General features: G+C 38.4%; 6 protein-coding genes across 12 annotated transcripts in view; 3 read left to right on the top strand and 3 right to left on the bottom strand.

Moving 5' to 3' along the window:
* Positions 1–5,210, top strand: part of LOC137116140 (immunoglobulin superfamily containing leucine-rich repeat protein 2-like) — a 5,921-nt gene extending 711 nt beyond the window's left edge. Inside the window, exon 2 of one of the 2 annotated variants that reach the window (XM_067495549.1) lies at positions 1,333–5,210. In XM_067495549.1, the coding sequence (XP_067351650.1) occupies positions 1,342–3,483 (2,142 nt within the window). In that variant the 5' untranslated portion in view covers positions 1,333–1,341 and the 3' untranslated portion in view covers positions 3,484–5,210. The remainder of the gene's footprint in view (positions 1–1,332) is intronic. The other variant, XM_067495548.1, reaches the window with a different exon arrangement.
* Positions 5,211–5,410: 200 nt separating this feature from the next.
* On the bottom strand, positions 5,411–15,980 carry LOC137116166 (receptor for retinol uptake stra6-like). The gene is made up of 17 exons (XM_067495550.1): positions 15,729–15,980; positions 15,284–15,350; positions 13,735–13,820; positions 13,495–13,634; positions 12,705–12,871; positions 11,630–11,737; positions 10,000–10,067; positions 9,181–9,257; positions 9,023–9,084; positions 8,767–8,929; positions 8,606–8,681; positions 7,880–8,013; positions 7,072–7,189; positions 6,867–6,968; positions 6,354–6,517; positions 6,076–6,213; positions 5,411–5,767 (listed from the first exon to the last, which is right to left on the bottom strand). Exons 1-17 carry the CDS (start codon positions 15,827–15,829, stop codon positions 5,508–5,510), a joined length of 2,031 nt encoding a protein of 676 aa, XP_067351651.1. The 5' UTR covers positions 15,830–15,980; the 3' UTR covers positions 5,411–5,507.
* A 2,184-nt stretch (positions 15,981–18,164) lies between these two features.
* Positions 18,165–22,959, bottom strand: LOC137108528 (photoreceptor-specific nuclear receptor-like). The gene is made up of 9 exons (XM_067493235.1): positions 22,620–22,959; positions 21,904–22,054; positions 21,181–21,284; positions 20,889–21,005; positions 20,697–20,846; positions 19,885–20,063; positions 19,318–19,558; positions 18,786–18,891; positions 18,165–18,656 (listed from the first exon to the last, which is right to left on the bottom strand). The coding sequence occupies exons 1-9, from the start codon at positions 22,705–22,707 to the stop codon at positions 18,524–18,526; spliced, it is 1,269 nt and encodes a 422-aa protein (XP_067349336.1). The 5' UTR covers positions 22,708–22,959; the 3' UTR covers positions 18,165–18,523.
* Positions 22,960–38,332: 15,373 nt separating this feature from the next.
* slc22a18 (solute carrier family 22 member 18) lies at positions 38,333–51,350 on the bottom strand. 4 transcript variants are annotated; one of them, XM_067495544.1, is made up of 11 exons: positions 51,210–51,350; positions 43,583–43,680; positions 43,301–43,446; positions 43,068–43,200; positions 42,733–42,774; positions 42,247–42,359; positions 40,735–40,845; positions 39,675–39,775; positions 39,451–39,552; positions 39,082–39,202; positions 38,333–38,739 (listed from the first exon to the last, which is right to left on the bottom strand). In XM_067495544.1, exons 2-11 carry the CDS (start codon positions 43,591–43,593, stop codon positions 38,564–38,566), a joined length of 1,056 nt encoding a protein of 351 aa, XP_067351645.1. In that variant the 5' UTR covers positions 43,594–43,680; positions 51,210–51,350; the 3' UTR covers positions 38,333–38,563. The 4 variants fall into 4 exon arrangements, with proteins under 4 accessions (XP_067351645.1, XP_067351641.1, XP_067351642.1 ...); XM_067495540.1 differs by lacking the exon at positions 51,210–51,350 and adding an exon at positions 44,561–44,710; XM_067495541.1 differs by lacking the exons at positions 42,733–42,774; positions 51,210–51,350 and adding an exon at positions 44,561–44,710.
* Positions 44,938–54,646, top strand: LOC137116104 (very-long-chain (3R)-3-hydroxyacyl-CoA dehydratase-like). 3 transcript variants are annotated; one of them, XM_067495547.1, is made up of 11 exons: positions 44,938–45,073; positions 47,191–47,236; positions 47,354–47,427; positions 47,547–47,711; positions 47,877–47,925; positions 48,014–48,124; positions 48,726–48,853; positions 49,726–49,838; positions 49,923–50,029; positions 50,134–50,259; positions 51,244–54,646. In XM_067495547.1, exons 1-11 carry the CDS (start codon positions 45,050–45,052, stop codon positions 51,318–51,320), a joined length of 1,020 nt encoding a protein of 339 aa, XP_067351648.1. In that variant the 5' UTR covers positions 44,938–45,049; the 3' UTR covers positions 51,321–54,646. The 3 variants fall into 3 exon arrangements, with proteins under 3 accessions (XP_067351648.1, XP_067351646.1, XP_067351647.1); XM_067495545.1 differs by lacking the exon at positions 44,938–45,073 and adding an exon at positions 45,137–45,891; XM_067495546.1 differs by lacking the exon at positions 44,938–45,073 and adding an exon at positions 45,140–45,891 and having other exon boundaries at positions 47,880–47,925.
* Positions 54,647–54,776: 130 nt separating this feature from the next.
* Positions 54,777–69,010, top strand: LOC137116042 (sodium/potassium/calcium exchanger 1-like). Its single transcript, XM_067495539.1, has 12 exons — positions 54,777–56,056; positions 56,647–57,760; positions 60,095–60,259; positions 60,566–60,674; positions 61,670–61,723; positions 62,078–62,128; positions 62,992–63,069; positions 64,876–65,018; positions 65,585–65,842; positions 66,046–66,135; positions 66,602–66,768; positions 66,961–69,010. Exons 2-12 carry the CDS (start codon positions 56,783–56,785, stop codon positions 67,208–67,210), a joined length of 2,343 nt encoding a protein of 780 aa, XP_067351640.1. The 5' UTR covers positions 54,777–56,056; positions 56,647–56,782; the 3' UTR covers positions 67,211–69,010.
* Positions 69,011–70,067: the final 1,057 nt, after the last annotated feature.

Below are 70,067 nucleotides of genomic sequence, written 5' to 3'. Positions count from 1 at the left end.
TATGACTAAGGTGAAGTGAGTTTTTTACATAACCCCAAATGACAATCTTTCCAAATTGTTTTATGACCTGTACAGAATGCATGAATCATCCCTTTCCTTGGTAGGTAATTTCAAATCGGAAGCTCATTTTATCCAGGCCACCTAAACAACTTTATGATATGATGATATAATATGTTAAACAATAGTCAGTCTGCAATATTAATAGCCCCATGCCTTTTTGAGTTTTGAGTACAAGCAGCAACTATTGAACAAATTAGAAACTAATGTAGATTAACTAACATTATCCCTATCCCCTGCTTCAGAAAGGATTCCTGCCACAGTTAATGTTTTCAGTGAATAATTTTTACAACACAATAATAGATGTGGTCATATAGGCAGGATTCCTCGTCTAGAAGGGTCCGCTTTCGCAATGTTTCTCAAACAGAAGAATTATTTTGTAGCGGTTCTGCAACTGTAGAGCTTGAGCCTACAATCCAATCCAATAAACCAATATACCAGTCTCTAAAATTGTTTCCATCTTTTCATAAAACTGGAGATTAACAGAATTTTATTTGTAGCACTCATATCACTGGGACATCAGAAAATTCAAAATATCCAGAAAAAGTTTCTGTCAAGAGGTTTTATAGGATACATTTGCAATAAAGGCATAAAGAGTGGATGCAGAGATGTCAGAGGCAGTGGTGAAGGAGACTACATGAAGTCAGCCTCCATTGTCTTATATTTTGAAATAACGCATTTTTTGGCCAATGAAAGGATTACACACAACATTTTAAAAATGAGGTTCCCTGATAATGAGCTTGATATTCCAGCCAGAAACAATTATGTGCAGCCTTTCTCATGGCACGGAGACATTATCTTGTTCTTGCATTATTACAATGCTAAATGTCTTAAAGGATCAAGTCACATTTTGAGTTGAGACAAACAAAATGATAAAATTATAATACAATGTAATTGAAGATTGTATATTGATTAAACTAAAATTACCTGTATACTTAGGTGTGACCTACCACCTTTGGCTGAAATGACTCTCTATTAGTTTGACAGTAATTTATCCTTTGAAACCCATAATAACTGTTGCCTGGTCAGAGTATGTGCTGGGAAACTTCTTGTGCTGCCTTTTTTTGGGGGTAGAAAATAAATGAAGCTTCAACCCTAAAAATGTGCTTCTTTGTTCTCATAAACAAGGTTGTTTTTATTATTTTTTGGTTTTAATTTTGTTTTTGCCACGTCTTGTTTCTAAGTGCTTAATTATACATTTTACCTTTGCATTCAATATGCAAAATGATAAAGTATTCTTCTGATTGATGCATGGACTGTGACACTGTTTTACAGGGGCCGAACATGGCAGCAGCAGACATCCTCTGCTTCACTGTGTGGATTGCCACAGTCTTCAGCACAGGACTTGGCTGTCCTCAGCTTTGTACTTGCTCAGACAAATTTGGCCGCCATTTTGCTGACTGTACCTATAAAGATTTAGTAGAAATCCCAAATGAATTTCCTCCGAATGTTACAACTGTGACTCTCTCTGTTAACAAAATCACTTTGATACCATTTGGCAGTTTTGACAATGTCACCCAGGTGACATCGCTGTGGATGGCCCGCAATGAGATAACGTCTATCGAACGAGGGGCTCTTGCACCTTTGGTTCATCTGCATAACTTTGACATCAGCCACAATAAAATTGTAGACTTTCCTTGGGAGGATCTGCAGAATCTCAGAGCTCTGCATCTGTTAAAGATCACCCACAATGAGATGGTCCACCTGCCGACAGATGCCTTCTCCAACCTTAAAGAGCTGATATCCCTTCGACTCAACAATAACAAATTCATAACCATAGCTGAAGGGACGTTTGACGGTTTGGTGTCTTTATCACATCTGCAGATTTTTAACAATCCTTATTCATGCACCTGCTCCCTCAACTGGCTCAGAGACTGGATTTTAAATACCACAATCTCAGTCCCGGAGAAGAATTTGATCATTTGTGCAACTCCGGAGAATCTTAGAGGGGAGGTGATTGAGAAACTGCCTGAGTCAAAGTGCACAAGCCCAAAGGTAAGAATACTAACTGAGCCAAATATTGATAACACAAGTTTCTATGAGGACAGTGCACTGGTCCTGACCTGTGAGTTCGAAGGAAATCCAAAGCCACTGGTCATCTGGAATATTCACAGCAAAATCCAGAAGCAAGAGCTGGCTTTGTCATTCACTGAGGATGACTCAGTGCAATCAAGTGAAGAGCCCTTAACGTCCCACCATCCTGTCAGAGTGTTTAATAACGGGACTGTTGTGATTTCACGCCTTAGGAAAGAAGACGAAGGAAACTACAGTTGCTCAGCCACAAATGAGTTTGGTAGAGCTGAGGATTCAGTGTCAGTAGAGGTGGGGGCTTCACCAAATTCCACACCTATAAGAAAAATGACCACAACACCCAGTAAAACTAAAACAGAGGCATTTATACATCAAAAAAACAATGAAGTGTCTGTGTTTGATTCTTTGCATCTGCCTGATGTAAAGAGAAAGGAAACTGTGAATATCATACCGACTTTCCCGCTCACTGCAGATGTTAGGTCTCATGAGACAAGATACCCATCACATGCTAGTAAATGTGGCTTGACAGCTAATACAACATACATCTCTAGTCATTCCTTGAACGGGAGCCTGGATGATATCAAGCAGTACACATTTGACTTTGGTGTCATTGCATTAGGTGTGTCAGAAACAGAGGCAACAGTGCGACTTAACCCTCTTTTCATCCCCAGGGACAAGGGCGCCAATAGGGCTGCAACTGTTGTCGCCCCTGGGAACATCCACACTGACCACGAAGAGCAACAGGACCTTTCCGATGCCTCCGAAAAAGTCTATTCTAATGGCTTGTATTTATGTGTCACTACCGATCGCAAACACTCAGCCGTGCAGTGGTCGAGGATCAAGGAAGGCATCAACACGTATCTATTTAGTGGTTTACGTCCTGGCACCAACTACTCCCTCTGTCTGTCCTACAGAGGTGAGGACTGTGAGGTCCAGGTGCTTTTCACGACTAGGAGGCGGATGTCTAACCTCCTGATCATCATCTCAGTCAGCATCTGTCTGCTGACCGTCTCTACTGTGCCTCTGCTTGGTGCAACATGCTTCCATCTGGTTTACAAATATCGTAGCAAGACGTACAAGCTGATCCTCAAGGCCAAAGACCAGTACCACATGGAGAGGAACCTCACAGTGAACTTTAACATCCATGCACCTCACACAGAGTCCCAGAGGAAAATAAATGGCAGCCAGCTGGACGAGGAGGAGGGGGAGACCGAGAGCTGTGATGGGGATAAAGAGGCAGATACAGAAGAGAGTGTGGTGACCGACTCATTTACTTTGTCTCAGGGTAGGACCAATGTGGATGACTGTGAAGTAGGATCTGAGTATAGTGATCCGTTACCACTAGGAGCTGAAGCAGTAAATATTACAACTAATTACAAATATCCCAATCAGTAAATGTTGATAGTTTCCGATAAAACCCGAAGGTGTTTTTTTTTGTTTGTATTTGTTGTTTGAAAACTGCACAGTTTGTGCTGACGATTTAGCCTTGCAAAAGAAGCTCAAACATCTATGCTGATCCGACAACGCCTAAAATATATGTTTTTGCTTTAAACCACATCCAAAGCTGTACAATTTAGTGACTGGGCAGTCTACTACATGTCAGACTCATTTTTAGTTAAAGCTTTACCAGGTTTGGTTCAGGTCAACATTGTTGTCCATTGCTGGAAATATTCTCCTGACGAGGCCATTTTCTTTTCAGACTGCAAAAAATCAACTTCCAAAAACATCATTAGAATGCAACAACCTTGCAGTGATAAATCTGATATGAGAGTGAGCAGGAAAGTTGTGGTGAGGAAAGAGGCACATAATCAAAGCATTAAACAGGGAAACAGCTAGTTTACTAACAGTTATTGTCAGTTGGCTTACTCAAAAGTTTATGGGTGCACATTAACTATCGTTGCATATATCTGAAATGTTACATTTTAACAACAGATAATTCTAAAAGAAAAATTTTAATGCACTTCTAGAGCAAGATCAATATAAATATATAAATAGCTGGACAATCATGAAAAGCACGTACCAGACATTTTTAATATATTTAAATAAGTGCAGTATACAAGTTATGATCAAAAAAGTCAAAACGCCTTATCTTTATACATTAAGAAATACAACAAACTCCATGAACTCGTGAAAAATTCTGCCCTCACTGGTGCAACAAACCCAATAGGAGATTAGGAAGCGTAGGTGAACTAGGTTGACTATGAATGTGTGAGGATTTATTTTTTTTTTTGAGTCTAACAAAATTTATATATTACATGTGCAAGATGTTTACATCAGCACAGGCACACACAGGAAGAAATGGAAGTTTCTGTGAGAAAATAATTCCATCGATTTTATGATAATAATTATTGCGTCCATATCTGCTTATTTGACATCATTATGGAGGGAAAACAAGATGCCACTTCACCACAAATCGATGTTGTTTCTGTCTCCTGATGTCAGGGTGAGGACAGCAGTTGAAAAATGTAACAACGCTTGTGTCACAGTTAAAGTGCTTTACAAAAAGATTATAATACAATGTCAGCTAAATGTAGAAACAAGTAAATGGGCCAGGCCAGTTCTAACTGTAAGATAATTATATTTTGCCGTGAGCTTCTCAGTAAATCTGTGCTGTCGTATTAGGAGTGCATTTACCTAAAAAGTGAAAATAATTCCTCTTATATGAGAGTATAGATGTTTTGAAAAACTGTATCTCTGTGTTTCAAAGAGAAAAGTGTTGTGTGGTGTGGCTTTGAGCTCTTTGTCCAGCTATGTTATAAACATTCCCTCTGAAGATAAGTGTCCACGCTGAATCAAACTAAATTGGTGTTTTAAATAGTCTTCCTGTCGTGCTGGTGAAAGCACTTGTTACTGTGTATGTGATTTCATTGCTCCGTTGTATCTGGGTCATGTGTCCATCCTGGTGTAATTCCCAGAGTACTGTGTAAGAATAACTGCATGTTGCCTATTCTTGTAAGTTGCAGTATTCTGTGTTCTTGACTCTAATAATAATAGCTTTGGGTCTATGTTTATTGTTGGTTTTTCAGTTTTATATCCCTAGTAACTAGTATGTTTTTACCAAAGTGTTCAAATACCCCTACTCTCCAAATCATACGTGCCTCATTAAAGTTTGAATAAAATAATACTTTGTGTTTTGTGTTTTTGCTTTTTATCTCAACAACCTACTGTCCTCTAATTCTGATGCTGACATTGATCCACACTGTCTATACATAATTCATGTCAAAATCAGATAATTAAAGGGCCTCTTGACTATTGTACAACCATGGTACGATAAAGATGTTACTGCTGAATGAAATGACCAGACTTTACGTACATAGAGTGAAGTACAGTTTGTTCACAGTGTCATAAAAACACCTACTGTAATAAGATTTTGTTTAGAATATACCGACAACTGTGAACTTCACTATAGGTTAGGGATCTCAGTCAACATTTTCTTGGTCTGTTGGGTTTTCAGTGGACTCAGCTGATTCAGCGGCTGGCTTGCTGGACTCCTTCCTGCTGTCTTTCTTGGAGCTGTGATTAGGGGTGCCATTCAGAATGCTGTCTGAGGTCTGTCGTATCTGGAAGTGCTTCCTAGAGCCCAGCAGGGACGGGTTGTTGACTAATGTATAAAGCACCTGCCAGCGAGAACGAATCCTCCGACTGCTGGTTGCTTTCCTTGGTCTGTTTTCCTGAATACCTGAAAACATGAAGCAGAACTAGGCACTAAACTGAGGGGTCGATTAATATACTGCCTTGATTAATATACTGATTTGAAAAAATTTCAATCTAGATTTAGATTTTGGTCTTGTAAATATATAGTAGTGGAATTCTGTAATGTTTTAAATGAAATCTGTAAAGCACAGGCCAGACTAAGTTGGAGTACTTAATGTGTGTGTGTGTGTGTGTGTGTGTGTGTGTGTGTGTGTGTGTGTGTGTGTGTGTGTTTGTGTGTGTGTGTGTGTGTGTGTGTGTGTGTGTGTGTGTATTTCGGGGGGGGGTCTATACCTTCTTCTGCATCTCTAATTTTATGTGCAGCTCTGCAACCTTCCACCATCGAGTCAAGCAGCAGACCACAGAAAGCTTTCATCACTGGGTGTGACTGGCTGACCTCTACCTTCAAGAACTGTGTGTAGTATTTATAAGCTGGAAGGGGCCAAAGGTCAGAAAACAATACTAAAGTCAGAGTTAGACCATGTGCCCTCACATGTTCTTTCCCCCTAAATCTTGAGAACATATACAATGTAACAGAGAAAGTATTTTTTTAAAAATCCATATTGTTAAACCTGGATCATAGGACTCAGCAGTGCGGTGCAACAAACTGATGTCAATACGTCCAAAATGAATAATATTGTACAAAGCTGTTATAACCATTCTCCATATTGCGACTATCTGCCCCACCAAGGTGTTGATTGGGAACAGTAGGTAAGTCAGGAGATACAGACTCTCTCTGGAAAAAAACAAAAGCAAAAACAAAAACAACAACAAAAAAATGGTAACATGGTTGTGTAACTAAGTCCACACCTAGAGACATATTCAAGATTTTATTAATTCAGGTAAAAGGGCACAATGCAAATTTTACACTGGGCATATCTTGAGAGTTTAATCGTGACATCAGTAGTCAAAAACGCTTGCACACACCTATTAGATAAGATATTGTATTGTACTAATTATGTTACATTATTAAAACATTATAATAACATTATAATATTAAAACATTATATAATTATAATGCAATTATAATAATCACTGAATCTCCAAAACTTCTAAATTAATGAGCAGCAATAATTTTCACAAACCTGTTGTTTAAGTCTCTTGTTCCAGCGTCCTTTTTGATAAAAGCAAACTTAGCAGTTACATGCTGAAGCACTGTGGCCAGTATCAGTGTGACCCAGACTGGCCTGAGACATTGCAAAGATGAAAAAAGTAAAAACAAAAACACATTTTTGATTAGTAATTACAAAACAATAAAAGAAAACATACTGTAAAAAGAAGTTGTCTCACCATGCCTTTCCTGCGATTGTAAAGACAATGATGTTACGATCATAAAAAACAGGAATAATAATCAAAAACACCAGGAACAAGAAGCAAATGAAAAACACAACAGTCTGGATGGCCATTCCTGCCAAGACACCACAGAAATAGACCAGTTTTAATGTTAAATTCAAAGACTTGATCAACAGTTATTTGGCATTTTTCTACAAAGCATTTTTGTAGCTGGTATTTAAAGTAGATTTGTGAGAAAATGGAGAGTTGCTATTGTGTTAGCACTGTTAGGGCAGTGCTAGTTAACAACTTCATTCATAGCATAGATTTAAGGATAAATCTAACATAAGGCATTTTTTTTCAATGAATCGTGTAAAGATATGAAAAACAAATCTAATAGTCCATCTCTTAGTATATCTTCCTTAGTCTGTCTGGAAGTCCTACACCTTGCTTTCTAAAGATGGGCATGTTCCCTTATTTTGAAATAGCAAAAAATATCAAGATTTTTTTCATCGGATGTACATTTAATGCATGATGAACTAGTACAAATGTTCCTTAATTAGAAATTAATTAATGTCCGTTTTTAATACATTTTTGTTACCCCTGTAGATTCAATAACATTTGTTCTAGCAGAATATGCATTATTATTATCATGTTAGGGTTAGGGGTTTGGTTAGGTTTGCATATTCCTACATGACTTTACATGCTAGGGGGAGGCAAACCTTTGCAGCTAACTGTATACATAGTTGTTTTTTTATGGTGCTGATTGTGGATTTTGTAAAATAGTCTATATTTTGTGTTCTTTTACTGTGTATTTAACCTTTACCTAGGCAGACAATTGCAGCCTGATATCCTGTCAGGCCCATCCAACACACAATACCAGGTTTAGATGGACTAATAGTTTTCAGGCTGTTATAAAGGTTGTAAATGTCTCCCTTATACAGTCCTTTCAGGTTTGACCTGAAACAAGTTAAGAGAAGAGATCAATTAGGTCAGACCTGGGAATCTAATGTCAAGTACAACAAAACAACAGAAGCGGACACAGGGTTATTTCAAGTGGTACAAAACGTGAAGTGACTGAATGTTACAACACTTGGACGTGATTCAATCATTGGTAAAAATAACAAAACACTGTGCTCATGAAATAAAAGATCCCTCAACAGAGAGAATTACATTACATCCAATCACAGAGCTTAAACATTTGTTACCATGATACTTTTCCTAAGTTAAGTTACAACTAAAAATACAAATGAGATTTTTTTAGGGACTTTTTTTTGTTTTGTCCTTTCGGCTTATCCCGTGAGTTCAGGGTCGCCACAGCGGATCAATGTCCGCATGTTGATTTGGCACAGTTTTTACATCGGATGCCCTTCCTGACACAACCCTCCCCAATTTCTACTGGGCTTGGCACTAATTATGCCATGTTATGCATGGCATAATTAGCATTATTACACACAAGCTGCCCCTACTCCAAGGGGCCAAAACAAACAAAAACAAAATTTTAAAAAGATGTTGCTCTACTCTACTCAGTGACTTCTTCAACTGTACTTACCTATGTAGTATCATGGACCTCATCAACATGATGATACTGACCATACAAGACAATGTCACTGCACAGAGGTAGCACACTAACAAACAAAATGGTAAAACAACAAATTTTGTATATTTAAAGACTTACTATTTGATTAAATACCATAACCTGCCTCCACATACCCTCCAGCAACCAGGTGTAGAAAGTCACAATTTTGACAACCTCCATCCTGTCATCTGAAAGGACAACTCCAAACCCCATCAACAGGAAGGCAATGTTTTCATCGATACCAGCACGGACAATATGAAGCGTGGGAACAACCAGGACGACTAACAACAATGCAGTCTGAAGGGTGAAACAAATGCAGTTATGCTCCACAGAAATAAACTGATATTTTGCCTAAATGTTATGATAATGGTTGATTGAGGACTTGCGTACATGATAGATCGCCACAAAGGCAACAAATGCAGAGACCGTCAGCTTTAATGGCAAACAAAACACTGTAAGACAAAATTTGTTGTTATCTCTGATTAAAACCTTAAGGATTTATTTAAAAAACTAAAACATTTAACAGTAATTATTTTAAGGGCACTCACCTTTTTCCGGTATATAAATGTAACTCTTTGGTACTTCCAGTATTCTCTCTGCCAGTGTTGGTTTTCCCATTGAGGAGCTACAGTACAATAAGCGAATTCTGTTATATGAATGCTCGACATAATGACAATCGCAGTTCAAGAAACAATAGACAGATTGGTCACAAATGTTATGTATCACCATCCAGTCCTATAGCCAAAGGTTCAAACCTAATGACATCATGAGTCAAAATGTTTAGTTTTTTTGTCTGTTTTGTACATGTGTGTATTGTACAACATTTGTTGTACAATAACACTTCTAATTAACACTGGGACATTCACAGAGATCTTGACTGATGTTCAATAAAAAAGTAATAAATAAAAAATACATTTCTCCAGCAGAAGTCCACCACATGGGAAATTACCAACTGACTTTCAACCAATCAAACGTTTTTTCATTTAACTGTTGATTTAGCACTTAAATATAATATATTATATATTTCCAACATAATTACTAATCCATGGTAAAATATTATAAATCTTGGCACACGTGTAATTAATAACAAAAATAACGAGTGTGAGTTGGGATTGCGTTGCAGCAAAATCCACAGTATTGGACAAGAAAGCCTGTGGGAGGATTGGAAACATGACAGAAGGAACTGGATCACAAGTTAAAAAAAAAAAGTTTTTAGAATTGTTTCACATTAAAGTTAACCACAGCTCTCATATTGACTACAGCCAAACAGAAGATCTCCTCTGCTGCTTGCACCATGTTATCTGCAGTTATAAAAAGCTATAAACATTTCCAGATTGACAGCTCAGTCCCACCTGCCTCCATCTCACCTGACAGTTGAGGACTTTCTCTTGAGAAGTGACTTCACATACTTGGTATAGTAGCTGCTGTCAAGGTCCTGTGAGCACAAAAAATGTGGACTTTACATCAAGTTATCACTTTTGATCCATCATGAAAAAAATGGCTAAAAGACATTATTAGTACTTTTATTAATAATTTTAGATGGAAAACATTGCCAAAGTGACTCTGACTTTCTCTGAATAGTTTTTGAGTGGAGACAATTGTTAAAATAATTTCTGCTGTCCCCAGACAATTTAATTCATCATATATTTGTAAATGGGAAAATTTGAAAAAATAGGATGTACTCTCAACATTTTGCACATAGTCAACGGTGCTCTACATGGTAGAGATAACAAGACAAGGCACTGGATGTTAAGAAATCGAATGCCTCATTATCAGGTCCAATCAAAATCTGGGTCTCTTTACTCAAGGCCTTGTGATGTTTTGTCACTCACTCATTCAACATTTGTAAGTAAGTAAATGATAGCTTTAATTAAGTTAATGTTAACATGTTTCCATGACTAGAACTTTTTTTACTTTCCTTAAACAAATTTTCAAACAAAAGCTAAAGTTCACCCTGAGCTGATATAAACTCTCATACCCACATATGCCCACTGTATGTAATAGTTCATTAATCTTCAGCTTGCTTCCTTTCCTCTGTCTAAAACTACTCTCAGCGAGTGTTTTCCTGCGCCCACCAGTTCATCTGTTTCCTATTCCCCCGTTAGTCACAGTAAACCAGCCAAGTGGCCCTCACACATTGGCAGGTTTTCTCACAGTCATTCTCTCCCTGACTGTCTTTCCCCTGCTTTACCATTGCCTGCTCTTTTGGACTCAGTCCAATCTGTATCTTGCCTATCCATCTGTCCACCTGTTACCTACCTGTGGACTTTGCCCTAGCCTGCTCCACAGGCCAAGATGGACATTTCTACTCAATTTACAGTCTCACAATCATAAAATAACCTGTTTTATGAGCCATTAAAATACACATACAATGATAAAATCACCCCTGACCGCCTAGATAAAAACTTTATATCCCGTCTAAATTGGGGTTTGGAAGAGTTCAGCTTCAATTCAAAATATCCAAAAATATTCTGTTATTTTCTGGAAAATGTGTTGGAACTGCACGTTGTCTGAAACATGGGAGCTTGAATAAGTGTTTAATTCACAATAGAGGAGTAATAACAGTTAAAATTTGTAACAAGAAAAAGCTTTTAAATGTATTAAATTTTAAAAGCTAAGTGACTGAAAGTGTTGTTTTTTTCTCACCACAGAAAGTTCTCTTCTTAATCATTGACAAGAACTGTGGACAGATTAAACCTGTTATGAAACAAAAACTCCATTGTATTTATATGTTTGAAAGGGGAGAAAAATCACCTCCCTCAACATAATCTGCTCAAGGAGGCTGAGTTAAGTCCACTCTGTTCTACACAAGCTGCTTACAGTAATCATGGTTATGTTTTACATAGTTGAAATTCATGCTTCTTGCAACACATGCAACAGAAAGACTGTTTACATGTTGGTCTGTATAAACAGTATCAGACAGCACATGCTTCATCAAAGGACAAATGTTGCATTTATACTGGCAGAATGTTGGCGTCTGCATGCTGTTTTTCTCACCTCGTCAGTTTTTGGACCTCTGACAAAGAGCAAAGGAAACTGGACGCAGAGATACGCTAGGCAGGCCAGCTGAGGCAGACTTGCAAGCAGAGCATAGTACTTATAGATCTGTGAAGAGCAAGATTAAAAATGCCTTTTAAGTATCAGATCAACGAAAATAAAATCATTCAAAATCATCACTGTACCTTATGTATGTGATTGGAGTTGCTCATAGTGAGAAATATCACCAGCACTTCCCCTTCTGAACATTCTGGCATCTATCAGCTCATTGTTCTTGTTTTGTATGACTGTACAGTTTTGGTTCTCATTGCTGTTATCAAAGTCTCTCCAGCAGCAAAAGGTAGCAGTTTTTAGTAAAAAGGATCTAATAAACCTGCCATAAACAAACTGTCCAAAACCAATTGACAGACAAACTAAATTAGCTGTTGAAAGCTGAGCAGGGAAAGACCATGAGAAATGGGGTGGAGCCCTAAATGGAGCTAAAATCAGAGTGGATGTATAGACCAGACTGGGAGATGGTGAGCTGATATAAATCTGGGATTTTAATGTAAAATATTGGATTTTTACTCAAATATTGAATGTTTTACTCACTTTATATTTAATTCACTGCAAACAGTCACTTGGTTTTCTATGCATCGATCCATTAATTTACCTGCTTATCTTGTTCAAGCTCAGTGGGGGCTGGAGCCTATAAGAGCTGTCATTGGACATGAGGCAAAGTACACGCTGTACAGTTTATCCAGTCTATCTCAGGGCCAACACAGAGAGTAATACACAGACAGACAAACATCCAAACTCACATTCACACCTAGCGACAATTTAATTAATTATTCATTTGTGTCAAATGTCTTTGGGAGCAGTACCCAGAGGAAACCCACACAGGCATGGGGAGACTATGCAAATTCATCACAGAAAGGCCACAACCATCACTTGAACTGGGTACCTGCTAACCACTTCACCTCTGTGCTGCCCAAAACATGGTTTTGTCATGGTATATTTCTAGTTCAACGATCAAAATTTAAATAGACATTCTCCACAGTTAATATGGATCATAATCATAGTGTTGACATCTCACCTCTGGTGTCGTTGGGCAGTCAAACTTTTGCCACACCATGACCCCGAAGTGACAGAAGGAGAGGAGTGCCCCAAACACGTAACCTGCTTTGCGCTGCAGAGTGCTGCAGACCAACAGAGGATAATACAGGACTGGATAGTAGATGATGGCAATTATCTTCATGTACTCTGATAAACAAGGGGATAAGAGAAAGATTTTATTGTTGTCTAACCAGAAAACACAGCTGGCTTGTTACCAAGGTGGCTTCTGATGCACAAATCAATCAATCAATCAATCAATCAATGAAAACATTATTTACTTAGCACCTTTCAAATAGAGAAATGCAATTCAAAGTACCTTACAGATGATTGAAATTTAGGGAAAGGGATAACAAGCATAAAAGAAAACTCAATGATAATGTCAAAGCGCATAAGCAAAAGTATATTTAAAAATGAAAAAAAAGGAAGTTGAAAGGGTAATAAGACATAACACCAAGATACTATGGGACAGGGAGTCAATGCACACAAATAAAATATTAAATATAAACATTTATTTAAAATAAATTAATAAATTAGTATCATGTGTTTGATAATTCTGTTCTTTATAGTAACTCAAGCCTCCTAAAATAACTTAATTTCAAACCCCATTCTTCCCTACATTTTGTAGTTTAGCAGCTTGTCTTCTTTGTAATTTTGTAATCCTCGCAGCATTATGGTGCAATGCCTAACAGTTAAACAAAAAAATCTACACAAATGTATAGATGCAGTTCACATTCTTAATTTCACAGAAGAATTAATTTAAAACTCCCTACCTTTTATGTCGACTGAAGTGTCTTTGGAGAAAGGCAGTGGGTCTGGGGAAATAACCAGCACTGCCAGCTTGCTAAACATCAGTCCATAAACAGCCATGACCAGGCCTTTTTTCTGAGTCTGGTCCAGGAAGTTGTTTGGACTGTGAGAACATTAAAATAGGATAATATAATTTCGATAATATAACACAAACTTGCAATCTGAACTCTAATTTGCATAAACTGTATAATTTCCAAATTCACCTGAAGATACTGGAGGATCCTCTTGAAAATCCTTGACAGAATTTGTTTTTTCTGGTAAGGACTGCCAGGATTAACATGACTACCAGCTACAAATAATAAAAAAAAGATATTAATTAGGATTCCCTGCCACAGACCGGGGCAGGTCGTGAAGGTTTTTTTAGTAAGCTGCAGAAATTTGAAATGTTTGCTGAGGAAAGGGGAGCCAGTGGAGTTTTGGAAGTAGCAGTATCTTATTGAAACTGTGTATCTTTACAGAACAACCGAGGGAACCAGTTTATTATTGTAAGCTGTGACAGCAGGTCCAACCTATAAATATAATGACGACAACTTGGAACAAGTTGTTCCAATATACTGTGCACATCTCAATACAAACCTTCAGGTTAACACATGGTTTCACTATTTTTTAGAAACATACTTTCCATCATGTCTGTGTCCTTGAAACTGCAAACACCCTGGGTCCCTGAGAGTTTAAACTCTTAAACAACATGTGGTGGGTAGTCTACTAATATGCTTGTCTCAAACGTAATAGGTTTAGTGAAGTCTCAGCAGTTTATTGTTCATTTCACCATTTTCTGTTAGAAGAAGTCAGAACAACTCAAGCAAGTAAAAACAAAGTAAAAGTAAAAACTAGACATTTTAATATGGAATAACATTAAATTACTCAACATGTAAACCTTATTATGTTAATAAAAGATTAGCAGATCTCACTAAATTCCTGTATGATGTTTCATGGCACAGTCATTACTGAGTCATGTGAATTTTGCAGAAAACATTCTTATTATGCCTTGTTTTTTCTGATCCAATGCAGTAATTCAGCACAGTTAGACAAACAGAGTACTATGTCTATAGTCATCAGTGTCCAGTACAAGGGGTCTGAGCTAAAGTGATCCTCTGTTGTAATTGGCTGAAGACAAAATGGGGGCAAACATCATTAAATCTGACAGCTCCTGAAACGAAGATAGCAAATGGATTCATAGAAAAAGTACTAAAGGATTTGATGGAAACAAACTTTAAAACAATATCTAAACTCACCGTATTTGACTTAGGTTTAGCTTAGAAGTAGGATTGTTACCTATTGGTGACACTGATACCAACAACATATTAACATGGAATTTTACAGTAAAAAAGTCCAGGGCCTGTAAATACTGTACCTGGCTGACACTCCAACAGCTTTCTTGGCTGGTAAATCCGTAGATTAAATCACCATGAGAAAGGAGGGTTTATTGTAACAAGACCACTGAGAAAAGAAAAAGAAAAAGGAAAGGAGAAGGAAAAAGAAGAAGAAGAAGAAGAAGAAGAAGAAGAAGAAGAAGAAGAAGAAGAAGAAGAAGAAGAAGAAGAAGAAGAAGAAGAAGAAGAAGAAGAAGAAGAAGAAGAAGAAGAAGAAGAAGAAGAAGAAGAAGAAGAAGATAGATGTAGCTAGCCAGCGTAGTGTAGAGCAGCTTCTGCCACACATAGATATAAAAGTACAGCTAAGCAAAGGAATTTGGAGATGATAGATGACAGTAAAAAGGGACTGACAGCACAAACAGGAGTTGAACATACTTACAGATATGGACAGAATGCATATGTGGAAGAACTTGTCTTCTGCTGTTGGATCACATGGCAAAATAATTCTGTAACAAGAAGGAAATTACATTGAAATAATTAAATATAAACCTGGGGAAAATACATTTTTCAAACCTGTAAATACTAAACATAGTTATAACTGTTGAGAGAACTTTGAAAAAAAATATTATTTTACAATTTACATTAAATTATCTACTATGTTTTCAATATTTCAAAATTGAAAATGTAATATAAATTTGCAACATTATTTTCTGTAGTTACCAGAACTGCTTTCAACTCTGAAATTGTGCAACTTAATCATGCAGTCATCAAAAGTCAACATTTGTAATGAAAATAAACATGAAATTAGTCTGTTTTATTTTTTTGTTAGATAACCCTTATATTGCCATAAACTGAAAATTTCTTCAGATGGGTTTTTCACTCACTCTTTGGGTGGTTTGGTTGGCTCTGCATTATTCGAGTACCAGTCTGAATAGTCATTGTAGGAATATCCAAAAGGATCCAGTTCAAACGTGCTGTGATTCATCTCAGCTATTCAGTCAAGTCAAACAGATAAAGCAGAACAAAGAAAGACCCAGAGGATTCGTCCCTCTAGTAGGAAACGCTCTAAACCAAACAGGCTATCCGGTTTGTGTGGTCAGAGAACCTCGGCTGCTGGTGTTGCGACGTGTTGGGACAGTCTGGTCCCAAACACAACTACACATTCCAGTCCAACTAAGAGCCAAACACAGCAGATTAACCATTGCATAGAGAGTAAGAGCAGAGAGAGAGAGGTTCAACATTGCTGACTGACCCAGCTGTCACCTCTGTTTCTCTTTATTTAGTTAATCAGAGCTCATTCTACATTCAACATTATGATTTTTTTTCAAGATATGATTGCAGGTTACAATTATGGGTGTAACCTGGGTGAAATCAAGAGAATAAGTCACCAATCAAACGGATTGAAGCATTTTAATGTGATGTTTGGTGTATTCACATTGAAATCAAAGTATTCTTGTTAGGTAACATTTAGGTTACAACATGGCATTAAACACTTTGCAGGTCTCTGCCTGTTGCTTAAGAGACTAATCTTATAATAACATAAAACTCTCTTATTCAAACAGGGGCAACCTTTGTATGGAAAGGGATTAGTAAAGGCCAAAATGAGAATGTTGATTGTTTGACACGTGAAGTAAAGCCTTAGTTTAATATCACTCAAATTTGTGTGTTCCAGAATTATATTATAATCTAAATAAAAATAAAAGAAGAAAATGTGAAGAGAATCCAGTGCGGCTGCAGAGTTAAGTTTGATTTCTGCTTCAGCATTGAGTATACACTATTCAATGGATAAACACAGATTGCAGACCTACAACTTTCCAAAATTGAAAAGTAGGGGGAAAAAAAATCACAGTTATATGGAAACCAACATGGACTGTGCTTTGTTGATGGTGTTTTTAAAAGATTTAAACAGTGGTCTTCTTGGCTTAACTGTATGTTAGTACTACACATAATTCCATGTAACATTCAAGACTTCCATCTTGAAAAAGTACTTACTATATTCATGCACTAATTAATTTTATCCTATATCCTCTGTATGTGCGCCTCAACTGTGTCCACTCATCTCATAATGAGGTTTAAACAGAGTCTCTGTGGCCAACTTTGAAAGTCAGGACTCCATGTTGTATTCATGAAAAGCCCTAACTGGCTCATTACTCTGTTTTACTCTGTTCATTATGTCTGTTTCTTACAGTAATTGGAATACATCTGGGCCTATATTCAAAAATTTCAACAACAGGAAGAAGAAAAAAAAAGGAAAACAAAAAAGGAATTGTCAAAAATGTTGGCAATGTTAGGACTGTGTGCACAAATACTGTATTTATTTTATTTACATGAAGTAGTGAGGCCATTATGAGCAGTCTTCACTACTTTAACGGGCTTTCTAAGAGGTAAGACTTTTTAATGGTAATCTTTTTTTAAATAGCTTTGCAATGTTGCTTCAGGGCAGGTCGAATGGTTAGCTGCCTCACAGCTATAAGCTCCCTGGTTCAAATCAACCTGCAAGCTGTGGCCTTTCTGTGTGGACTCTGGATGTTCTCCCAGTGCTTACCTGAGTTTCCTCCAGGTACTGCAGTTTCCTGTCTGTATGTCTCTCTGTGTTGACCCTGAGATAGACTGGTGACCTATCCAGGGTCCAGGGGTCTTATGACTAAGGACCCTGCCCCCCACAACCCTGTACAGGACAAGCAATTAAAGACGATGGATGTTGTTTACATTAACCTAACCTCTCTCTCTCTCTCTCTCTCTCTCTCTCTCTCTCTCTCTCTCTCTCTCTCTCTCTCTCCCTCTCTTTCTCTCTCTCTCTCTCAGTCAAACACACACACACACACACACACACACACAATGCGCCTCTATCTATCACAAGTAAACGCCATCCCCAATCCTTATCTGGGGCTGTGGCTCAGAACACAGAGATTGTCTACCAATGGTGGCATTGGCAGTTTATCCCTCAGTTTCTCTGGTCCAGATTTCAATGTCCCTGGGCAGGGTGCTGAACCAAGAGTTGGTCCCGGTTGTTTCAGACAAGCTTTTTGCATTTCAACTGTGTGGGCCTGTGTGTGTTGTGTGACAAACCCATAGACTACTGTATATGGGCAAACTCAACAGAAGATGGCACTGTTGGCTTGGTGTTTCAATAAATCTGTTCCTCTACATATTGCAGCTGACACACGATGAATTATTTATATCCTCATATTGTCACTTAATGATTTTATTTCATTCTATAAACATTTATGCTTTCCCTTCACTGATGAAAGTCTGAAGGCTCCTGTAAACTGTGGCAAAGAGAACTGAAACAAAAGCAATTTTCAAACAAATTTTACTTTGATGGGGCATGACTACATGAACATAATCACATTACTGACAGCGGGTATATATATATATTCCACTTATCATCTGTCAAAGAACTGTATTGTAATTGTCACAAAACAGTTCCTGCAGGTGAAATCTGATCATGAGTCACTTCAGACACAAATCAAGGTCTAAATATGAAACAAATATACAGTAAACAGGTTGGTGAGAACAGAATTGCATTTCGTTTTCAGAAGAAGCTGATGAGGAAATAAACAATTGATAAAGTGACCTTTAAAAAATACCATGACACAGAAACTGTGATTGTACATACATTCCAAAATACAAAGCAAAAAAATTTTATTATTGATTTTATTACTAAATACATCTGGTTTTAGTTTTTGAACATGTCACACAGCAGTTTCTCCATGGGAGTGTTTCCGATTGTCCTATGGAAGAACAGCAGCTCTATCCGCTCCGAATTCACAAAACGCAGAGAGGGAAGAAGAAGAAGAAGCTTTCCAAACCTAAATGCACACAAAAAACATGACTAAAATCAGCGCCTGAATGCAACAGGAAACAGCACAGTGCGTATGCACAGTGGTTGTTTTTTGATCCATTGCATCATCACAAAAAATATTTAAACAGGATGCTACCTGGCCGGTTGACTGGGGTAATGTGAGCGGATATGTTGTCCAAGCATCACCTGTGACTGATCCTGCAGGTTCTCCACTTGTTCTGGATCTTTCAAACCACGAGTCTCTGTGGAGGAGAGAAAAAAAACATGTGAGTCACACAAATACTGCATGTGTAATCAGATTTTTAGACAAATTTGTATATTTCGCAACAATTTTCTCTCAGAACAAAGTTATAGTTCAAATAAAAGTTAAAATATTTGTGTGCAAATCTGACATTTTAACATCAAGAGGTCATGGAGTGTCCAATGTAATAAGTTCATCTTTTGACAAGAGTCAGTTCAGCTGTTTTCCTCAATAAATTTAAAATTTTTTTTGTGTACAAGTAAATATTTTGGAGAACTGGCAGTAGTGGAGGAGAGGCAAGAAGTAAAATAGCATCATTAGAAATGATCTTCAAGCATTAATATCCACATCAAGTACTTTAATTGGAGAGTTGAGTTCAGGACTCGGTGACTTGTGGATTATTTGTTCTCTTGTCTAGGTTTCTCACCGGGCTTGAAGAGCACAACAGCTTTGAGGCAAGCAAACTCAGTGGGATCAACAGCGAGAGCCTTGAAGCGGCTGAAGCCTTCCTGCAGGAGGCGCAGGTCCAGGCTTGTGTAGCTCGTCTTTCCCTGCATGCCGGGGCAGAGGTCTGGCAGAGAGAGCAGTGGGCAGCTGTCCAATGGCAGAGACCACTGGATGGCACAAAGGAGGAAGAGCTCACTCCATGCCTCCTCCAGCAGAATCACCTGGTGAAGAACAAGGGAAAGGAAAAAAAATCTAAGAGCTGAGAAATACATTTTGTAGCTTCAATCTTTCATCAAAGAGTCACAAAAGAAAAACTATGGTACGGTATGGTATAAAACATTTTTGAACCTCTCATTCACTTAGCATCATTTGATGAAATGAAAGGTTTTTAAAATTTTTATTTCTTTAGAAAATAAGATTTCATAGCCCAGAGCTGAATAATCAACTATTCTGTAACCCATAATAATTATTTTACTTCCTTAAGGGATTTTTTTAACATTGATGAAACATGCTTCACTGTAAAAACTCAGATAATCTTAAGTCTCACCTGGTCTCTGAAGGGCAGGTTAGAAAACACCGGCAGGTTCTTGGCCCACTTCACTGACATGAAAAGCAGTCTGGCAGAGGTCTCATAAACATTTTCAGAGCTGGATGGGTACAGTGCCAAGTGATACTCCGAGGATGCCCTCTCTGGCTCATTACTGGTAACATCAATGTTTTCATCAACTGAAATAGAAAAACTGAGGTTAGAATTATGGTTTTAGAAGAGAACAAATTAAATTCAGTTGAATTTATAATCTGCTGCAAAAACCCAACCAACCTCAGGCAGTTTTGTTGTGTTCAGGTTTGGGTCAAAGTTTAGATACCAAGAATATCTTTATTTTTATTGTGTTTCCAATTGCTTTTCTCTACATGTGACACATGTTACAAGAAAATATGCAAAGTCCTCTAAAAAGGGGGTTGAAGAAAGTATGCAGTCATTGTAGCTTGGTACTCAGTAATGGATGAAATAAGGCAAATATACAAAAATAAGAAAATACTGTTGTAAATTTAAAAATAATGACCTGTGCGTGCTAACAGTTTAGTTAGTGTCCTCATGCAGTCGAAGCAAGATAGAGGCTTGATACAGTAATATGTGAACTTCTATAATTAGTATGTAAGTATGCTAACTCCACGTTAGAAAGAGACTTTTAGACTGAATACATGAACATAGTTCCTGTTGCCTAGTAATAACAGCATCACTTTCATGGTAACCTCATTTAAGAGGAGATCTAATCATTAACCCCACCCCTTTGCAAATGTCATTCAAAAAATGTGCAACATGTTCAGTGTAATTTACAAATATCAAACACTCCTCACCATCCTCAGGCTCCAGCTTGGCACACGTCTCGGCCGTCATGAGGCTGGCCATGAAGCGGTGGTTGTTTTGGGGACTGACACAGCGCTGAGGGGTGACCGAGGAGGTGATGGATATGGAGGACGTGATGTGTGGCCACGTGATGACAGAGCCACTGGAGGAGGAGGAAGATGAGGAGGAGGAGGAAGATGAGAAGGATGAAGAGGAGGTGGGCTCTCGTGTGGTAGCTAGGTGCTCCTTTTCTGGGTCTACATCAATGGAGTCTAAACGAACCTGAGCTGTGCTGCGGGGTTGCCGCTCATTCTGCACCGCTGAGGTAAGGAAAAGCACAAGAAAGGAAAGAAAAAGAAAGACAGAGGGGGACAAATGAGGCACCTGTCAACACAGGACATACACATGGTATTTATCTGAATTGTGACTTCACACAGTTTCGTACTTGAAGCACTTATGATGCTGGGAATGTAAGACATATTTCCACACACTCACCGTCCTTATTCATACCCGCCTGCAGGCACTTCTTTAGCCGACATGCCTGGCACTGGTTTCGATGGGCTTTGTCCACTGGGCACATACCTGTACCAGCCTGGCACCTGTGAATCCACAGTCAAACTTAGTTTGTATGTAGTACTTGTATATTGCAAATAATAAAAAGAATTAAAAATTTACAGCGAAATGTATCTGAATATTTTTAGCCAGCTGGTGAAACTCCTGGCTAAAACCTCAATCTTAACATAACCTTAAAGCAACTCACACTCACATTTCATCACTTCGGTGATAACAATTAAAACAAATAAACTGCCATCAACACCCATCAAAATGTTAAAAAAGGACCAATTGAATGAAAGATCGGTCCATACACTGACGATTTACTGTATATTGACATGCATTTATTTTATTAAAAAAATATTGCCCTGTCAAGCTAAAACTTTAATTGTAAAAGGTTAATGACATAAAAAAAACTGTATCATAGGACCAGTCAATCTTTTTGACATTGATTGCAGGTTCCAATCATTTGGGTCCTGATTTGTATTTGGCATCCCTTTTATATTTTATTATTTATTATTATACATAAAATGTATAGTATTTTTCAAAAAATGTTGCCCTCATTTGATATATGGAAATTTTTCAGGTTTGTAGGATATAGCAGAAATTAGCGCCTGTTGAATCTGTACACTGTTGTCCAGCAGGACAACTGGAACTTTCTCTTGCCTGTAAATGAGCCTCCTCCTCACACTGCGCTTGAAGAAGCCACTGCAGCCATTGCAGGCATAGATGCCATAGTGTTTCCCACTGCTGGTGTCTCCACACACTTTACAGATGAGAGCTGGGCTCAGAGCTTTGCCCGGGGCTGGACTCTTGGCTGTGAGTCAAACACATGGGGCAGGCCGGTTAGTGCCATACTTGTAGTCTGGTATTGTTTCATACATGTGTCTGCCATCTGCACTGTCAGCTCAGTCTGCATGAAGCTCAACAGTCTGACAAAACAGGCAACTCAATATTGTAACAGCCGTTTAGGGGATGATTTTAAAATAAAACAGAAAATGACTGAAGGCAGATAAACAATTAAAACAAACAATACTGGGATACTGAAATTGATCTAAATAAAGTAATTCAATCAACTAATTCAATAAAGTATATATCAAAATGCAGTTATGTGCACATTTGGGTATTGTTTGTAGGTTTTTTTTGTAAAAAATATGTGTACTCATTATGCCTCACTTTCCAGCTGTGCAGTGTTAAAGTTTATTTAAATGTACGCAGATAAGAAAAACTCGTTTGATGTATAATCTGGGTATCTCATTAAAAATAAAACAAAAAGCAGAAAAATATTAACAAGCTACATATCTAATATTTTCTTATTATCCTTTTAAAAGCCAAGGCTTCATGGACACCTCTTGCTGCTGATGGACACTTGGAGCTCTTACCTCCTCTGCTGTCATCAGTCCCACCACTGCCTGAAGACTCAGGAGGAGAGGACGGCATCATAGAGATTTTCGACAAGTGATCTTCCATCACTGTTCACTGAAAACGTTTCTTTAATTGATGACAAATAGAGACACTTAAAACTTAAAAGCTTGTGTCTCTTCTCTTAAGGTTAAAAGTTGCAAGAAACAACGCCCGGGATCAACAAATGAAAAGTTCCAGTTCCTTATTGCCCAAAGGAAAAGCACTTCTGCACTGAAAAATGTATCTGTAGGGCCTCCAGTGGTCCACAGTGGACAGACGGCAGAGCCTCTACTGTGTTTCAGCCTCTGGTATGGAGCTGTAGATGGGCTGGGGTCCTACCATGAGCTTGAGCTGACACTTGTTGCACGTAAGCAGGTTGTGTGTCCTCCCTCTGGCCATCGGGGTCTGTCTCCGTTTGTGGGTGCTCCTCAGGGGCAGCTCCTCAAAAGGGAGCCCAGGGGGTGGAGGGGAGGATTAGCCCCAAGCGCTGTGTAAGCAGCGTGCTTATTTGTCATCCTCTTAATCTTTACTGTTCATCTACTGGATCAATCAGTCACATTGCCAGAACATTGGTGCCACTCAGACACAGTTCTCGATCAAGTCTAGAAAGAAACAGGAAAAAAACACAACCAGTGGGGGTTCCTGAAGCTCAACAGTGGAAGAGTTTGTAACTTTAGACCAATTCCCATCCAGCTCTGGCTCCCTGTGTCTGCTCTGCATCCATCAGTCAGCACACTTCTTTGGTATCTGCATTTAAAGGGATGATTACACGAGGCGCATATTATTATATTTACCTGCCTCTTCAATTTATGTTTCCCCTCCTTTTCCCCTTTTTGACTCTGAATTCCAGATCCATTTACCCCTGGTGTATATTTGATCTGTGTGATCGCTTACAATTCATAATGACGCCCAGTGTTTGCAGAGGAGCTGCCTATTAAGTCCCATTTGGCTTTTTTTTTTGGACAAACTAGGGATCATCATTTTCCCTTTGGCTGCCCGGTGAAAAAGGTCACCCAGGGAATAACATAACGAGTCTTGAATTATGTTTTGGCCCACATTAATTTTGCTTATTCATGAGGATCTCCCATTTATTATTGAGAAGTTAGAATCATCATTCACGTGGCATTTACATAGGCAGCGGTTTTCTGACTGCAGCAAACAGGAAACCCAAGGATCAGAACAAATACTCAGAACTCAGTAATCATATGTATAGGACAACGACTTGTTGTTTACCAAAATGTCAGACAATATAGGGCTGAATGAAAAGTATTGTACATGTCATTGAAACAAGAAGAGCCTCTAAACAAAGAAATGTCTTTCTAGCAGAGCTGTGAAAATCAAACCAGAGAAAAGTGATGGAGGTTCGGTGCTAAAACAAAACCAATTCACAGATTTAAAGCAGGTTTCAAGCAGCACTTTTGTTCTTATCAAACACTCAGAACTTTCTGCTCGAGCTCATCAATTGTTGTTTATCATACAGTTGAGGGAGTCAGAGGAATAATCAGATGAGGACACAAGCTGACAGTCATTTGTGCAGATGGTTGGGCTTTCTTCTGTTTGCTGTTTGTTCAGGGTTTGTAACACGTGCCAATACCAGCACTAATGACCGGCTGAATGAACACTTGAATGAACAGATCATTGTGTTACTCTGTGGTGGAGAAATATCCAGTAACCGAAACATCTGATACATTATTGCTTTATAAAGCTGATCCAGACTGACTCTTTCTCACTCGACTTTTAGGTCTCTATTTTGTTGTTGCTTTTGTTGCTCTTTCCTTTTCTCTCTTCACTTTCCACTCGCCCCAACCGGTCAAGGCAGATGGCTGCCCACCCTGAGCCTTGTTCTGCTGGAGATTTCTTCCGTTAAAGGGAGTTTTTCCTCTCCACTGTTGCCTAGGGCTTGCTCAAGGGAGATTTGTTGGGTTCTCTCTATACATCTTTATAGTCTTGACTTTATTCTGTAAAGTGCCTTGAGATGACTTTGTTGTGAATTGGCGCTATATAAATAAAGTTGAATTGAATTGAGTTGAATATTGCCTCTCACTGGGTTCAATTGCCTTTAGCAAGTAATCACTAACTTATTGTGTGTGCTTTTTGCTGGGCAGGAAGTGTACACGATGTACACACAGACACACACACACACACACACACACACACACACACACACACACACACACACACACACACACACAGCACTCAATATTGTTTTAGCCTCTAGTCTTTAGCCAAGTTGTAAATGCAATGCTGAGACTTTATCATCTTTAAAATGTATATGTCAAACCAATAAGCCAAAAACGTAAGATTCATACATCCTGCAGCTGGGCAGATGATACAACAAGCTGACATTTGGCTAGCAGCCAAGGTCAGATTGTTGGTGATTTAGTTTTTACTGTGTCCTGCACCATTGGCAATAGTTGCACCTGTGTTGAATTGGCTGTGGTCCCATTAGTGTGAGAGACCACTTTGACTGGCTGGCAAGATTAGCAGATGAATGCATGCAAAGAGACCTCGGGCTCTCAACACCTGCAGTGCCATTTGCAATGTTTGCAAGTTTAAAAAAACATTAGTGGTGATCGCAATGGACTGATGAAAAAAATGATAAGCAAACACTGCTTTGGTATAGTTTATATTTCCTTTGCACTCCCAGGTTTTCCTCTAGTTGGCTGTGGACTTTGGGATGTACTACAATCCCACTTTTTTGCCCATGCAAAGGCAGTGTGAGGTGATGCGAGAGCTGGCCTTTGTCGCCCTTGGTTCTTTGACGTTAGCCTGGTATGTGTCTGTGTTCAAACGCTGTAAAACTGAGGGCAGAAAAGAGATGAGAATTCATATTATTTATTTGGTGTTGGAATATGAAAAATTATTTAATAATGAATTATTGCAGATTTATTTAAACTCATTCATTCATGGTATAATGTAAAATAATAAACTTATGTTGAACTGTTGATTATTTTTATTATAAGATCTATGTATGTGTGATATGTGAAAATTATAAACAATTGTGCCACAATGTTTCATTTCTGTAAAACTCTGAACAGTAAAATCTGCTTGAAGAGCAAAATTAATGTCAGTGTCAGTAAGTTCGAAATCCACAATAACAAGGGTCTACGATGATTGAAAAAACAAAGTGGAAAGCAGTTAAGTAGATTAGACTACATTTTGTCTGCCTGAGCACCAGCTGCGGTCATCACTAGACTGGGGGGAAGAAACGCAATTAGCTCAAAAGATTAAAAGAGCAGTGAAGACATACCTCTTGTGGACATCTTTAGCCATATGGTGGCTACTCTCTTCATCCTTGGTCAACACACTGTTGACCTTTGTAAGATTTACCAGTTAATTAGTCGTCTGAGGTCAGGCTTCCTGCATGAATTCACCCAATTACATACTAATTACTAATGTGGATATGGAGTCTTTTATGTCAAAAATAGGGGTCAGAAAACACATTAGGCATGTTTACATTATGCACAATGACCCATTAGTCATTGATTGTGAACAAAAAAAAAAAGCCAACGAACAACAGGTATTTCTTCTGCTGTTCTTTTAAGCTTATAGAAATTCTTGAAAATATTCTCACTAAGCCACAATTACATTGCACAGAAAATTTCTATTAATCCCAAATTTTGATGCATCCATGTATTTACATTAGGCTTTTACATGTTTTTAGATTTACTTTATACTCTATTCTGACTATTGAAATGAAAAACAAACATTTTAACTTTTAATCAAATGAATTTTACTGATTTACTTAAAAAAGACATTGCACGAGTTAGAATTATTACCTCATATGTACTGGTGGTTCCTTTTAATATCTTATGCTCATAAGATATTAAAATAGGGCCTCATAAACATTGGCTTTATAGCTTTAATATTTGTTGAAATATCTTGTAATATGCAATTAAATAATATTCACTATCAAGAAGGGTTATGCTGGCAAACCCTCAACAACGAACTTTAACTAAGTGACACCTGCTTTAGGATTTCAAAGGTGTTGATTGCTCTCTAAAATGAGCCGTCGAGATGACCGTCAACAGCCTCCTGGCCCCGGCCAATTGTAGCATTACAACTGTTTACATAATATTAATAAGCTACTGTACACCGTGAAACAATCAAGTTTTAGGTTCAATCAACTTTAAGCAAGACTTGCTTACATGAGCAGGGCATAGATTATGCCAAGACAAATAGATTAGCATGGGAGCAGTCTAATATTAGGATTCAAATAATGATTAGGGGAGCTGTGTTATATAATGACATGAACAAGTCTCAGCTAGTCTTTATATGAGAGCTTGAAAACAAGTTTAATGAGATGACACAAACCTCCACCAACAGTTCCACATTAGATATTATGCAGCAAATTACTAACATACTTATTTAATGCAAAATTGGCCCTTGCATCAAGCCCACCAGCCATTAATTTTTTTTTTTACTTTTTGATATATCCAGCCATCAAACATGCTGGCTAACACAGATTTTCAATTCATTTAATTTTTAATCAACGTGTTTCATTTAACTTTTAAAAACATTTAACTTTTTTCAGTTTCCATCATTTACGTTTCCTTATTATACCTGTTCTTATAGGTACAGTATGTATAGTATGTATTCATGCGGTAGATAAGTAATTACTAATTTGTCCAATTATGTGCCATAAATGAACTCCCATGTGTTTTCAAGTGTTGTGAATTATATATTTTTGTTGTTGTTGTTGTTTGGAAATATGTCTGCCATGTTTGAAAATAATGGCTTTCTGCTTCTCCCTTCAGGGGTCGCCACAGCGGAACATGTTCCGCACGTTGATTTGGCGCGTTTTTATGCCGGATGCCCTCCCATTTCATCAGGGCTCAGGATTGGCACCAAGGTCGCCCTTGGTGGCTGGGTGGGGCAACACCTGGTGGGGTGGGATTTGAGCCCGTTGCCTTCTGCATCCCAACTCAATGCTCTACCACTGAACCACCAGATTCCCCAGTCTGCCATGTTTGAAATCACCCTCCATTATCACATCTATTGTTCAGTCATTACAACACATCTGATTACATCACTACACTAACACTCAGTAACCTTGTTGGCCTGAGAAAGCCACATGTATGAAAGAGGATAAAACACACACACACAAGCAGTGTGTTACTGTGCACCATAAAGGAAACTCAAGGAGTGTGGAGAAGAGGTGGTGGTGGGGTTGGGCTGTTAAATCTGATCTGGTCAGTGCTGACAACAGCAGTGTGGCTGCATCAGTTTGTGCATGTATGTGTGCGTGTGTTATATAACAGTGTGATAAAGCTGCCTTTGGAATCTGACTGTGGCTGCTGAGCCTCTTACCTGTGTCATGTGGAAAGCAGATCTTCATCTTCCACATCACTCATCTCGGTGGATATGGGATTAAACAAACAGAATGGTCTGTCAACACAGTGAATGAAAGCAGTGGAGACAAACAAAAAATGTTTCTTTTGATTAAACTTTACTGTAGCTTTAATACATTAATTAACATACAATACAGTTTCATTAATTGGCAGTCAGACACACTGTCAAACACTTTGGTTTATAACAAAATAACTTGAACACTATTTGGGATTTATATAATATTTTCAGTTACTCGCAGTGGTTAGGTGCTGCCACCTCCACCTGCTGGCTGCAGCCTATCTGTGTGGAGTTTTCCTCTTTTCCCTGTGCTTTCATGGGTTACCTCCCACAGTCCAAAGAAATGCATGTTACGTTAATTGCCCGTAGGTATAAATGTGAGTGTGAATGGTTGCTGTCTGTGTTTGTCTCTCTATGTTGGCCCTGAGATGGACTGGTGACCTGTCCAGACCTGGGTGAGAGTGTACCCCACCTCTCACCCATTGACAGCTGGGATGAGATCCAGGCCAGGATTAGTGGTTAAGATAATTGATGGAAGGATAAATGTTTATACTTATGATCTCACAAGGATGTTTTGGTCATGTTGCACTGTACTTGAAAAAACATGTAATGGCCAGATTGGCACTGAATCTACTGAATGTTCTTTTCTCAGACAAATTCCTCTTTTTTGCAATAGTTAATTGTGGTTTTCACTGTGATATATTTGAATGAAGTTTTGAGAAGATGTACACTTGTACACATCTATCAAGACTAAATCACATAATAATTAAATCAAAATAATTTAATGAGAACAGGAAAAAATATTTTATTCCATATTTATGGACAACAGTGTATTTTTCTTAAGGTATACTGAAAAATAAACTTTTCTAATTATTAGGACATTAAGCATTTGCTTGCGATTACTTGATCACTTTATTCTGTTATGAGATCCTTGTCATAATGATAATAATGGATACCACTTAGCTCAAGCATGTTAGAGATGAGCAGTCAAAACACTTAACATGACTTGGTTGTGTTAGGCTAATTGTTTTATCCTTTTTAATGCATAACGATTTTATGAATTTTTCATTATATAATGTTTTTTTAATATATTTATGAAAATATTTAGGTAATGTATACATTTTCCAAGCATGGTCCAGCTCCTCTGTTCAGCTCCAGGCCCACTGAACCTCTCAGAGGCCCTTATAGATGTACTGCAGGTCACGTGGTCTGTGTGAACAGTTGGAAGGAGTTTGTCCGGCTGTGTCCAGCTCCCTCTGTCCTGACCTAGATCTCTGACAGTAAACAGCTGCTTCCTAAAGCAACATCATGCTGCCATCAGCAGAACGGTCTAGAGAGATAAATGTCAGATTGGACTTTGGCTGAGCCTCTTGATGCAGCTCAGGGCCCTTCGGTTTGTTTAGGAGATCCACACCCAGCTGCCAATGGCACTGGTTTGTTGTTGTGTTTTAATCAAAAGTGTTTGCAAAGGCATATGACGGACAAAAAACAGAGGGAGAAACAAAGTGGAGAGTTCATGTCTGCTTCAGTGAGCAGTGGCCATCAAATGTTCATGACGGGAAAAAAAACAGAAAACATAGAATTAGATTCTGATGATTGTTCTCATTAAGCTGCTTTACAACCAAGACATTTTCTACATGTGGTCAAATTTAGAACAATTCCACTGTGCAAAATTTGATATAATTGTCCATAATGTAAATAGTAATAGTAATACAATGGTGAAGTTGTAAAACATAAGTGGCTTTCCAACCACTGGTCCTGACAAAACCTGCCTCCCTATGGCAGAAAGAACCCTGGCCTCTCCAGCAAACATCCAACATAGGGGACACGTGCATGGTTGGTTAGTCCAGGTCCACTTTACATTTGTGAGATCTACAGATGGTCTGTCAATACACGGGTGTGGACATTTACAACTGGTTCAGTATTTGGTCCCTTTTCCTACATGCAATAGACGGGGTTTGGATGTTTCGTCAAGACATTAGTAGATGTACAAGAAAAGGAAATTCCAAGACGTCTTTCTAGAACCATGTTGGAGGTCTATATATGTAAGAGTTCACAATTTGTCTGTTCACCACTTATAGATGTTGTGATGGCCACCCCCGCTACCACACAGTCCAGTTAAATGTCGGTAACCCACCTGCACTGCACATTTTGTTTTCTTTGATTGACATTTAGTAATTTAAATTATTGAACACATTTTGTTATTGTACAGATTATTAAATAAGCCATCCTTTCATTTTAGTGATTATTTGTAATTAATTATATATTTATTTGGTAAGTTGTCAGTACATTATTTTCTATTTGTAGCGCGCATATTTAGTTAACTTCTGTACAGTCACACTTTAATTATTTTTGTTTGAGTTAATCATAATTAAGTTACCAGTGCAGGAGGAGCTGCTCTGGGCTACGGCTGCTGGGGGGACATCTTGCTCAGCCGAGCAAAAATATGCACCCTAGGAACCAAAACATTAGTAATTTAATATAGTTATTTTTGGATAATATCTAAGTATTGTTATATTTTTTTCTGTATAAGTTAGTTGTGAGGTTTTGTTTTTCTGTAACCCCTGGTGTGTCTTTAATGTTTATGATATATAATGATTAGCCTGTGTGCCCAGTCTGTGGGTTAATTTTGCTGGGGTTAGTTTTAGTCGGGTTACTTTGTGTCTGTTAGTAAGTTTCTATAGAGATAATTTTGTTATATTCAGTTGAGTCCAGTTTGGTTTTGTTGACCCCTTTTATGGGCTCAATATTTTGTTTTGTTTTCATATTTTTAAGGTGAATAAAAACCTTTTGGGGGAAAAAAACATTTCCTTTTGCCTGCTTGGTCAGTCCTGCACAGATATCCATAATAATTTACACATCTAGAGACGTTCGGTATGGACATACTGAACAAGACCCAACATATTTTGGTCATTCACTACATAACAAAACTATTTTGATGTCTGTTTCAGTATTGTATAATATTATACTATAATTTCTGAGTGTGTTTTGGATGTCCTTTGCATATCTAAAAAGTCCTTGCTGTATGTCCAAATACTGAACCTGTTTTAGTCATCCAAGAAGAGTCCAGACATCTAATTGTAAATCTGTGTTTTGAACCTGTCTCATAAAGTTAGAATAGGGGGCCTGTACCAGCAGATGTGATTTGGCCATCTTGTGCATCTTAAAACTCACATTATGTTACCAGAAAACTGTGGAAGGAAACCAGAGTACCTGGAGGAAACCCACGCAAGCAGAAGGAGAACATACAAACTCTACACAGGCCAAACTCTCTTCTCAACCTAATGTACTGGAAGTGGTTTTCTTGCCTAAACTCAACCAGACACAGGACTCAGGAATTACTCTCAGGTCTGTGGCTTTACAGTCCTGCACTATGTACACCCACCCCCAAACCCCAACAACTTCCTCCCAACTTCCCTTTGATTAATAATAGTATTAATAATTAATAATAGTTTCATTAAAAATATGTTGCATGTGAACGTAATGATTCATCCATTACATTCATTTCAAAAACATAATTCTGTTCGCAGTTTAGTTAATTTCTAGGAGACAGAGTTAATGACTGACACACTGTAAAATATTATAAATAGTTTTTATAGTACCTTGTTGAGGTCCTTGAAAGCTTCACTTCTTATTTCAAAGGTTTGTTCAAAAATAATTGATCAGTTGCTGGTCCCCTGTGAAGGAGTTACGTCATTAACACCTTTGTCTTAACATCATGTGTATCTGATGCTGAACATAAAGTCCAGTCTCTTTTGGGAAAGTCCTGTGGTTTGTTGACCCAACCTTATCATGATAATATACAGATACCAGCTAGCAAAGTTATGTTTGCTACAGCCATTATAAAGGGGTTCCAGATTATTTTCATTGGGGAACCAGAGTAGGGCCAGTACTAAGTTTGGTTTGGCCTTTTCAGAAGGAATGTTTCTCTTTGTTAGCATATCTCTGCAAAAAAATATTTGAAAAAATTTTATTAATACAGACAGCAAATAGTACATCACATTTGGTTTCATCCTCTTTCCCCCTTCTGTATCAAAAATACCTTTTACTGTCAGATGAGTGAAACAAAATATTTAGCTACAATACTAATGATGCTCATTGATGCTCAAGATCTAATTTTCCTTCTGCCAAACTCCACCCAGGCAGATGACTTTATGGCAGAGGAACCAAAATTATAAATGAGAATGAGGTTAATCAAACAACCTTTGTTGCACTAATTTAAGCTATGGTACATTATAGTGCCTCTGCTTTGTTTAAAAGATGAAGGGATTTACTATCTAAATAATATGTAATTAAATGACTTGACAAAAACATACATTTTTAAATCAGTTTCCTCCTGTGTTTCATAATCTCATGGACTATCAGGGATACCTTGAAAAATTGGGGAAATCAAACATTTAAATAAGTAAGTGGCTCATACAGAGTTTTAAGTAAGTCAGTGATTTTTTGTTCACAATATAAAACTTCTTATGTGACCAGTTTAGGCTCTCTTTATCAAATTGCATGTTTGATTATTTTTGAATTAAAAGTCACTCAAAGGATAAAACACAATCTGTCCAATACATCATTTTATTTATACATTTTAATTTCCTCATTTGTTGAATTAAAAATAGATTTAAAACAAAAATGTTTCTTGTTCTAAATTAGATAGGTTAAGTGTATTTCATGTACATTCTATATATAGTCCATTTCATTTCATATTCTTTTTGGTTTCACAGTATGGAATGAAAAAAGTCAAAGTTTTGTTTCCAAAGCTAAGCAGTGTAAACTAACAGTAGCTGTATTATTCACAATAAATTCTTTCATTAACAATAGACCCCACTTACAGTAGCTTTAATAGGCCTCTAATACCCCCTCAACCCGTCACCCTCTGGCTCATCTACTGACTGCTGACACAGCCATTACTCACCAGTGTAAAGCAGCTCTTTGGCCGTGCGGCTCAGCGGGTTCGTTAAGGTTTCAGGGGAGTCTCATGTTGTTTTGGGATGAGACGGGTGGAGTGCAAAGGGTCAGGCCAATGAGCAGCTGGGATTATCACCAGCCCACCATCTGCTATCCAAATAATAATCAGAGTGAGGAAATCAATCTCTTGAGTAAATATCATAGGTATGTAAGCCCACTTAACCCAGTAAATTAAAGTACAGGCCAATTTTCAGAGTACTTCACTGCTATGCAGAGAAACCATAATGTGCTCACTAGACATCCACACCCTTATTTTGTATGTTGCATATGTTATCTGTGTTCATGATCACTGTGCGTGGTTTAAGTCTACCCTCAACATGCTAATATTGCCTAAGCGATGGTTTTCTGCCCAGCTGCTTGGGCTGGTAGATTGATTAAGTGGATTGTTTTGCCGCTTATTACCAAAAGAGCAGTTTTCAGCAGCAAAAGGTTTAGCTTTGCATTGAACAGGGGCAAACACAGAGAATGCTTGGGAATGCATTTTGTGTCCCACATAGAATATAAAGCAATACATTTTAGTTAGCCCGCGTATTATAATCAACAATGATATTATGATTAAGCAGGTTCTGGACTCTGACTGACATTAAAATATGATAAGGCATTGACATTTATGAAAGGACTCGGTAGTGTCTGTGTTAAATTAGTTTATAGGTTTTAAATTGTTAAAAAAGAATTGTCTTGCTTTCTTGCTGAGATTTGTGCACAGATTGTTTCCCTTGTCTTGGTTGCATCATACAGTGGCCTTTAAGCTGAGCAAAATGAACAATAATGGTCAGATTTATCCTTGCAGAACACAGATGCTGCTCCATATGAGTCATACAAACAACATGCAAAGCTTACAGCCGCTAATTAAACAGATGCCTTGCCTGGCACTCTTTTCCCGCCTTTTATTACATCGCATTGTTATTTAATCGGCTCAGCCATAATAAAAATGGTATCCACATCCTCTTTTTTGAACTCTACTATAAACAAAATTTGAAATCTCTAACTGTCTTAGTGCCAAAGAACAAAAAAAAAACAATTCATCAATAGATTACCAGGAACCTCCCCCATGTATTGCTGCAGCTGTTGTGTATTAAATAAATAGCAGAAAATCAGTACTATCATCCATAATAGGAAAAAAGGAAGATCCTATCTGATGCAACAAGACCCAGTTGAGGACCTGGAGGGGTCATTTATTGTTCTGTTGTCAAGTATGATGCTGGAAAGAGGTGTCAGTGGAGGATTAGCGAGCAGCGGCACATGTCAGGGAGTGAGAGTGTGGACTAGAGTGCTGCTCAACCCGCGCGTCATGGGGCTCAGGGCTGCTGGCACATGATCCAGCACGCTTCATCACAGCACAGATGCAGAGGAGGGGGCAGTGTGTTTCCTAAGATACCACATGCAGCTTGTAGATTGTCCATATACAACATTAAACTGCAGATTAATGATTAAATATACAGCAGTGTCCAATCAATAACCTTTCAACGCCTAATAAAAGATGTTGGGATTTAGGTTGTGATGACAAATAGTCAGCCAAGAGCTTATTCCACAGCTTTTGTCCATTAAACCACTGCAACTCTTCCAAGCTGGGACATTCTGATGACAACAGTCTAACAACATGTCTGCACAGAATGTGTGTTAAACAGATTTCCCCATCTTTGTGATGATGGAACTGGATCTGATGAAACAGATCCACTTATATAGTTCAGGTACTTTCTTATTAATCATGTCTGCACACAGTATTTCACATTTTGCTGTGTATGGGGCTGTGTAGCTGTGGACTGGCCATGCTGACCCTTGTCCTCCATGACATTATTAGTAACAGAGATCACAGCAAAGAGTTTAGGACAGTCTTACACAGTGAATGCTATGACAGACCTCTTGGCCCCCACTGCACTAATGCACTGCACCTGAACACATCCTGTATAGTCACTGACAGATTGATGAAGATGCTGTTCCTGACATGCTGCTTTCACTGTTTGTTGTCATTTCCTGTCTCCTCTCCATCTGCTGTCTTATAAAGGAAAACATGCACCAAAATATGTCTTTGACCAACACTTTTAAACATGAAACCAAGCAAAGTTTTGGATCCTTGGTTACCAGTGGATTGTTCATATTTTCGGTAAGCTCCTGGCCTTTCCGTTGGTACTTTGTACATGAAAACATGCAAAGGGAATTACAACTGAATTTGTGCAACCACCATCCTCAGCGGTTTGCAGCCAGTTTGGCTGCTGCTATGTAATCAGGAAGGGAACTCGAGCTGTGCCTCACCACTACGCTGTGGCCCCACTCATTATCTTATCTCCCATTGTAACCCGCTGTAATTCCCCTTCTCATGATTGATGATGTCGCTGTCTGATTACACCAAGACAAAACCCCCTTAAGATCACCTTTCCATCCTGTGGCCAACTCCACGAGCTCCGCGAGCTCCGCTGGAGAGGATGATGGGTGGTTTGTGAGATGTGCAGCTACGCTGAGCTGTCGTCACATGCTGTACATTAGGTTTGTATTTCTGTTGTGATCTGTGGGTCATAACAGAGGCTTGTAATTAAGTAATGTGTTTTAATTTCATGCTCAACACAAGATGTAACCCTTTCTTAGAAAAGAGTAATCAAAACTGACTCATGTTTAATTGACCGAATACAATTATCTAGATGCAGCTAACAAGACCCTGAGCAATGTGTTTGTGATAAGAAGCTCTGTGTGGTGTGGCACAAAAAGAAAGAAGCTGAAGCTGTGGTATAAAACATTTAGACTGAAGGCTCCTCTGCATCAGATCATGTCCCTTGCCTGCCTCGGACAAATCAGAAAGGTAACCTGTGCTTCTTTTAAGTGAGACAGTGAGCCTCAGCCCTCCATGTGGCAGGTGGAGACAGATGCCTCATTATCCATTCCACAGGAGGACAAAACAAGCCCAGGACCTGATGCGACTCCCCCCACTGGCGTTTAGTTTCCAATGTTCAGACACAAGGCAACCTTGGCCCATCGCCGGGCCATGCTCATCTCTGACCTCAGTGAGTGCAGGTCACACGCAGAGTCACATTAAACTTTCAGAGGGCCCAAAGATCCCCGTCACCAGTGTTAACAGCAGCATTGTCCTGGCTCCCCCTGACTCAAAGGGACTAGTGTAATAGGGCACCCCCTTCAGTGGTCAGGGCCGCCCCCCTGGGTCCACAGATATGGTGACACCCTTCCGATCCATCTGCAGCTACTTTGAGTCTCTGTCACACAGAGACACAGAGGTAAAGGACTCGAGAGCAGGTGCTTCCTGTCTTACCAGCTTTTACCAGAGTAATAAGTCAGCACTGCTGTACCAACACAAACCCCTGATTTGTGTTTTTGAAAAGGCGTTTGTCAGAAAGTAATGAGCGAGTATTGCTGTGAGATCGAGCTCAGGTGCAGTCTGTCTGAAAAGCCTGTCACACCTGCGCGCTAAGTATTGTTTCCAATGTGATGATTTTGACTTTTGGGATTTTTAAATGAAAGTAACCTAAACAAATATTAACTTCTCCTTGAACTATGGAAGTTAGTTTTCAAATGAACTCTGACAGGACTTTGACATCTACATGCTTACTGCAGATGAAACTTTAGCCTGGGCTATAGGGGTTTAATAATAAGATTTTTTAGATTTTTAGAGCAATTACATCAAAATGTGTATTATGATACATAAATGAGGTATTTGATGATGTTATAGTTCATCTACGTTCATGTATTTTTTTTCTTTTGAAAAAGAAAAATACCAATTAATTGTTGTTGTTTTGTTTGTGTGTGTGTGTGTGTGCGTGTGTGTGTGTGTGTGTGTGTGTGTGTGTGAGTGTGAGAGAGGGGTGTATTATGTCTCATAGTTGCAAAGAAACAAATAGTATTTGATCTTTCTGACTGTTTTTAGCTTCTATTTTGTCTGCCGGGTCAAATTGACCCAAACAATAACTTTGTAATATAAACATGTAGGGGGGGTTACAAATAACTGAACTGAACCATTTTTATTTTATATGTTGATTACACAAAATAAGCCAAGCAGGAGAAGTTTCAAAGTGAAAAAATACTTTTAAGTATTTTTTTTAGATTGTCAACTTTAAAACGGTTCAATTTGACCCTGAACAGAAGAGGTGTCTCATTTTAATTTATCAACATCAATCCATAAATAACAAAAATTTCAAATATAAAATAACAATTTTAAAAATTAATTGCATATAAAACTATTGTAATTTATATGTAGGTCTTTTCAGTGTACATTAAAAAAAGTTTTAACATGATTCTTTTGTAATAAATGAGTGACTTATGCTCATTGGACCATAATCTGTGAACAGTAAAGAACATCATTGAACTAAATATTGATTGAAATGGTTAGTAATGGAGATAATGATGAGATATAAACAATGTTTTTTGTGACTTTTTGGTGTCTGACACTGTATACACGTTGTATAATTAAGTGTGCCCCGGGTCAAATTGACCCGGGAACATCACGGCCTTTTCCTCAGAAACAAACATAACAGGAGGGTTAAGGTTTATGAATAAAACCCTTTTCTGACTGAAAAATAAACAAACATTAACTTGTGGAAAAATCCTGTTTTACTTGTTGCAGCTTTTAAAACATAATCTGCTGAAAGTGTATCACGGTCCAACCTCTAAGCTAAGCACCACTGCTGGCCCCCTGCTTATTAAATAAGATCATATTTATCTGGGATTGCTGGATGTAGTATTTTTGTGAAAACAATGAAAACACCTGCTTCAGATTTTGTGACATCACTTAAACTCTGCTGCCAGGCTGCTGAGGAAACACAAAAAAATGACTGAGAACAAGTGAGACCATGATTGACACTAAAGGGCTTGCTTATCCTCACAGTTTTTCTGCACAAGTGATTTCATATTTATTCTACATATCAGGCTTGTTGACTGTGTGTACTGACCAGTAGTTGACGTATTTAGATTCAGAAGTGGAGTAGACAGGACATCAATATAAAATAGGCATGTCCAAGTGATGTACAGAGTTATTGTTTGCAAAGTTTACACAATGTATGAAAACTATACACAATACTTAATCAGCATTTTACTGCTGCAGCTGTTGTTAGTACTGTTACTGTAGTTTTAACTACTTTATGTACAGTTAGTGTAAACACTTTACTCCAAATTCAAATAAACAAATTCCTTTTTTGGGGGGGTAATTCTTCTCTCATCTACTTTTTGATGACTAAAAACAGTGTGGTTTTTTTGTTTGTTTGTTTTTTTGTCCTTTCGGCTTATCCTGTGATTTTTATAATTTGATTATTTAAACCTCTAAAAATCACTTAGATCAACATATTTTACGCAAACCACAAATTGGATGTTAGCAGTTATTTAAGTTACTCACTGGTCTGGAATACATTGCCTTTAATAAAAAAAATCAATGTGCAAAAAATAAAATAATATGGGGGGATTTAATAAAAAAGCAATCACACATAAGTAAATAACACTTCAAAATTTCAAAATGAAACATTTTCCGAAAATACTGTTTAATTAGAAATGGCCATATATCATAGCAAATTGTTTCTATAAAACTAAAAGTATCACAAAGTAAAATCCAGGGTTTGGTGCCATCTAGTGTTTCAGTGCAGAACTGTTGATATTAAACAAGTATTCATTGCTTTTGCTAGGCTGACTTCTTTAGCCGATGCTGCAGCAGAAAAACAAACACAGCAACATTCACAACAAACTGAATTAAGCCTATAGAGGAGAGGCCATAGTTCACATACAGGAAGCCACCAGCAGTCGGTCCAACTGTGCGAAGCAGAGACTGAACTGATGCACACAGCCCCAGCATTGTTCCTGTGTACAAGAGCAGAGTGGATACATTAGGTACCTGTATAAATAACTTTAGTAATTTACATTTTGAAAATGCATTTTCAATTTTCTTTTGGATATATTTACATAATCCTTTAGCAGGGTTGAGCTTTTAGTTGCCAGGTTTATTCTGTTTTTACCATGTGAGTTTTCACTAAAGCTATTATTTTACACAAGACTTGATTTTACCCTGTTACACATGTTAACATATTTTGTTCCACCTTTTGCTATATACAGATATTGTCACAAGTAAAGTGATCGAAATTCATCTTTGAGAAATTAAAGGCTGCTAAAGAGTCATCCAAGTTCTGTTCAGGCTGGTCTCACCTGTGTCAGAGGATGGTACACTTTTCGTGAGGATGCTGTCTGTGATGACATTAAATACACTGAGAGAAAACATCATTGGGATGACAATGATGCAGAAGTGGAATACATTCTGCATATAAGCCTGCATAAAGAAAAAATATCAAAATAAAATACCCAATCAGGGGGTGGAAACCTTTAAATGTAAAGAGTAGGAATTTTTAAATGTTTAGTAAAAGAGCAGAGTTATTTTAGAAATTTCCATAATTTCTAAATAAAATATTAGTTGAAAGAGGAAACTTGAAAGGCATAAATAAATAAGGTAACAACAAACAAGAATAAAGATTTAAAAAAGTTTCGATTTCCGGGTTTGTCAGTAACAGTTTTTATTACCAGAGCCAGTCCAACCAAAGAAGAAATGGCGATTGAGAGGAGCAGCAGTGAGCTCTCAGAATATCTCCCAGTAAGTCGACCAATAACTCCTCCCTGAATAACCTGAACAAACATCAGTTTGATTAATTTGGTATTAAAATCTCACATCATTAAAATCTGCTTCATGTAACAAATGAATGCTTAACAATAAACTTGTCATTGACTTTGCTCTGAGTGACACTTACCATTTGGACAATGCCAAAATAAGCCATCAGGTTGCCATTCTGCTGAGGCTCCAGCTTGAAGAACTCCAATGCAATGATGGAAAACATTACCTGAAAAATGCCTTTGGAAAGAGAAGTTGTTTTGTTTGATTTACAGATTTTGAGCCCAATTCTTTGAATGAACTAAGACATTTCGAGCCAACTTTGTGTATGTCACTTTGTAAACTGCCTGTCAGAGATGGTTACATTTATAAATATATAAAGTGTCTTCAGAATAGACCAATGTTTCAAACCTTTGCAGTTCTTTGCAGAGTTTGGAAGCTCGTTTCACCATCGTGGGACCACTGAGATAAAGGGTTTTTCTTGGGATCTTTTGTGTGGGTGAGGTCGTTTTAGGGTAATTAAAAATGAGAGGCAGAGGGTAAATCTGCATTTCCTAAAGAAGACGAGGTGTGGTAAGTGAAGCTCAGTTGGTCGTCGACTGTGACTCTCGGATTTCTGGCAGACTTAGTGTGGACAAACACTTCGCACTCAATGTTGATGTTGTGTAGTATAGAAGGTCTGGCTAGGAGGACTAAAACTTCTGCCTTGGAGAGGTTGAGCTGAAGATGTCTTTCTCTCATTCAAGCAGAGATAGCAATAATAGGAAAAGCCATGTGAGCTGATGAGAGAACCCAGGGATATAGTTTATATGGATTAAAAAGAGAGATTAGAAAGAAGAACTGAACCCTGTGGCAGACTGGTGGAGAGGCTTTGAGAGTTAGAAACACTCTCCCTGCCAAGATCAATTGATGGTTCATCCAGATAAGTACGACTGAAGCCAGACCAGAGCTGTTCCAGAGATGCCAAAGTCACAGCATAGACAGGAATGTTTCATGGTTCATGGTGTCAAGGGCTGCAGATACAACCCCAATTCAAAAAAATTTGGGATGATTTGTAAAGCGTAAATAAAAACAGAATGCAATGATTTGCAAATATCCCTTATATCCACCAGTAACACTCCAGGATTTACATTTAAAATGTCCAATTATTTCAATGACTGTCCTATAAAGGGTTGAGCCACATTTACATAAGTTCTCACCTGATGGCAAACCTGCGATGACCTTCACAACAAAAGTCTGAGTCACACCTGGAAACTTCATCAGTCTTGTGATTTCCCCCAGATTGAAAACTGATTTGCTTTTGTTCTCACCTGCACCAAATTGCAAGACAAAGAATAACATATTTAAATGAGAATTGCACTAACAACAGCTGTCGGATTATATTATCTCTAGCAGGCACAGTCATACAAACACTGCAACAAGACAGTGGTGAAAAGTGGTGAATGCCTAATTGAAAATAAAAAACCATCACATCTAACCAGAAAGCCAGACTTCAGGCTTAATTTTCAGTGAGTTTGGTGTGAAGATCAGCTCGCCCATGTTTAATGTAGAGCCAAAGAAGTGAAGCACACAATTCTTTCTTCAGTTTTTAAATTGACAAAAAACTGAAATAGTGAGCTTTTGAGGTGCAAGTAGAAATGTTTTATCACCTTTGGACTGAGCTACAGTTAATTCCACCTGCACATAGCCTTCAGGTAACTATGGAACTAGTTTATCTGGTACAGTCACAGTGATGGACACGTCTCAACATGTAGCTATAGACTGAATAGTATAGTATAAGGGTATAAATGTGTACAAAGGTCTAAGACACACATGTAGCCAAATCTAAACACGAAAGAATTAATTGACCTAAAAAGTCTAATTAATGATACAAATTATTGCTGTTTTTAACTAAATATGGAAGGTGAATAATGTGTGAATTAAATTAACACTAATGAATGAACACAAAGCATAAACTCAGTGCCAAGTGACTTTTTTATAGCAATATTTTTCTTAAATGTCTCAAAAGACATTACAAAGAACAAAACTACATTCTGCAAAAAGACAAAAATAAACTGCCCGAAGTCCTTAGCATCCTTAGCAAGATGAAGAATTAAATTTTTGTCCTCACATGCCTTAATCCAGACTGCAGCTGAACCTCACTGGATGTTTGTGGGAGATGGGACTAATTTAATCTGTCTCTGGTCTGCAGTGTTGAACACACAGGTGACAGGTGACATGGCTCACAATTGCATTGCCAGCTGCATCAGGCTTTGCTTCAGGTCCTCGCACCTTTTCTATATATCATCAGCTCCTCAGTCTGTGTGAGCAGATTTTTCTCTATAGACTCAGACTTGTGAAGAGATACCTCTTGCCTATATTTTCTAATGTGATTGTGAAATGTAGAGGTGTTTTCAGACCGAAAAATAATCATATTATGACCAAGTTTGTGATGCAGTAACGTTAACACTGCCAAATTTGTAAGTGTACTGGTCAGCATTTGGTTCTTGTGCACATACACTGCACTGTGTGTAAACTGTGTTCCCGTTATAATCAGGAGAGAAACGTACTGTATATGCATATTGACTTTATGTAATTTTTGTGAGACAATAAAAGAGAAACCTGTTGAATCAAAATCACCCCAACATCCTAACACCTGTCCTGAATATATGAGCACCTTAAACAAATCAGCTGAGAACATTAGGCAGATAGCAGATGGAAATGTGTCTTACTGTCTGTGTTAGTCCTTGAAGACTGGGTTTTAGTAGTTTTCGGGATAAACTTTAAAACCAACAGTAAACTGAAGGCACTCCCTGCAGCGCCACAACATGCAGTAAATGTCTCACTGAGAAACACAAAGAGAAAGCTGCTTTAGTTGGCCAAATATTTTCGATTTTTTTAAAATGAAAATGTAAAAGCTTACAAAAACATACAAAGCACTTAAACATAACACTTAAACTTAAATACAAACACTTAAATACAAACTTAAATACTCATCAACATCATTTTCATTAATTTTGCTTAAACACTAAGAACTGATTTGCTCTGTCCACTTGGGGACAAAGGAACAAGCTGTACACTTGACACAGATATGGTATCACTTTATGCATTGGTGTTACGAACGCATTGGCCAACAGTTGCCTATTTACGCACCGAAAAAGTTAACATGAAACACATTAACTTGACCTGAAACTTAATGTTTTGTGTTAAATACTAACTTTGTCTTGTATTTGCTGCTGTGAGTAGAAATGCTAAAGAGACTGAATAAAACACAGTGAAGTTGTGGCTATGAAACAAAAACAAGAAGCTGGAAGTTTTTATAATGCTTTCTAAAGCTGAGTGGAACTGCAGAGGCTGGTGACAACTCTATTAATAACCCATTTCACTTCACACAGTCATTTAGTGTACTGTTAATACAACTTTTGAAAAACAATAAATTATTGCTTAGTGGATATACCAGTGGAAGCTTAATGCTGGTCCTAATAAAACCCATTCACTTCTTCACCCTGCAGTACACCACCCAACTCAACGGCACACATACAGTGACACTCACCCATAGCGTGTGTTCAGATGGCCCCCCAATGTGGAGCCAGCTATCATGCCAATGCCAAAACACAAACCTAGTTTGGATAAAGCATCTGCCCGTTTTTCAGGTGCTGAAAGGTCTGCAACCACCATCTGAGATGCTGCAGACAGGAGAGGTAGGAAGAATCAAAAGCAACTGAAACCTCATCTATTTTTCTATTCATTTTCAAGCACATTTTAAATTTGAGTGACAGTGCTCACCAGGTATTACATGCATGAAAATAGTGGGGAGTTTTTGGATGAACAGCATGGCAGGATGGTCTGCTATGGCCAGCAGCAAAAAGAAAACGACCGTTGAAGAACATGCTAGAGATAACGCTACTCGTGCCCCGAAGAGATCTGCAAACCTGTCAACAAAAGAAAACCCAGAAACAAAAACAGTGTAGTTACCCATTAGCTTGTGAAACATAAATGGAATGAGTGGCATGCAGGTTGGTAATTTACATATAACCAAGTCAAAGCGCAACATCGCTTTGTAGTTACCTTCCAAACATTGGACCCCCAAGGAGCTGGATGACACCCACCGTGGTTTGCAGATAACCAAACCACAAGGTGTCGAAGCCAAGTTTCTTCGCTAAATACTTTTGAAAAACATTGAAAATACATAAATTGTAATATACATTATCAAATTTAACATGTAATGATGCTTACATTTTCCTTCACTTGTTCTCCTTTGGCTAAAATAGCTGCTACATAATATGAGAGAGGCATTAGTCTTAGCTTGGCTTTGATGAGTAGGACTTTTGGTCATATTTGAGTAGGGCAGTTAATAAACGGATTGTTTGAAAAAAATAGAAAAATCACAAACACGATTGGAGATAAAACCACAACAGTCCTTCTTCTGTCTAACCAATGTTTTTAACCTTATTTTAAAATATTTAAATTATCCAAAGGAAAAGGAGCAAATCCTCACTTAATTTTTGGCTTTTTACATCTAAAAAGTATACATGATTATCAGAATGGAACTAATATATTATCCAGCTGTAATAAGCTGTAATAATATTATCAAGCTGTGTTCATTTTGAGGAAAAGATATTTCATAAGAGCTCCATACGTTTTTTGTGCAAATATCGTAATTTGTAATGTAAATAAAAGTAGTAAATGAATTAATGCAGTGGAGTACAAAGTCGAAAAAGCCTTGAAATGTCATCAAATGAATATACTTCAGTAAAGGTCTCCGCCATTATATTCATGTATGGTTTAAATACATTACTGTTTCTTGTAATGTTATTTCTTAGTTACACCACAGTCAATATGATATCACCAATGCTTACAGTTAAATTTCCGCACAGTGTAATACATGAGCAGTATATTTCTAACAAATCACATGTCCTTATCACTGATGACAACAACGAGATCAGGCGCAGTGTAAATTAAATTGACGCGCTTCCGCAAATGTTTACATTCACGGCAGGCACGGAAATCCGGGCTTCGTCCTTTTACATAACATATTATACTTACAGGGGTGACAGAAAACTGTAAAAACATCCATGTTATATCCAAAGCAGCGATGAGGTAAACGATGTAAATGATTTTGGTCCTCTTTTGTTGGTCTGTAACATTAGCCTGAGAGGAGACTGCATCCGTGGTTGTTTTACCTTCTGGTCTCATTGCGAAGCTCAAAGAAGAAACACCTAAACTGCAACGTTAAATCCCACTGCAGGGACAGAGGAGGTCGGTCTGTTGATAAAACCCGCTTTTAACCTGGTGAACTCTCCCATAGACTCGGTCAACTTTGGTTGTACTTTGGAACAGAGACGCGGGAAGGAGGAGTTACGAAGAAGGAATGAACTAGTTACACGAAAACATTATGCACTACAGAACATCTGACATGTTTGTTTTCAGCAGTGTTCAGCAACTGGACCTGGATCTAGTTTCAAGTCGTTACAAAGAGCTGATCGCACAGAAGTTCCTGTCAAAGGAAATCCATGTGAAAAGTGTTTTACAGTGATGCGTTCAAGTGTGTCTAATAAGGTAGCATTTTAAAACTTTCGCGTGCTCTACTTGTTGGGTCACTCATTTTAATAGTTATAGGACAAAAGTAAAGTAATAAAATGCAGTCATTATAAAACAGTAGGATATCATCACAAAGACATGATACAAACAGATCTTCATAGATATATAGACCCTCTGTGCTAAAGGTTAAAGGGATAAAAGTAATGAGAATGCTTTCAAAAAATGCCATGAAGTGTTTATATTTGTTATGTAACATTATAAGAACACATAACCAGAAAAATAATTCATATGGTCAGCTTTAGTTGCATCAGTTCTCCTTCTCTGTACGGGAACGGGTCGTCGACCAACTGAGGGGTCAGGGGCGGAAGGTTCGATCCCTGGCTCCTCTGGTCTACTCTGAATGTGCTCTTAGGCAGACACTGAAATTGCTTTGGATGAAAGTGGCTAATGGCTAAAATTGGTGGTTGCAATAAAGTAAAAACCTGAGTGATGACAGTTACTTAACTGAGGCAATAAACAAAAAGTAAATTAAGATTCCTCCTTAAATTGACATGGATCCATAGAAAAAACTTTATTTTGAAGCTTTAGCTTTCTTATTTTGAAGTCCGAGATCGTCCTCCTCCAGGAAGTGCGCTCCATCCTCTGCTCAGATGTGGTGTGTGGTAGGCTGAGTGTCAGATGAACACTTCGTCCATCAGTTTGAGCTATATTTCCAATCATTTTGGCATGTAGATGTCAGAAAAAAAAGGCGGACAATGCAAATCCTGACTCCTCATGTTTACTGGGCTCAGCGTCACGGAGAGATTTACCTCCGTGTAGAGCTGAGCGACGCCAAGGTAGGTCCGTTTACAGCTTCCGGCTGGCTGCTTTCAGGCTTTAACATTTACTGACCTGTCGTTTACTGATTAAATAACGTGTAAATGCATTTACACTTTATTTAAATGGCTATTGGTAACAGGAAACAACTTTCATCAGAAACAAGCTAAGTGCTGATGTAGCTGCTAAAAGTTATTCACACCTTAGTTCGTCAATACATTTGCAGTTTTTAAATAATTGTTTCTACACAGAGGGAAGTCACACAGCAGTTTCACATTCAAATTTCTAATTTTAGATGAGCACTTTAGATAACTTAATTTTGCACATAGATCAGTCATTGAATCCGTCAATCCATTCTGCGAAAAATTGTTTGAGTTGTGGTTGGTTTTGTGATCACCTTATCACACAGACTCTCACTCCTTGAATTCCATTGTTCTAGTTCCGTGTTTGTATTAATAACAGGTTCTTCTCTTGTCCTCAAAATTTTCACGTTCAGACCGCCCTGTCCTCAGCATGCATGTTTGGCAAACGTCTAATAAAATATGCATGGCTTTTAATGGTAGTTCTGGGTCTTGTTTTGCTTTGCAACAGAATGGCTTAATGACAGAGCTGAAGCAGGTCAAGAGAAGAATGCGTGTCCTGAAACATGTTCGTCACATATATGTGAATTACATCAAACTAAATATAGGAAACTCCACTCAGTACAAAGCAATACAGATCATTAGCACCACATTACAGCATCTAAAATTAGTGTTATTAGGTGCAATATCACTCTCATGAACGGAGGATTCATTGCAGGACTGTTATATTGGACTGTATTACTTTTATATCAGTGCATCTAATAAACTGGATAATTGTATGAAAAGATAAGCTTGGTAATTTCTTGCGCTGTGCCAGAATAACCAAAATTAACTGCTCCAACTAACGAGTATTGTCCCTGTTGCCAAAGCCTGATACACAGTATCTTATTAATTTGTGCCATAGAATTCTGTTGTTGTCCAGATACTATAAACACATCAGTGGGTCACCACATTAGGCTGGTTCACATGTTCTTCATTACTATGGTTTTATTTGATCCCATGACATACTCAGCAACCTGCTGCTGGTAGTAATCAGAACTGAAACTGTAGCTCAAAATGATCCCCAACAACTTTAGTTTAGTCCTATTTCAATAGCCTGGGACAACAGCCCCAATAAGTGAAATTTTTAGAAGAGAATTTTTTTTCCCATATTAACAATTTACAACTTCAATAGGAACCAATGCACAAAGCTGAAATCTACTGAGAATTGAACACACAATTTGAATCTTTGTCTTTCAGAATCTCGACATCAACCTGCAAAACAACAACATACTTCAGTTCAGGGGTTGGTATTTAAGTCTGTATTTTTAGATATTCAGCTAACTAACATTGTTGTTAAGGTCTGTTGTGATACCAGCTTCTGCATGATGATGTTAAATATAATCTTAATATTGTTTCACAGCACTGGGCCATGGAGCTAAAGGAGAAAATGAATACGAGTTCAGTTTGGAGTTCCTGGAATTGGTTAAACCTGATGTATCAATCTATCATTAATCTGTTACTAATAAATTGATGACATTAGTTACTACACATATTACTACATTTTTCATATACACTAAAAACAGTTGTGTCTGTGTCCATCCTGCGGACTCCAGATTAACCATAAATCCACTCAGCGTCAGGTGGACATCAAGATTAAGAAGCAGGAGGAGCGCTGGTGGGATCGGCTGACGCTGCAAGAGAAGAAGCCTCGGTTTCTGGCTCCTGACTTTGATCGCTGGCTAGACGAGTCGGACGCTGAGATGGAGCTTCAGGCTAGGGTAGGAACTTGAAATAGGAAAATGTATTTACATATTTAAGATTGAGGGAATGTTTTTTACACTTTCTATGTAAAGCACTATATAAAATGGTCAGTGAACTGCTGTAAGGTTCACAAGAAACATTGTCTTTGCAAAATGGGATTTGATTGAATTAATTTTTTTCAGCAGGAGAAGATAAAGAAAATAAGTGTGGAGTCAAGAGTTCGTAAAGACCGTGAGTCAAAAACAATCATCAAATTTTTTCCCTCTTTTTGGAGGAGCTTTGCAGCTGTGTAACAAGTCATTTTCTTATATGTCCTCAGCCTACCTTGGTCTGAAGAAAGGCTACTTGTTTATGTACAACCTGGTGCAATTCCTGGGATTTTCATGGATCTTTGTCAACATGACTGTTCGACTCTTCATTCTTGGTCAAGGTTTGTAAAAATAAAATATGTTGATTATCATACTCTCCATTTGAACTGAGTGACTCTGACAGGGATTTTTGTGTGTGCGTGTGTGTTCCCGGCCTATAACAAGAGAGAAATCAATGTCTGCTTGCAGGGACATGAAACCCTGTTAAGTCAGGAAATACATCATTTTATTTTTAATAACCCTGTTTTGAGTTCAGTACATAACACAATTCCAGGTAAAAGTGAAAACAAAGACTGGCAGAACTGGCAGACTGGATGTGCTAATAAGGATAAAAACAGAAAATATAACAATTGTTCCTGATAGCTTTTGAATCATATGTACAAATAATTAATTACTGGACAGCTTGGGTTTGGGTTAGGGTAAAACAAGAGACAAACACAATTAGCACAACTGTGTAGTAAAATCAAACAGAAAACACAGCAAGAGAGGGGCACGTTTTTGTTTGTGAGGAGCTATTCACAGATGCTCATTTGAATAGAAACAGGAACACAACTACACAGCAGGAATTTGTTTTGCAAATGATGAGGATTATGGATAGTGGCTGATGCAATGTTCTGTCTAATTGTTTTTTTTCCTCTATCATCTGTCTCTTCTCCTCCACAGATTCATTCTATGATACCTTCCACACCGCAGCTGATATGATGTATTTCTGTCAGATGATGGCCTTGCTAGAGGTCATTAATCCCTTGCTGGGTCTGGTTAAGACTGGATTTTTTCCTGCTATGATACAGGTGATACAGATGTGACGGTTAGTTGTAATCTTTTGTAATTCTAATCTGTTTAACCTTGAAAACAAATGTTGGTGTACATGCTTCTCAAAGTTTTTACTGGGGCACTGCACTGATTTTACTTATTATTCTATTTAGAATTTGTAGGAATTACTATTCATGGTGTTTTGGGTACCATTAAGGTAAAAATGCGCTATATAGGTGCAGACCAATCATTTTGCATTAAAAAATATTTTTTGTGGTTTACAGAACTTATAAATTAACATTTTAAAAAATTATCAGGAACCAGTATTGAATTCAAGGTATCGTTACCGGTACCTGTGTCAAAATTTTAAGTGCTTCGTGGTCAAGTTGCATCATAGACACCAGATAAGGAGAATGAAGGAGAACATGAGGCTATTAAAAAGACGAGATAACATAATAATTAATAAAATACATTTAAGCTAAATTTTGGACGTATCCATTGCAAGTTCAGCAACCTCATAGGAGTGTAATACTAAATTGCTTAAGTACTCTTTGAAGACATTTGTGGCCACCATAATGTTGCTGACGCATAGTAACATTTAAGATGCAGTGCCTGTCACCTCTGGTGGAACATGATGTGTGTAGGCCAACGCACCTTTAGTACAGTTTTACGTTTTGTACATGACTGCATATTTGGTCCAGACTCCAAGGTATGTACATTGGGAAGGAAATATTCTATCTGGTGAAGGGAAATGTTTTGCACATTGAAAACACTGCACGTTTTGATTAGTGCTATTAATAGAACACTTTTAAATGGCACAATAGAAATCTCACTCCACTAAGGTAGTGAACTGTGAGGTTAATCTCGGTGTCCCTTTTATCTCCTTTTGTAATGTGCTGTGATGTTGCAGGTGGCAGGGAGGAACAGCATTCTTTTTGTCATTTTTGGCAGCCTGGAGCAAATGCAGAACAAGCCCGTTGTCTTCTTTGTCTTCTACCTGTGGAGCACCATTGAGATCTTCAGGTCAGCTGAGCCCCCCCCCTCCCCTCTGTATTGATCTTTGGTTGTTGCCTTCTATAACATCAGGCTTTTGTTCTACTACACCAGGTACCCATTCTACATGCTGGCCTGCATCGGCACAGAGTGGAAGCTGTTGACATGGCTGAGATACAACCTCTGGATCCCTCTGTACCCTCTGGGTGTTATAGCTGAAGGTTAGTGACAAGTTGGTTATACTGTATTCACTGATTAAAATAGTGGTGGAAGTCAATGTTATGTAGTTGTTTCTAAAAGTGTGTTCTTCTTCATGTGTTCCCAGCGGTGGCAGTGATCCAGTCTCTTCCCATCTTTGATGAGACCCAACTGTTTAGCTTCCCCCTCCCAGCAGGATACACTTTGAGCTTCTCCTACATTCTGCAGCTCTACCTAGTCCTTATGTTCCTGGGTGAGACAATCCACTGACACACCACTGTCTAATCTGACTGGCTCTCCATTTCTACTCAAACATATACAGCTGCAACCTCTTCTTTTAACATGACTCTGTAAGCATTTAGGAACTGTGGAGACCAGTCCCTTTAGTTTTGAGAGAGACTCCGAAGGTTGAATCATGTCCAACTGGACTTTTCAAGATTTTTAGCTGCTTTTTGCCATATGTTTGACTTTATAATGCTTAAAATGTGTTAAATAGGTGGCAGGGCTGCAGGCGGGCTAATTTACCACCCATACTTTTGTACTACAGAGTTGGGGTGGCAGTGGTTCAGTTGGTAGAGTGGCCGCCTACCGACCATAGGGTCAAAGGTTCGCGCCCCGCTCTTCCCGACCACATGTTGGAGTGTCCCCAGCTGCGTAGTGCCCATCCCAAGCCCGGTAGAAATTGGGGAGGGTTGCACAGGAAGGGCATCGGGCGTAAAAACTGCCAAATAAACATGTGGACATGTGGTGACCCTGAACTCACAGGATAAGCCAAAAGGACAAAAAAAACACTTGTACTATGGAGTTATGTTATAATACCTGCAGAACGTGGTTTGGCATTGTGATGCTGATAGAAGCACAGCTTTACTAGATGGCAGCACCTGCACATTCAGCAGTATTGGTGCCCTCACAGCTGTGTAAAACATCCACGCTGTGTGCATTATTGCCCACACACACTCTACGTCAGATGCTGACTTTTTAACTGAAATTATAACAAGTCAGAAGGTTTCTGAAAAGCATTTTAAATTTGGACTACTCAGAACACAGGACACTACTTTACCTCAAACATTTATTTCATAATTAGTTAATTTGTTCATTATATTTTCTTGCTTTGATTAAACTATGATTTTGCTAAGCTGAATGTGACACGTCTTAAAGTATCTTGTTTTGTTTAACCCGAAGTCCAAAAATCCGGTGACATACCTGAATACTGACAAAGGTTCCCTCTCATCTACAGGACTTTTCATCAATTTCCGCCACCTGTACACTCAGAGAAAGAGACGGTACCGTTCAAGGAAAAGGAAAGTCCACTAACTAATCATCGCATTTTACACCCTGAACTGCCGTAAAGCAGGTGTTTTCTTTTTTTTTTGCCAATTCTAATCGTCCTCTACACACACTGACCTGATGTTGAAATACTAGATACCAATGTCCAAATGATTCCTGTAAACTCAGTGTAACCCCTTTGATGAGTCATTGCTGACATCACACACAATGCCTGTCTCAGGTTTTGCTTGTGTTGTCTTTGTTTTGTTTTTTATTTCACTTTCTCTTAGGGCATACACGAAAAAGTGTTTTTCAGAGTTTATAAGTTTCAAAATGAATATTGAAACAAATATTTTCAACAACCTGCTGTCCAGTTTGGATCTTTGCATTATGACATGTTGTCTAAGCACTTAAAGGGCGACTTCACCAATTTTCAACTTGCTTTCTATGCCTTTAGTTTAGGGTTTAAATGTACATGAATGCATTTAAACTTACCTCTTGCTTCCCTATATTACAACAGCAATTCAAAAAAAGTTGGGACGATGTATAAAATGTAAATAAAAACAGAATGCAATGACTTGCAAATCTCATCAACCCACATTTTATTTACAATAGAACAAACAACATATCAGATGTTGCAACTGATACATTTTACTGTTTCATAGAAAATCTTAGCTCATTTTGAATTTGTTGGCAGAAACACATATCAAAAAACTTGGAACAGGATGATGTTTACCATTGTTAAGCATCCCCTCATCTTTTAACAACTGTCCATAAACATCTGGTAAGTGAGGAGACCAGTTGCTGGAGTTTTAGGTGAGGAATGTTGTCTCATTCTTGTGTGATGCAGGATTCTAGCTGCTCAACAGTCCTGGGCCTTTGTTGCTGGATTTTTGTTATATGATGTGTCTAATGTTTTCTATTGTTGAAAGGTCTGGACTCCTGTGAAGCCATGCTGTTGTGATGGATGCAGCATGTCGTTTAGCATCGTCTTGCTGAAATATGCAAGGTCTTCCCAAATGTTGCTCTAAAACCTCTATGTACTTTTCAGCATTGATGGTCCCTTTCCAGATGTTTAAGCTGCCCATGCAATAGGCACCGTGCACCCCTATACTATATACACCTGATAACAGCTGGATGGGCCCTCCTCTTAAGTCCACAGGACACGACGTCCATGGTTTCCAAAATGAATTTCAGATTTCGATTTTTCACAGCGAGCTGTGATAGACAGTGATTTCTGGAAGTGTTCCTGAGCCTATGCAGTGATGTCCAGTAGAATATCAGGCCTGTTTTTAAAGCAGTGCTGCCTGAGGGCCCCAAGATCACATGCATCCAGTTTTGACCTTTGGCCTTGTCCAGGCCTAGTTCCAGCCTTTTGTCTCCCCTGGTCCAACTTTTTGAGATGGGTTGCTGCCATCAAATTCAAAATGAGCTAATATTTCCCATGAAATGGTAAAACGTCTCAGTTTTAACATCTGATATGTTGTTTATGTACTATTGTGAATAAAATATGGGTTGATGAGATTTGCAAAACAGTTCACTCTGTACCCATTGTCCCAACCTTTTTTGAATTGGGTGTAGAGGCAGGCTTACTCGTATCCAGTGGTCCAAAGATTATCTACTCCAGATCTTTGTATGTCAAACAGTAAACATTTATTGCGTCACATGTTCCAATTGAGCGAATAAAAAAAAGTGTTTTCACAGAACAAGTTTCTCAAATTAATTCCAAGAAGAAACCGTGTACCTCCACAGCTACGCACTCATCTTTCCACTGCTACCTTGTTGCTCATTACTACTACCTCGTAGTCCCTGTCTGTCCCTTAGGTACACCTTCTAGCTCCAACAGCAGTTTAACAAACATAATTTTCTTGTCAAGTGGTTTGAAAATTCAAAGGCAAACTCTTCAAAGGCAGCCATGTGATGTCATTGATGACATCATCAGTACGCTTAGACATACGCTTATTAATCTAACTAACCTTACAGTATACCACGTGAACAAAAAATAGAGGAAACACTGGTTGGCTCATACATTGGGGTTGTAAAATATTTCTCTGCTTCTAGCTGAAAATTCTGGATTTTTCATCATTAGTTCAGATGATGTCAACTTGGGGACCTCTGGAAAAGCAGGTTGACCATGTTTACAAACTCCATAGTGTGAGCAACAAGAAACCATAATTTGAACTAAAGATTCCTCCGTGATGTCATCTGGAGTAAAATTATAGAGATGTAGGTAAGTCAGATAGAACTTTAATGGCATTCATTTACATGTACAAACCAAAAGAAGCAGGTTCACTATCAGTGAAGGCTCCCTTTAAGGACCTTTGTACATGTTATTTCATTGTTGCTTTATTTAAAGTGTCACATAATCTATTATAAAATTAGGTCGGTTGGTTGAACCATAACATTGTTACCCACAGAAGAGCTCTTAAAAACATGTTTTAACAGTGCTTTAATACATCACAGTCATTTATTAACTTGATGTTATTATTTATTATTTAAAATAGATACAGTTTTCATTTTGCCTTTTTGTGGTGTGTTATAAGATGCTGTTGCATATGAGAATTTAACATTTTCTGTGGGATTTTAAACACAAGAAGCAAATTCATATGACTGAATGTCTGAAAACACAGTATTTGTTAAAAAATGCTTTAGCATAAATCTATAAAAACTCAAAATGATGGAATATACTTAAACGCATAATGAATTTTTAAAAAGTGTTTCTGCTTGCAACTTATACAAAATGCTGTTTGGGGAAATAGCTTAAACATTCATTTATAGGTGTATACAGAAGGTTTATTGGTTATCTGCAATTGTTTGTGCTTAAACTTAAACCTAAAACTCATCTGTTCCTACATTTACATTGCTGTCACACTTGCATGTGGTCAGATCATGAGTGATGCTGTTGTTAATAACATACAGTATCTTAGCACATATCTGTTCTATCAAAGAACCAAGACAACCAAGTCTTGTGACCAAGATAGTTCTGTGATAAAACGCATTTTGGGGATCCTTATCAAAAATGCTTCCTTTGTTATGAATATTTGACATTATGTTATCATCAGTTTTATACCACATCATGTCGTAGGGTTTGAGTGATTAATGTGTTAAATGGATTTTTCTTTGCAGGTGTGGTCTAAAATACTCTTGGTTTATCAATTTTGTGTTTATAGAAACAATTTTTCATTTAAAATCTAAGTTATATTTATTTGTGTTAGTTATTTTATTTTAATCGATTTGCAGTTTGCTACTGTCTCACAAACATGTCCATTTAATGCATTTTTGAATGTTTTTATGCAACAATGCTACATTTTAATAAAAGTGTCAGTTATGGTTTCCTTACAAAGCAGTAAATAAACATGAGTTCCTAATTTGGAGGTATGTTGTTTTTTTAATAGATACTAATTTCCAAAAATGTTTTAAATAGTATCCAAAACAAAGTAAACACTATGATGTCCATACATTGCTGCTGTTCTTATTATTAGAAATAGTTTAAAACTTGAAAGTGCTGTGAGCTTTGGGTCCCAGCAGTGTTTTTTCTTTAATTTTCATTAAGGAATGATCTACCCTGAGATGTAAAATAGTATTCTGAATAACGGGTTTTGCAGGACAGCTTTACTAAAGTGTCTGTCTTCAAACAAATTTTTAAACTTTGTCCATCAAAATGACCATTCTGATAGACTCTCTTCAAGGTGCTTTTGAGTGATGGAGGACTGCTGTCGCTGGAGAGTTCTGAAAAAGGGCAACTGCCGTTTATGTTAGTTATGACAATGCACATATGTCCAGAGAAAAAAGGTTAATAAAAATGTATAATTCAAATTGTATTGTATTGTCAAATTAGGCTTTTAATGCTCATCACTAAATTCTTTTTTTAGACCTTTACCAAGCTCATTCGGCCTGTTTGGTGTCCCAAGTGTGATCCCCAGCCAGTCCCCAGACAACTTGATCTAATTCATCAAAATACCTCGAAGTGAAAACGCTTCGTTAGTGAACCGAGTGGTGGAGTTTAAACTTATTTTGTTTTGCTTTTTAAGTAGTAGTTTCCTGTGATAAAATATTTTTTTAGTTGCTTAATTTTTCATAATGAAAACGTATTTAATCACATTTTATTAGAATTATATATTTGCTCATAGTTTTTTTGACAGAGCCATATTTTCCTGGAACTCAACTCTGCCTCGACTAAACCTTAGTCAAGTGACAAAACTGTCGCAATAAATGTCCTGTCTGACATTGACATTCTATCAGAATACATGCCAATATGTACCATATGTGACATTTTCCTTTTATTGTTGAAATAAGCGGAGAAAATATTGTCCTGCTAAACCCAAAAGCGCTCTTCCTTTACGTGAATCTCTGTGTATTGTTTTGCTGTTTACTGGGGGTAACAATCAATTCTTTACCCTCCTTAAAATAAGGTTTCACACGACCACGCCCAAAAGGGTGAGGACCAACTCATCTTGAGAGCCTTGAACATAATGGTTTTGGATGCAACAGGCACCACACTCTGAACCGGCTCCGAGTTTTTACCTCAAACAGGCAGCTGCGAGCAGCGCAACGCCTTGACTGAATGTTCCTGTACTGATACTGCGTTATGTGTGAAGGGAAGGTGAGAGGTGTTTGGCCCCTAATCGTCTTAGCAGCATTATTATGCTGAGCCTTGTTCAAGCCCTGACATGCGGTGCGCCCTTGTAGCTCCCCAAAGTCCGGAGTCAGCATCTCTGCGCCCGTTACGCACAGCTGGAGGGACGGTCCGCAGCGGCGAGGAACCGAGAAGCCCGGCGGTACAGGTAAGACCAGCAGCGCCATCCACCTCACACAGCTCCTTTCTGGATTTAATCGTTTCCTTGTTGTTGTTTTTGTGCATGTTGAAGAAGTATTAGTGTAAAAAAAAAAAAAAAAAGGTTTGCCTCGACACTGCTTGATAATCTGCTCTGGCCTCTGTTACTCTTTAGTTAAACCTCAACACGCTATCAATCACAGATACTATGCTTATTTTTCTTTCTTTTTTTTCTTCTGTGCACTGGGTTGTGTTAATTATCGTCTCACCAATGATCGCTGGGCACGCCCGCATTCTTTTACGTTTTTCCGTGCGCGCCAAATGCTGCAAAGCTAAGTAATCATCTGAGTCAAATTTTGAATTAATCGGGTTATTTTGATATAGAACCGCCTTTTTTAATCGTTTTGAAATTTTTAACACGTCTTCAACTGACTCCTGTTTTATGGACTAAACCCTGTGTGATTATGTAGCCATAGTAACAGGTGGCTGTCTGGATCTGCCATCATCACGCCCCCAACAGCAGATCTGCAACAATGCCAACAGTAATGGTGGTGATGATGTTTCTTACAGCTGTATTTTCTATTTTCAATCCCTCCACAGGTTGAAGCTGCCCACTGTAAAAGATGCAACACGCTTTTTGCACATGCAGGTGTCTCTTCGCTGTCTGTGGCATCCTCTCGCCAAGTAACAATGCATCTGACATAGTTTCCTGCTTGGAGTCGAGACCACGAGGGCAATGAACGCGCACTCATCTCCGAGGAGGAGACTCAGGCGCAGTCGCGTCTTCTTCTTCATTTCAGGTGTGCTGCTATGTTTCATCTTCACTCTGACTTTGAAGGCCAGACTGGCACAGCCGCGAGCCTCAGCACATACAGATAACGGTCTTAAAGGAGATGGGGTTGATGATGATGTCATAGAGGTCAGCATTCGAGAGGTGAAGGCATCCAATGAGACACAGGGGAAAGATAGCTCACCTAAGAGCACAACACCTCCTCTGGTAATCGTCGTCAACAGGACAGATATCGAACAGTGTATCTATGTAGATCCTCAGCCTCCCAAATTACGTCCGACTCCACCGCCACCAAACACCACAGCTCCCCTAGATCCCCCGCTCCAGCACCCTCATAGGAAGGGTGAGTACCCTCAGGACATCTTCTCTGTGGAGCAGCGACAACAAGGCTGGGTGGTCCTGCATGTCATAGGCATGATCTACATGTTTGTCGCCTTGGCCATCGTCTGTGACGAGTTCTTCGTTCCTGCCCTAGAAGTCATCACCAACAAGCTGGAGATCTCTGATGACGTAGCTGGGGCCACCTTCATGGCAGCAGGAGGCTCTGCCCCTGAACTCTTTACCTCCCTGATTGGTGTCTTCATCTCCCACAGCAATGTGGGCATCGGCACCATCGTGGGCTCAGCTGTCTTCAACATACTGTTTGTGATTGGCATGTGTGCCGTCTTCTCCCGAGAGATGCTACACCTGACCTGGTGGCCTCTCTTCCGAGACGTGACCTTCTACATCCTGGACCTCATCATGCTCATCATCTTCTTCCTGGACAGTACGATCCTGTGGTGGGAGAGCATCTTGCTGGTGCTGGGCTACATCAGCTATGTGAGCTTCATGAAGTTCAACAGTCAGATTGAGAGGGCGGTCAAGACCCAGCTTAACAAGCACATGAGCATTGTCAAAGTGTGGACTGCAGAGGAGCAAGAGAAGGTCAGTAAGTGTCTCATTCAGGTAAATCTGCGGAAAAGGTAGCTTATGTGTTGGTTCTATTTATGGTAAATGGTCCTATTATTTAGTGCTTTTCTCCAAAGCGCTCTACAATGTTTTGCTTCTCATTCATCCATTCACGCATACTAACAATTTCAGTGTGTCAGGTGCTCACCTGACCCACCGGGAGCAACTTGGGTTTCAGTGTCTTGCCCAAGGACACTTTGACGGAGGGACCGGGAGTTAAAACAGCATTTTTGGATTTAATATTTTCTAGTCAGAGTTTTGTCTGTTGCCTCGACCTGAAGAGACTTTGATGTCAGATGGTAAGAAAAAGAGATTAAATCATCATCTGAGCAACAGGAAATGTAGCCCAAACATTTTTAATAATACCTTAAGTGAGTCATTTTTTAAATTAACACAGTATTTGTATTATTATCTTTGGCTTGGGTCAGACAAAGCAAGCAACTAAATAGGTCTTTGTAAACCTTTAGAAAACGTTTTGTTCATTTATAACTCTAGATAATATATTACAATATGGAAATAACTGCAGTATACTGCACTGGCTGACACGTTCCACACTAAATTATACTCATATACTGATGCCCCAAATACTACATATGGATTAATCCACCACAAAAAAATTTCCCCAACAAATGCATTACTTTTCTAATTGCAATTAAGTTTATTAGCACTTTTTAATCACTGAAACAATGTATTTGTGATGCATTGTCCTCAGTAGGTCACAGAACCCTAGAATAAAACGGTGAAGTGTTTGGAGATGCAATGTATTGCAGGTTTTGTCTTTTCATGGGATTGATTGACATTTGAAACAGAAAGAGACATAAAACACATAACGATTCCTTAAAAATTACCGGAAGGATTGAATTATCTGTAACTGGTGTTAATTTTTAAAATGAGCACTGTAACCAGACAAAAGCAGTGGTTACCTGACTAACGTTCCATCTGCACACAGTATAATTTCTGTCCTTTCATGTCCTCACAGTTGGGACTGCAGCCTGGAAATACAGTGAAACAGAGAATAGTAATTTCTGGGTCTAAGCGGGTGACCACCTGTATTTGTGTAAAATCCTTTGATGCTGGGAAGAAAAGACTCCAGGTGTCACAGACAGCATGTTACACTGAAGTGATGGAAATGTCACTGTATGTAGACATCATTTAGTTCAGATTTTCAGAAGTTTAAGGAGAGGAATAATGCGTTTTTACAAATCTTATTTTGTGGATTATCTGCCTTTCTGTTGTCGACAGAGAGCATCTGAGCATCTAATAATCATCTGAGGCTGTGATTAACATGCAGGACTGTGTTTCAGTATTTCAAGTATTTCATTTTGCATTTTGAAATAGTCAATTATTTAGTCTCAATGCAACTGTGCTGCAAAATGCATCTCAGTACTACAAAAATCCAAGGTGATGTCCTATGTAACCAATGTTCCATTAAAGTTAAATATATTAAGTTTCTAATGATAAAAAGTGATCACAAATTACAAGCTGAAACCAGTGAATTTATGTCATTTTAGTTCGAAAGGTTGATTAAATAATTGATTAACCATCCAAATAAACTGCTCACAAACAGGTATTAATATTGTGGTTGGTGCAGTTTGATGAGAGTTTGGTTAACCTGACTTACACAGCACAACCATCGTAGTCAGAGGAGGAGAGTGTGGGGGTAGGCAAGTGTCTCTGAGTTAGTGTGTGTGAATGTGTATGTGTGTGGTTTGATTTTATTTATTTTTTTACCATAAAATATCCAGTCCGATAACCAAGATATGTAGATGCCTGTAACAGAGTGGTAATTCAAGGACTGACTCACTGAGCCTCAGATCTTCTTACAGTCACAGTCAGAGTCACTTGTTGCAGTTAGTTACAGTAATCACAGTATCTAGTTTTTTAGTAAAAATTTGTCCCAAAACCTAATGTCAACATATGGCAGACATATAGGTAAAACTTCTGTGAGTTAGACTCATTGAACAGCCTGGCGTCACGTCTAGTTTTGTAGCATTCTTATTTACAGGGAACTGATGACTGATGACCTTTGCAGAACTTGATGACCTTTGCAGGGTGTGCTGGAGCAGGGAGAAGATGGCTGGATGGAAAAGAATTTTGCAGCTTTGGGGAATTAGCGATGGAGTTTATGGTTTTGTTACACAGAACAACTTTTTATTGTTGATTTATGGACTTTGAGAAAGATTCTGTTGGAGGAAAAAGTGTGTTCAATAAAATGCTAATGCTGAATGCGTAACCCAGGCCCAGGCATTCTTATGCTCTAAATTACACACGTTATCTGTTTACTAAGGCGCGCTAACTCTGACTTCCCAGGAGAATGAAGCTCCTCCACCTCCACCTCCCCCTCCCCCTGCGGCTCCCGCTGCTGCTCCTCCTGCATCAGTAGCTGAAGATAAATCCAAACAAGAAGCTGAACCACCTCCCAGTGTCCCTCAGCACAGCAAACCACAGTCAGATCCAAAAGAAACAAGACTCAGGGTATGAAGAATTTGTTGTTGTTTTTTATATATATTATTAAATATTATGAACTTATTAATATAACCTATTATTGTTGGTGATTAGTTAGTTTTCTCTGCTAAAACATCTCTGGTAGCTTCTTATTGAATTCAATTTATTTATTCTGGGAATTGTTTATTATGTTGTGTATATCATATGTTGTTATATCAAGATACTTTTTAAAAAAATTTCGCTCCTGGTCCTCAAAGGTCTGCACTTGTTCGACATCACTTCACTGTTATCTGAAAGTTAAATGCCACAGTTTGATTCGTGCGTCCTGCCCTCTAGGTGCGTCCTGTCTTGCAGCGAGGCGGCAGCTCAGCCTCCCTCCACAACACCTCGCTGCGGAGCACCATCTTCCAACTTATGATCCACACCCTGGACCCGCTCGGGGAAGGTAACAATCCGAATCAGCCCTGATTTCTACAATAGAAAGGTTAAATTTGCAGCATGGTGGCATAGGTGTGTGGAAAAAAATCCTTGTGAAATGCGTTTCTCTGAAGCTGAGAAACTGTTAAATAATACAAAAAAGTACACTAATAACAAGAAAAAGCAAGTAAATCACCTTCTTTTTTTGGTTTGCAAACAAATGTAGTGTTAAGTATTAATATACACCTATTTCTTACTTATTTCTTATTTTATGACTAGTTGTTAGTAAACACTAAACATCTCCTTCCAAACTTTATATACTGCTTATAAATGCTAAAAGCTGGCAGTGACCCAGTGGCTTTGTCCATCTTGTCCCTTCCTCTAAGTCAGCAGCACAACCTTCAGCCCGTCCTTGAATTGACCAGGCCGATGTTCCCCTTGCTCACCGCACTCAGCCACCACTGAGCCTTAATCAGCTTTTCAGTGTAGGCTAATAAAGCTGGATAAGAGCCAGCGTGCTGGAACAAGAAGCTTTTTATCTCTATGGAGTGATTGTAGCAGCTCTGTGCAGCTGGATCCTATATCATTTTTGTCATCTCTGTCCTGAACTGTCAGCATGTTAAAAGCTTACTTTCCGTTGCACAGATTTAGATCTGTGGCAAGCACCGGGAATTCTTAGTAAAGGTTTGTCAGTCAGTTTTTGGTTTCAATTCTCTATCAACACATTTTGTAGGTTGTATCCAGTGGGTTTATTAATGACCAGCAATTCATTTTACAGGCCCATTTTCTTTTGGGTTGCCAGATTGTGACTGGATATGCTGTTTCTCCATGACAGCTCTTCAGTTCACCATGATGACCCAGCCCATTCACTTGAAATAATATCATCAGTTTGAAAGGACCTAAAGTGATTTTTGACGTTAAAAAAGTGAAACTGAAACTTGTTACATTAGAGTCCAGTTACAGAGTAAACAGGGAAAAAACAATACTTGCATATAATTGAATGGTTGCTGGTTTCTATCCTAGAGGCAGCCCTTAAAGGGGCCCTAAAAACCCCTGGCCCACGGAAAGCCAGACAAGGTAAGAGAGGCAACAAGATACCACCTTGTTGTTTCCTCATGTGTGTTGTTGGTGATACTGTTATTGTGTATTCATGTGTGCTTGGTCACATTCATTTGATGCTAAACTGTGCTGCATTCACATGCAAACCCTGTTAGTACCTCAGAGACACCAGAATAATCTGTTTCCCTTTGGCTGCCACAAAATAATTCAATTACAACCTTTAAAATTTAGTGGCATAATTTTTTGACTTTCCAGCTTCAACATTTCATATGTTTAGATCTGTGTGCATGTACAGTATGTGTTGTTTCACATACAGTAACTGGAGGATACTGATAATTTGCGGTTATTCTGACATGTGTCTTTGTCGATCAGAGATATCTTTTAATGGTGATGTCAGAATGGAGGGGTCAGTGCAGAAGAAAGGTAAGACACTTTGGTTGTTGTGCTCAGTTTTTGCTGATTCTGTGCAAAAATGTTTCTGAACTCATGGCTGTGGTTATGGATTTTGTATATTTATATTACATCGGTTATTTGTCTGTGGTGGACAGTGGTTGTTTGTGTGTTTGCATCCAGTCATTTCTGTGCTGTTGTTAAGTCATTAAGTTTATTTCACACACTGGCTGTTCGGAAGATTTCGGGTAATAATCAAAGCGTTCCTTCAACTTTGTGCCACAGTCTTGTATAAAGATTACATTTGATTATTATAAGTGTTGAAGAAGGATTCAAATGATCCTTTGTGAAGGTCTTAAATGTGAAAGTAGTTTCATCTAAAATAAAGGGAAATTGGAGAACCATACGATATCTGAGACTTTCTTTTCATAAACACTTGGTAATAAGAGAAAAAACAAATAATGCTTGTGATTTCACACATATTTGAACTGTATTAGCTTGTAAAGACCATGATATATCTGTTACCAATGTGAAAATCCAAACAGAGAGATATAAAATTAAAGGGGGCAAACACTGGTATATTTGCAGCACTGCGCTGTTATGTTACTCTGTTATTTATCTCCAAGAGAAAAAGTAGATTTAACAGTGATCACATGAATCTAAAGCAACATAGTGTTAAATGTTAGCACTGGTTTGTGTTTTTAGATTACTTCAGTGTGAGCTGTCCTTGGTGTGGTTTTACTTTTGGGAGGCTATTTACTCTGTTCTAGTCTCTTTCAGAACGGCCAGGGTGTGGGGTCAAAACTCAAAGGCATGTTGCACATACGTATCTGCCTGTGGAGGAAGTGTATGTCAGGTCATGAGATTTGAATGAGAGCTCCTTCTCTTAATTACAGCAAAGAACAAAGTAAAGTCTCTGAACATCCCAGTCACAGGCAAATTACAGATCAAGTCCCAGCACGGTCACACTGAAGGTAAGATGTATGTGTAAACACAGAAATTCAGATTTCTCTCGTGATCAAAGAAATGGGCATGATAAAAGTTATTTCCAAAACTAACACTTTTTTTGCATCATGTTAACTATTTAAAAATAGCTTATAAAAAAGCTACAGTGTAGTTGGAAGTTGTCATATTAGCTATTCATAGCTATGAAGTTGCCATAGCTATAGGTTTGTCGCAACCTATAGCTGGGGAAGTGTGCAGACATTGTAGAAATGGTAAATAGGAGCACTTAAATGAAACTAAATTCGTTATTTGGCAACAAAAATAGGCCTGGTGAAAAAGTTATTTTGTGACTGGATGATTTGTTCAATTGTACTGTAAGATATTCAGTAATCTGTGCTTGAGAAGCTGGTCATCTGTTTGCTATCGGAGATGCTTTGGGGATGGAGTTTGTGCTCCACAATCAGCGAAGCCTCTCAGTGAGCTTGTGCGTCACACTGTGGAGTAATGAGGTACTTCTGAGTCTGATGTGCAGAGCAAAGTGCGGCTGCAGCGAGTCCGGAGAGGCCTCAATGAGCCTGAATCAATCAACCCAAGGATTAACATGCAGATGGGACTGTGTACGTGTGTGTGTTTGAATCCCCTTTTCTCCTTTTGTAGAGCATGTAGAGCACCAAACACTCCAATTACTCCCACTAGCACTTCATGCCAGCCAACACAGCATAATTTACCATTAAAATGTTGCATTATTTTGTCTCAAAATGCTAAATAAATAGGAGAAAAGCTTTAAAATGTGAGCCCAGTGCTAAAATCTCCTGGGTATTTTAAAATATGGGTGGGTGAGAATTTCTCCAGGTTATTTATTGGAAGAAACGTAGTTGAAATCCTTCAGGATGTATGATGTTTGTCAAATGTTTGTGCCGAATCTATATTGGTCACCCCAGCAAAACACATTTTCAGTTAAAGCAATTAAAAGCAGTATTTTACACACCATACCAAACACTAATGGGAAAGATGTTTATCATAGGGATGAAGGCCTGAATATGCAGCTCCCTTCAGGTTAACTTCATTGTTTTGTCCCTGTTATTTACTGATTCAGTTCACTTATAACAACTCAGATCAGTATGAAACTCTCATGGTCCAAACGATTATGAATATGGCAACATAATCCGGTACTTTATTACTTACATAATCAAATGGAACTTGCCAATGGACATAAAAACCTCCAAATTGTTGTTAGCTATGACATCTAAGACGCATGTCACAAAGACACATCCATTCATAGACTAGAAAATGAAGTGGGATGCAATGGGCAGGTAAGAGTTAAAGACTGGATGTTAGGAAACAAACTGTTCACAAACATAATTTTAGTGACTTAGCTTGAGAACTTGCCTTCATTTGTATCTTTTAGGATGTAATTTTAGAACATTCCTCATAGCATTTTCTTAGAGTCTACCTGATTGCGAAGATATCTGCCACGTACCGCCTTCTCAAAATCTATACACAGGTTTTTGTTGATACTTAAGTCTGGAGAGTGTTCAAAATATTCACCACTGCCTCTTCGTGTGTAGCTTTTCATTCGTTTGTCCTTTAATCGGTCAACCACACGTTTTGTAAAGAAACATGTCATGCAGTGGAGCAGCGTTTCTGTTTGATGTGTTTTTTCATATTTTTTCTGGACAACAAATACATAGGTCTACAGCACAAACAAGCTGCAGTTTTTGTTACACCTTGGCTTGAAAAAATAGTTTAAAAGTTGTTTAAACTGTAACTGTGCTATGTGTGTGGGTGTGTTTGGGAAGAGATGCATTTCTTTCAGTCTGTTTGCTCTTATCCAGATGCTGATGAGAAGCCAAAGTCTGAGCAGCCCACTGCTGGAGCCAGTCCTACAGGGGGTGCTGCAGCCGAGCCGTCCACCTCTCAGCCTCGAAAGACAGGAGAGAGGAATGAGAAGACATCCCAGGAGCCTGACGAGGCAGAGGTACGGAGGTTTTTACCTAGTTCTGCTTTCACATTATAATGGAAATATCTAAATCAGAAGTTTCAACCTCAATGCTTCACTCTTTCAGTTGAGATGTAGAAATATTTTTTCTGAGTAGGTAGGTTTAGTGTACTTTGTATATTTTTTATAGCATCCCAAACATCTGGCCCATCCCAGAAAGAAACTGCTTTTTTAGTTATTTCAATACTTAAAAAAAAGGTATATGTTCTTTTACATTTTACATTCATACTAGCATTTATGTGATTCATGTGTTGGTGGTTTACCCTGCTAACAAATGTTGCAAAATTCCCAGTAAAAGGACAATAGAAAACATGTTTGAGGTCAATCGGACCGAACATTGAACAAATATACTTCAGTTCTTTTAGAATAACATCAGAGATCTTAATTCTTTAGATGGAATATATCCATAATATGTGCATATTTATTTGTATCACCCTCGAACAGTTTATGTTCAGTCTGCATATCTGCCCACTGCACGTCTCCTAGTTAAAAAGAAACCTTATGTGATATGGCTCAGTGAGTTGAGTGTGTTTTCTGTCCTGCAGGCCGCAGCATCAGCGGGGGAGAAATCAGAGGGCTCAGTGGAGAGCGCTGATGACGAGAGTTTCAGTGGTGAGAGCAGTGGCTCCAGCGAGACTGAAGATGATGATGGTGGTGGAAACAAAGAGGAAGAGGAAGAGGAGGAGGACAATGAGCCGTTGTCTTTAGAGTGGCCTGAAACTAGGCGCAAGCAGGGGACTTATCTGCTCCTGCTTCCTATTGTGTTTCCGTTGTGGCTCACGCTGCCTGATGTCCGTAACCTGGTGAGTACAAAGTACACAGCAGCTCCTCTTATGGGAACTAGTGTGGAACTAGGTTGTTCGCAGAGGTTGGAATGGGGAAACTGTCTACTTGTGTTAAATGATCCTGTTTGTTAACCCTGAAATCTTGTTGCTGATATGACAAATTTAAAGGACATTTCCAGATGTTTACATGACAAATTACAATGTTAACTTGTGTTTTCCAGGTGTCCAGGAGATACTTTGCAATCACATTTATAGGCTCCATCCTGTGGATCGGCATTTTCTCCTATCTCATGGTGTGGTGGGCTCATCAGGTTGGCTTATGGTGTTTGTACACATGGAAAATTCTTCACTCAGTGAGGCTGGAACACAAGTTTTTTAAGGAATAGTTTTGTTTTGTTTTTGTCAAAAGCAGAAAGGTTATAAGTCTTCAATGGTTTTGTCAGTGAACTCATCTGTTTATTGTAGATATTTAAAATTTATGGTAAATCATTTCAGAATATACATCAATAAAATCTGGTGTTTTTTTTTTGTTAAAACACAAAAGGCCAACTAGGAACTTTGGTAGTTAGCTGCCATGTTGGAGGGGTCACAGATATGTTATTGGTCTAAACTTTGGATGAGTTACTGGAAATGGGTAAGTTGACCAACCTGAACTGAGGACATGGTCAGATGTTTCTGATTCAATATCAGACTTTTCTAATTTAACGAGTTACCGATTGAACACAGTCAGCAGCGGGATGTCTTCTGTCAAACTCACACCAGTTTCCTTTTTCACAGGTGGGTGAGACTGTGGGCATCTCTGAAGAAATCATGGGCCTCACCTTACTGGCGGCCGGGACGTCCATCCCTGACCTGATCACCAGCGTGATCGTGGCCCGGAAAGGTCTGGGGGACATGGCTGTATCTAGCTCAGTGGGCAGTAACATTTTTGACATCACTATTGGGTAAGTGACTCCACTACCTTTAATAACGTCAGGGTCACGGTCAGGTTAATAATTCAGGCCTGTAGCCTACTACAACAGTTACGGTATACACACTGCTCTGCTGCTCTCACTTTTTAAGAAATGTTTTCCAGATAATGAAAGATTGGACAACTGTATGCAAACCATAGAAACACATCTGTTCTCTGTTTTTAGTCTGCCAGTCCCGTGGCTCATGTACACATTTTTCCACAATGGTGAACCGGTAACCGTCAGTTCCAATGGCTTGTTCTGCGCCATCGTGCTGCTCTTCCTCATGCTCCTCTTTGTAATCATCTCAATTGCCGCCTGTCGTTGGAAGATGAGCCGAATGTTGGGCCTCACCATGTTCGTACTGTACTTTGTGTTCCTTGTCCTCAGCGTCCTGCTGGAGGATCGTGTCCTCGTCTGCCCTGTTTCAGTCTGAGCTGTTGGGCTTAGGCACAGAGTAAACAGCACTGCTGCACTTGATTTACTGCGTCCAGAAAGGAGCAATACTGTATGTTGGATATGTTAGATGTTATTTTACCAAACCTGGTACCAAGTAGATACATGTTAAAAAGCAGCACTGTAAAGAGCAGTGATGTTGATGGAAAAGCCACCCTCAGCATAGTTTCACAGCACTCTCAGCAGCCATTTTTTTTAAAAACGCGGCAATAGTGTAGTTTTCTGGGTTATGTCTAAAATCCTTCCTTTACCCTCCTGAGAAATTGAGCATTCAGTATATACAGCAGAGGTACTGATCAGCAATTGGTTTTGGACACAGCACTGGTGTGAAAAAAATGATCCCTGGCTTGTCTACTTAATTTTCAGAATATGTATTGAATATATTTGAGACATTTTAGCTTTTACTGAATGGTCAGCAGTAGAGGCTGACAGGAAACATTGGAAGAGAGAGGGTATGACATACAGCAAAAGTCCCAGCCAGAATAAAACAGACAATGCTGTGGTTTTAGGCCCATGCTGTTACCATGCAGCAACCAGGGCGTTTAGTTTGAAGTTTTAAAGAACAAAAGCAGTGTCAGCACAATATAACAATCTGTTGGTCTGTGTTAGTTCATAAATGATCAACCCTAAAATGATACGAGACTGTAATTTACTGTTTCTCAGCAGACTCATTTCCCCAAGTGACTGATCTTGGCTAGTGTCCAACCCAGTTTTCTGTTTTCAACATCCACTCTGCTTATCAACTGGTGTGATATAACTCAGCTGGTGTTTGCTGCTCAAGAGCAACTCTACAGCTATACTGAGAGTCACAGCTGAGCTGAAAACACCGGTCACCACAGACAGTAGCTCTTTAAAAATTGTTGATACTGAAAACCTCTACTGTGATGGTAATTTTGGCACCATATTAAACCAAAATGACAAATGTTTGGTTTAGGTTGCTAAACATTTTATGACTCCATGGTAACTGCTGGAAATGTCTGGACATGTTGTCACTTCATCTGTGACTGGTGTATTTCTATTTACACTGTAAATAACCCAACTAGTGTATACAGATGTGTACATGCATACAGATGTGTACATGCATACAGAAGATCACCCCCTATTGTTTTAAGTGTTTAAGGTGGGTTTTCCCTTTAACGCTGCGAGCAAAAGTCTTATGGAACAACCTGTGGTGAATTTTATAGATTATTAAAATACAACAGTGATGGTCCAGATTCAAGAATCACTGGATGCAACTTCAGTTTTGTATGTTGTTGTTTTTTTACTGTATCCCTAAAACTCTTTTCTGCATTTAACCAATTTATTGTTTGTTCATGTTCAATATGTAAACATTTGCGTGTGTGTGTGTGTGTTGGGGTGTCTTGTTATGGTGGTGGAGATTGTATGTGCGTCAGATAAATGTGTATCAGACAGGTGTCAGAAGTTACTGTCTTGTCAGATGCTCTTTTTGGACTGAAGTGGATGCAAACATGTATCTGATAGAAAACTATCAATAATTTTAAGTAAAAATCCATGCTGCAATAAATTATTTTTTTAACCATGAAGTGAGGCTGTATGTAATTTTATTTAAAAACAAGAGCGAATAGCAAAAACTAGATTGTAAGTGATTTTTATTTAGTTTAACAGTCCTCTAGGTCTGGTTGTTGTGCATACCCTTCAGCAGACCCCAAAGGACCTCTTCACATGTGTGAATAAACAGTTAGAAAACAGGATTTCTACAAGGGCAATTTAAAATTTACACAGCCCATATTCTGCAAAGTCATTTATTTGTACAACTTTAACACAAAATCCACAGATGGATGGCAGCTTTTCCAAGCTACTGACATCAAAGTCAACGTGTCCCCTCGGGGAAAGAAGTGTGTTCACTCTTTAGGGGCAAAGTGCAACTCTTTGACTTTTCCAGTATTTGATTCCTCTGCCACAAATCTCAAACACGGTTGAGATTCATGAGACCTTACTGAGTTTAGATTCAAAGTCCTCCTCTGACCACCGAGTAAGTCAGTCAGTATTCATGATGGGAAAAAAGCATAAAAACTATAGGTAACGTGCTGAGGCTTGACTTGTTTTGGTGAGTTCTATCCAGAATCTATATCATCAGTGGGTTTTTGCTTCTTCTGAATGTAAATGACAAATGTTTCCCTTCCATTATTTTATTTAAAAATAAAATCTGTAGAAGCAGATGTGCAAATATGTACAGAGATTTTGTTTGTGTATCTAGAAGAAAAATCTTTCAAGACATTTTTAAATGTGAGCACAATTTACAAACCTCTGTATGTAAACATCTAGAAATATGTTAAACATTTGCAAACCTGTCCACACTGTTGGCATTTCTCTGCATTTTTGATGTAAAGCCCTGACTTACTTTCCGTCATTTCATACACTTAATACCTGCCAGCCTCAAGTGCACATTAATCCAACCGTTCATCCATTACATGCTTAGAAACTTTGGCCATGACCTTAAGGTGCCTTTAAACAGGGTGATAACAGGGAGGAATCAAAACAATGGAGGGCTTTGTGTTTCAACTTTTATCTCCAACATCTTAAAATCACAAGGTGTAAAGCATCTGACCTCTTCTAGTTTTCAGCCCCGACTTTGTTTTTTGTTGTTTTCCACAAATAAAACTGCTTTTAATGTTTTGGAATAAATTCTTAAATCTGATAGGGCTTACATTTACACTGTTCTGTATTTATGTCCAACATGCTTAGAGGATTATCAGCATTGTGTGTCGATAGTTGGTCAAAATAAACCTGCGTGACCCTGCACAACACCTTGATTTTATGCAAACATTAACTAGAAATTATAGTATCCATTAACATTACCTTGTTGCCCTTACTTT

The sequence above is a fragment of the Channa argus genome, chromosome 2 (assembly GCF_033026475.1).
Source record: "Channa argus isolate prfri chromosome 2, Channa argus male v1.0, whole genome shotgun sequence".
NCBI classification, from domain to species: Eukaryota; Metazoa; Chordata; class Actinopteri; order Anabantiformes; family Channidae; genus Channa; species Channa argus.
This window is presented reverse-complemented; position numbering and strand designations above follow the sequence as displayed.

What these genes read in the sequence shown, in the direction of transcription:
- LOC137116166 (XM_067495550.1), bottom strand. Translation starts at nt 15,829, where the DNA reads ATGAATCACAGCACGTTTGAACTGGATCCTTTTGGATATTCCTACAAT. An exon ending in ACAAGAGACTTAAACAACAG is followed by an intron (nt 6,518 to 6,866) that starts GTTTGTGAAAAT and finishes GTTTTTTTCCAG; the next exon opens with AGAGAGTCTGTATCTCCTGA. An exon ending in TGCTGAGTCCTATGATCCAG is followed by an intron (nt 6,214 to 6,353) that starts GTTTAACAATAT and finishes GGCCCCTTCCAG; the next exon opens with CTTATAAATACTACACACAG.
- LOC137108528 (XM_067493235.1), bottom strand. Translation starts at nt 22,707, where the DNA reads ATGGAAGATCACTTGTCGAAAATCTCTATGATGCCGTCCTCTCCTCCT. An exon ending in CAAGCTGGAGCCTGAGGATG is followed by an intron (nt 20,064 to 20,696) that starts GTGAGGAGTGTT and finishes TTTCTATTTCAG; the next exon opens with TTGATGAAAACATTGATGTT. An exon ending in TACCCCAGTCAACCGGCCAG is followed by an intron (nt 18,657 to 18,785) that starts GTAGCATCCTGT and finishes GTGTGCATTTAG; the next exon opens with GTTTGGAAAGCTTCTTCTTC.
- slc22a18 (XM_067495540.1), bottom strand. Translation starts at nt 44,710, where the DNA reads ATGAGACCAGAAGGTAAAACAACCACGGATGCAGTCTCCTCTCAGGCT. An exon ending in TTCAAGGACTAACACAGACA is followed by an intron (nt 40,846 to 42,246) that starts GTAAGACACATT and finishes AATTTGGTGCAG; the next exon opens with GTGAGAACAAAAGCAAATCA. An exon ending in CATCGCAGGTTTGCCATCAG is followed by an intron (nt 39,776 to 40,734) that starts GTGAGAACTTAT and finishes CTCTTTCCAAAG; the next exon opens with GCATTTTTCAGGTAATGTTT.
- LOC137116104 (XM_067495545.1), top strand. Translation starts at nt 45,811, where the DNA reads ATGCAAATCCTGACTCCTCATGTTTACTGGGCTCAGCGTCACGGAGAG. An exon ending in ACTCTTCATTCTTGGTCAAG is followed by an intron (nt 48,125 to 48,725) that starts GTTTGTAAAAAT and finishes TCTCCTCCACAG; the next exon opens with ATTCATTCTATGATACCTTC. An exon ending in AGCACCATTGAGATCTTCAG is followed by an intron (nt 49,839 to 49,922) that starts GTCAGCTGAGCC and finishes CTACTACACCAG; the next exon opens with GTACCCATTCTACATGCTGG.
- LOC137116042 (XM_067495539.1), top strand. Translation starts at nt 56,783, where the DNA reads ATGAACGCGCACTCATCTCCGAGGAGGAGACTCAGGCGCAGTCGCGTC. An exon ending in CCAGCACGGTCACACTGAAG is followed by an intron (nt 63,070 to 64,875) that starts GTAAGATGTATG and finishes GCTCTTATCCAG; the next exon opens with ATGCTGATGAGAAGCCAAAG. An exon ending in TGCCTGATGTCCGTAACCTG is followed by an intron (nt 65,843 to 66,045) that starts GTGAGTACAAAG and finishes TGTGTTTTCCAG; the next exon opens with GTGTCCAGGAGATACTTTGC.